This window comes from Gopherus evgoodei, chromosome 1 (genome assembly GCF_007399415.2).
Source record: "Gopherus evgoodei ecotype Sinaloan lineage chromosome 1, rGopEvg1_v1.p, whole genome shotgun sequence".
Lineage (NCBI taxonomy): Eukaryota > Metazoa > Chordata > Testudines > Testudinidae > Gopherus > Gopherus evgoodei.
The window spans coordinates 153,779,639-153,851,727 of NC_044322.1; the positions used below are offsets into that span (position 1 = coordinate 153,779,639).

Here is a 72,089-nt window from a genome sequence, read left to right on the forward strand (position 1 = left end):
TAACAGTCTAAACAAAGATGTGGTTTTGCAGTGTGCTCAGACACTTACTAAATCTGGGCTCTGGTGGACCAAGAAGGGGAGTGAGTTTCAAAATTGAGATCTTCTCACAGAGACCACCTTGCTAGCAGTTCCCTCCTGTTAATACTGAGGGAGATCCAGCTCCAGCACCTCTGCTGATTTCACCTGTGACCGTATGTTATGGGAAGTGAGATGATTCTCTCAAGTAAACAGGTCCCAAACCATGTAGGGCTTCCCAGATTAAAGCTAAAGTCTTGAATTCCACCTCAAAGCTTATTGGAGGAGTGTGCAGGTCCCAGAATACTGATCTAAAACACTCCTAATGTGCAACTCTACTTGATAAGTGGGCTACATCTTTCCACACTAGCTGCAGCTTTCAAACTCTCCCAAGGTGTACAGAGCATCACCAAAATCTAGGCATAGATCATTGTGCTAAGATTTGCACTGGAGAGAAAAGCTTGCACTTGTCTTGTCACTCGGAGATGGAGACAGTGCTTTTGGCAACAGCCCCCTGGGCATGCAGGAGCAGCCCTGGATCTAACACCTGTGAAAAGCAGACCTGTTTGAGAAAAGGCAGCCACCCTCTGTCAGAAGGACACTGATATGAGTTCCTCCAACTCTTCCAGTTCCTTCCCCCAGCCCACTAACATTATCTGTCTTGTCTGGATTGAGTCACTCACAGCTAGCTCTCATGAAAGACTCAGGTTCAGCTAGGGGTTGAGTAGTTTGCTCTGATTGGGCCAAATATGGAGACCATATGGAGCTGAGTGTCATCGGCATACTCAGTGCACTGCAGCCCACACTGCCTCTCCAAACTCTTCTAGCCGCTTCAGACACACATTAAACAAAAAAGAAGCAACAGTATTGACCCCAGCAGCGCCCTACCAAAGAGAGCCGTTGGGGCAGAGGAACAGTTTTTCGCAGCTATTCTTCAAGTTCTCTCAGAAAGATAAGAATGAAGCTAAACAAGAGCAGTTCCAGCCACCTCTGCTAGTATCCTCAAGTGAACCAACAAAATCCCACAGCCAGCTGTATGGAAGACTGCTGGAAAAGCAGTGGGAACAAAGAACTATTGTTTCTAGCTTTTGCAAATGTTTCAGAGAATTTTAGATCTAGCTGAAAGGATGATGTCATTCCTGCTTCCAATTGGCTGGAGCATATGCAAGATCCATCCTTTGCAATACACTTTCACTCTTGACCAATTACAGCTTATAGAGCTCTCGGTGAAAGACTAGAACCTTCTAGCAATACTCCCTGTACAATCCATAAGACTATAACCATCAGTTTGCAAGGATGTTTTGCACTCATATAAGACAGAACACTAAATGACTGACTGACTGTTACATGCATTTCGTCACAGTGAGAGAATCTTACAAGAGGGAAAAAAACATGTTTGAGAGTCTCTTAGCTGGTGTTAGAGATGGCAATAACTGTCCTTTCATGGAAAAGAGAAGAAGTTAGTTGAGGCAGGCTGGAGCTGTTGTTAAAGTCTAATTCATCTCAGGTGGAGTGTGGGATTCTGCTGGAGCTGGGAGGGGTGGTGATGTCATCTGGATCCCTCTCTCTGGTGTGAGCTGGTCAGAACATCCCTCAGGATTAGGACAAGAAGGTCTGGGTCCCAGGAGATGGTGGGGTTGGCAGCCACGATGGTGAAGCTCGCTCCAGTAGCCTTCCTCTGTTCTATTTGTTCTTTCCCCTCCAAAGTCTCTTTGTTTAGGGACCCAAAAAGGGAGTGATGAGTGGAATTTCCCATCCCTTCATTATTTGTTCCCCAATTAGGTCTAATATCTGACTATGACTTACCAGGGCACAATCCAGACTAATGAGTAGCTGTGTCACCCTTGCCCTCTAGCCTGGGCTGCCCTTTACAATGCTTTGCTGCTGTAGCCTCCAACCTGGACTGCTCACAAACAGCTGCCAGCACTTAAATTACTCCCAGCTGTCCGTGTGTGTGTGCTGCCAGCCAGCCGCACCTTGCCTCTTACGAGCCTGGGTTATACTGCAGGGTGACCCCAGCACAGTCCCAATCTTAGATTTCCCCCCAGAAATGTATGTAGTGTGCTGCCCAGCCATCTCCTGGACAATACAAGTTTATACAAAGTCCATTGTTGCTTTAATAGAAATAATATGTACATAATTTGCCACCCCAAATGGAGTCTTCTAGACACTTCACACTGGATTATCTTAAACAAGGTTATTAACTATAAAGAGGGAGATTTTAAGTAAGTACAAGTAATGAGGCACAAAAGTCAGAAATGGTTACAGGAAAAAATAGACACCAGTTGTGTTTTATCTAACTTAACAAACTATGTTAAATTCAAGCAAAGTTTTCTCACCACATGCTTTTTCAGCAGTCTTACTGACCAGACTTGTTTGGTCAGGACCCCTTCTCCAGTTCAACAAATACTTCCTTTGATGCTTCTGGTGCCATGAATGCAATGGACAGGAAGAAAGATGGGGGGTGTCATGGAGTGTTTGTCCTTCGTTTTTTAGTGTCAAACTCCCTCTTGAAAAACATTTCCAGTTATGATTGAGGGTTAACACCATATAGTGAAATCTTATAACTTCACATACAATGTTGCCACATGCATTTTATCAGGACAATACTGACCAACAAATTATGAGTTTTTAAATGACACCTCACAAGGCATACTTTGTACAAAGATTATTACAACAGTGGCCATTACAATAGTGAACACAGGGGCACATATTCTCACACTGACAGACCAATTTTAGTTCATTAATTTCCCATTCTACATCTTCTGTTTTTACCAAGCATGATTTTAACAGTCTTTGAATTATATCAGTGTAGCCAAGTATGTTTGGACTAATTTTGTCTCTCTGGCTGGTTCTCTTGCACCTGTTTATAACATTCTTCATTGAAAATAACTTGACCTACTTTCCATGCTAAATTTCTAGGCAGGCAAAAGTTACAGGCCCCATCCCCTTTCAGGTAATTTGTTCCCTGAGAGTAGAGGGGAGGCATGAGAGTGGAAGGCAAGCAGTTCTTGACCACAGAGTTTGCTGGTGTGCTCAGCTCTTGACCTCACAGGCATGGGTGGCAGGTTTGTAGAAAATTTGGTGGTGCCCAGAACTTCCCTCCCCAACTCTGCCCCCCACCTGCCTGAAGCTCTGGGAGGGGGGGGGTTGGGTGGGAGAAGGAGGTCTGGGGTGCAGGTCCTGGGCTGGGGATTAAGGTGCAGGAGGAGTGCAGGCTCTGGGATGGAGTTTGGGTGCTGGGTGCAGGCTCTGGGATGGAGTTTGGGGTGGGAGGGGGTGTGTGAGATGGGGAGGGGGTGCATGCTATGGGAGGGAGTTTGAGGATAGGAGGGGGTACAGCGGTGAGAGCTGAGGATGAGGGGTTTGGGGTGTGGGAGGGGGATCAGGGCTGGGGCAGAGGATTAGGGTGTGGGAGGATGAGGGCTCTGGCTGGGGCTGAGGGGTTCATGATGCAGGGGGCTCAGAGCTGTGGCAGAAGATTAGGGTGCAGGGGGATGAGGGTTGGGGCTGAGGATGAGGGGTTCATAATGCAGGAAGGGGACTCAGGGCTAGGGAAGAGGATTAGGTGCATGGGGATGAGGGCTCTGACTGGGGTTGAGGATCAGGGTGTGGGGGGATGAAGGCTGGGGAGGAGGGGTTTGGGGTGTTGGAGAGGCTCAGGGCTAGGGTGGAAGGGCAGGGTAAAGGCAGCCTGCCCTCCCATTAACTGATAGGGGGCACTAGGACTCTGGGAAAGCAGACAGCAGTTGCTGCTGGGAACGGGGCTCCTCACCAGAATGTGCTACACAGGCAGCACAAGCAGGCACGGGAGGGGTGCGCACCGCTTTCTTCCAGGCAGGGACGTGGCGGGGTGAGGGGAGACCCACGGGAGCCGGGGCCCGCTCCAGGCAGGGCTGGGGGAGAGACCCAGCTCCAAATATTGGTGGAGCAGAGCCTGCAGCCCTGAATATTGCTGGAACTTGGGCACCACAGAAGAATATAACCCGCCGCCTATGCTCACAGGCAGGAATGCTCCTTGCATACTTCTCCCCTGTGCAAGAACACTTCACAATATAGCCCACACCATATAGGCTAGAACCCACAATGGCATTTGGGCTTCTAATTTCCACTGAAGTCAGTGGATGTTAGGAGCCTAAATACATTTTGAGGATTTGGGCCTATTGAAGTCAATGAGAAAACTCTCTCTGATTTCACTGTACTTAGAATCCTATTCATAGCGCCTTTCAACGAAGGATCTCCAACCTGTTTACTTCATTGGGCCTATCACTATAATGGGAGCTTTGCCCAAGTACGGGCTGCAGGATGTGCCGATTTATTCATTAAGACTTACTACACCATTTTCAAACTGCCACTGATTTCATGGAGTACAGGCTTGGGCCCTAACAGAGATTCATTTAAACTCCATCAAACTGATTGGAGAATGCTGTTTTCTCTCGGTATTAAGAATATTTTCAAACTGGTGGATGGGAAGCTATGTGTCATTGGCATTAATCTGAGTTTATGCATATGGTCCAATCCAAACCCCACTGGCTTCAGTGAGCATTCACTCTCACCTATAAATCCCTGCAAAACGTTGCCTTGGAATTGTCAATAAATAAGACCAGATGCTGGAGAAGTTAGTCGGAAACTACAGTGGCAGGTGATTCTATAGATAGATAAATGCTATGATATATGCAGTGTCTCTGGGGCTAGAATGTCTTCAACACATTGTGGTATAGCCTCTCCTACTGCACATGCATAAATGTAAATGTAAATTACATGTGTTCATTGGCAGAACAATAGGCCCCTTGGAATGAACAATTCATAATAAAAATGGTTCCTTTCAGAGTAGAAAGCGCTTTTTGTCTAGTTTTTAGAAGTACAGCAGGAAAACTCAATTTATTTATGCTTGCTTTCTTTTAACAATGGTCTCTTTGTTTCCCTCTTCCTTTGCCTTCTCTGTGCTAGTTAGCAGCAGTGTCTGATGATGGCAGGCTAGGGAGAGAAAAAAGAGACAGAATAATTGTCAGGAGGAAGAAGTAATTATGCACCCTTCAGAAAATATAATTCAAGCAACATTTTTAAACAAACAAGCCAAGGAAATGTGTTTCAACCACACATTCAGGACTTTCCCTTAAATACACATTTACATTCCCCAATCATTCTGAGTTGCTATTTCCCATTACTGTTCTCAATTCTCCCTTCCAGCAGTGCCCACAAAGCCAGGGGGATCACGAGTATGTTAACTCACCCAGGTCAGGTAGGGGATTGCTGCTTTATAGATGTTCCATGGTAGGGGATAACCGGAATAGTCAAATAACTCATAACAATGCATTTAACTTCTATGTAAAACTGTGATGCTTTAGGGTTCAACCTAGACTAGTAAGGGGTTGTGTTACTGTCTGCCCTGTAACCCTGGGTGCTCTGTGCTGTGCAGCCTTGGTTCAGAGCCTTGACAGCAGTAGCATCCTCAGACTACAACAACCTCCCACTGGCTTTCACCAGCCTTGGTTACTCCTAGCAAGGTGACCCCAACACTCTCCATGGCCTGAATTGCCACAAAACTGTCTGCGTTTAATATCCAGCCCCCTGGCTGAACTCTTACAGATGTTAAATTTGCTGCTTCTTTAGCCCTGGTCTACACTATGAGTTTAGGTTGAATTTAGCAGCATTATATCAATTTAACCCTGCACCCGTCCACATGACAAAGCCTCTTCAAATCTATTTCTGTACTCCTCCCCAACAAGGGGATTAGCACTGAAATCGACATCGCCCGGTCAAATTTGGGGTAGCGTGGACGCAATTTGACGGTATTGGCATCCAGGAGCTATCCCAGAGTTCTCCATTGTGACACTCTGGACAGCACTTTCAACTCAGATGCACTAGCCAGGTACACAGGAAAAGCCCCAGGAACTTTTGAATTTCCTTTTCTGTTTGGCCAGCGTGGCGAGTTCATCAGCACAGGTGAACATGCAGTCCTAGAATCACAAAAGAGCTCCAGCATGGAGCGAACGGGAAACACTGGATCTGATAATTATATATAGAGACAAATCCATGCTATTAGAACTCTGTTCCAAAAGAGGAAATACTAAAATATTTGCAAAAATTTCCAAGAGCATGATGGACAGAGGCTACAACAGGGACCCTCAGCAGTTACATGTGAAAATTAAGGAGCTCAGGCAAGCCTACCAAAAAACCAAAGAGGCAAATGGCTGCTCTGAGTCAAAACCCCAGACATGCTGCTTCTAAGATGAGCTGCGTGCAATTCTGGGGGGGCCCCTACCACTACCCCACCCCTGTCCGTGGACACCTGCAAGGGGAGAGTCTCATGCAACAGGGATGAGGATTTTGAGGACGAGGAGGATGAGGATGAGGATAGCACACAGCAGGTAAGTGGAAAAACCATTCTCCCCGACAGCCAGGAACTGTTTATCATCCTGGAGACAATCTCTCCCAACCCTGCTGAACTATGAAGCCAGAGAAGGCCCTCTGGTGAATGTACCTTTGTAAATATAATACATGGTTTAAAAGCAAGTATGTTTTAATAATTAATTTGCCCTGAAGACTTGGGATGCATTTGCGGCCAGTACAGCCCCTCCTTTTAAATGGCCAACCCAACGGGTGCTTGGTATGGGAAAGGAGGGCGCTGCTGTTTGAAACCATTCCCACATGTTATGAAAGTTGAAGAAGACTGTGGCTTACCAGGACTGCCTGCAAGCTGAATTCTGTTGCCTGGATCTGCGTGTGTGATCTCTCACACCAAACTGGCAGGCCCTCCATATAAGAGGAAAAATGTGACCTTGTACCAAAAGCACATGTGCTATGTGTGACAAAGTTCCTCCTCTACCTTGGTGGATCCTGCGCTGATTGGCAGATTTTTGCTAGCCTCGGCGATCTTCCTGTGTTGGATCAGGAGTTGGGAGGTTTTTGGGAGAACCCGGGCCCGCCCTCTATCCCAGGTTCCAGCCCAGGGCCCTGTGGACTGCAGCTGTCTAGAGTGCCTTCTGGAACAGCAGCACAACTACAATTCCCTGGGCTACTTCCCCATGGCCTCCTCCAAACACCTTCTATATCCTCACCACAGGACCTTCCTCCTGATGTCTGTTAACATTTGTACTCCTCAGTCCTCCAGCAGCGCATTCTCTCACTCTCAGATCCTTGTGCCTCTTCCTCCCAATTCCTCACATGCACACCACAAACTGAAGTGAGCTCCTTTTTAAACCCAGGTGCCCTGATTAGCCTGCCTTAATTGATTCTAACAACTTTTTGATTGACTGCAGGTGTTCTAATCAGCCTGTCTGCCTTAATTGTTTCCAGAAAGTTCCTGATTGTTCTGGAACCTTCCCTGTTACCTTACCCAGGGAAAGGGGACCTATCTTCTATCACTCTCCTGTAGCCATCTGGCCTGACCCTGTCACATATGTAATGTTAAGAGCTTGGTTCACTGTGAAAGAGTCTACCCGTTTTTCTCTAAAATGTGTCTTTTTAAATACTAGCCTCCCTTTTTTACCTCCTGCAGGTGAAAATGTTTCAACTTTCCCCTTATCTCTATCCCAGAGGCTAGCGCAGATAAGAAGGTGAAAAAAAGTTTAAATGTTCTCTGAGCTCATTCAGTCCTCCCGCACTGAAAGAGCCCAGCAGAATGCGTGGAGGCAGACAATGTCAGAATCCAGGAAAGCAGAAGATGAATGTGAGGACAGGAGGGATGAGTGAGATGAGATGTGGTGGGAGCGAGATGAGACGTGGTGGGAGCAAAATGAGAAGTGGCGGCAGTGCGATGAGAGGAGGCAAGATGCAATGCCGAGGCTACTGGGGGATCAAATTGATATGCTCCGGCGTCTGGTGAAGCTGCAGGAAAGGCAGCAGGAGCACAGATGGCTCCTGCAGCCCCTGTATAACTGCCCGCTTTCCTCCCTAAATTCCATAGCCTCCTCACCCAGATACCCAAGAATGTAGGGAGGAGGTGTGGGGGCTCTAGGCACCCAACCACTCCACCCCAGAGGACTGCCCAAGCAACAGAAGTCTGGCATTCAATAAGTTTTGAAGTGCAGTGTGGCCTTGTCCTTCCCTCATCCACCACTCCAGCCGGTGCTTCCCTCCTCCCCCACCCCTTCTGGGTTACCTTGGCAGTTATCCCCCTATTTGTGTGATGAATTAATAAAGAATGCATGAATTTGAAACAACCATGACTTTATTGCCTCTGCAAGCCGTGATCGAAGGGGGAAGGTGGTTGGCTTACAGGGAAGTAGAGTGAACCAAGGGGGTGGGTTTTCATCAAGGAGAAACAAACAGAACTGTCACACTGTAGCCTGGCCAGTCATGATACTGGTTTTCAAAGCTTCTCTGCTGCGCAGCGCACCCAGCTGTGCTCTAACCGCCTTGGTGTCTGGCTGCGCATAATCGGTGGCCAGACAATTTGCCTCAACCTCCCCCGTTCCCTCCTCTCCCAACATCTCCCCCTTACTCTCACACATATTGTGGAGCACACAGCAAGCAGCAATAACAATGGGGACATTGGTTTCACTGAGGTCTGAGCGAGTCAGTAACTACACCAGCGCGCCTTTAAACGTCCAAATGCACATTCTACCATCATTCTGCACTTGCTCAATCTATAGTTGAACAGCTTTTTACTATTGTTCAGGGTACCTGTGTACGGCTTCCTGAGCCATGGCATTAAGGGGTAGGCAGGGTCCCCCAGGATAACTACAGGCATTTCAACATCCCCAACTGTTATTTTCTGGTCTGGGAAGTAAGTCCCTTCCTGCAGCTTTTCAAACAGACCATAGTTCCTGAAGATGCGAGTGTCATGTACCTTTCCCGGCCATCCCACGTTGATGTCAGTGAAACATCCCTTGTGATCCACCAGTGCTTGCAACATCATTGAAAAGTACCCCTTGTGGTTTATGTACTGGCTGCCCAGGTGGTCTGGTCCCAAGATAGGGATATAGGTTCCATCTATCGCCCCACCACAGTTAGAGAATCCCATTGCAGCAAAGCCATCCACTATGACCTGCACTTTTCCCAGAGTCACTACCCTTGATAGCAGCAGCTCAGTGATCGCATTGGCTACTTGGATCACAGTAGATTTGCCCACTCCAAATTGATTCCCGACTGACCGGTAGCTGGCTGGCATTGCAAGCTTCCACAGGGCTATTGCCACTCGCTTCTCAACTGTGAGGGCTGCTTTTATCTTAGTATTCTTGTGCTTCAGGGCAGGGGAAAGCAAGTCACAAAGTTCCATGGAAATGCTCTTACGCATGTGAAAGTTTTGCAGCCACTGGGAATCATCCCAGATCTGCAACACTATCTGGTCCCACCAGTCTGTGCTTGTTTCCCAGGCCCAGAATCGGCATTCTATGGCATGAGCCTGCCCCATTGCTACCAGGATGTCCAAATTGCTGGGGCTCGTGCTTTGAGAGAGGTCTGTGTCCATGTCCTCATCACTCTCGTCACCGTGCTGCTGTTGCTTCCTTACCTGCTTTTGCAGGTTCTGGTTCTGCACATACTGCAGTATAATGCGCGAGATGTTTACAATGCTCATAACTGCTGTAGTGATCTGAGCGGGCTCCATGCTTGCCGTGGTATAGCATCTGCAGGAGAGCAGGAAAGCAGAGTTGCAGTGGAAGCGGTGGCTGACGACAGATGCCATGAGAATAGATATTTATAAAGAATGATGAGAGGACCTGTGAGGTGGATTCATGAGAGCAGGAGAGCAGAGTTGCAGCGGAAGCAGTGGAGGAAGATGGTTAGCACTGTGCACATTTCCCGAGGAAGAATATATGTATCCAGGAGTCCATGACAGACATGGAGAAATTTGCTATTGAGACAATAGCAGCAGAGCAGAGTTGCAGTGGATGCGGTGTATGATGATGGTTAGCAGTCCTACTGCATCGTCTACTGAGAGCAGCACCCAGGACACAACAGCGGCGATGTTGGTGAGCTAAGCTGAGCAGGCTGCATGCTTGCCATGGTATGGCATCTGCATGGAAAAAAGGCGCGAAATGATTGTCTGTCGTTGCTTTCACGGAGGGAGGGTCGACTGACATGTACCCAAAACCACCCACGACAATGTTTTTGCCCCATCAGGCTTTGGGAGCTTAACCCAGAATTCCAATGGGCGGCAGAGACTGTGGGAACTGTGGGATAGCTACCCACAGTGCAAGGCTCCGAAAGTCAGTGGTAGTCATGGTAGTGAGGACGCATTCAACTGACTTAATGCACTTAGTGTGGACATACACAATCAACTGTATAAAACTGATTTCTAAAAATCGACTTCTATAATATCAACCTAATTTTGTAATGTAGACATACCCTTAAAGAGATAGTACCCAGCAGCTTATTACCTTGACGGGGGTGAGCAAACCCTCTGTTTTAATCAAAGCATTGAATTGGTTTATAGTAAAAATAAAACAAGTTTATTAAACGAAAAGCCATAGGTTTAAGAGATGCCATGTATAAGGACTAAAGATGGAAAGGGTTACAAGGAAACAAAAGTAAAAATATGCTTCTAAGATTAAAACCTGATTTAACAAACTACAGCCTTTTGTTGAAAATAAGCATTTCTCACCAAGTCTCTTTTCTAGCATGGCTGACCAGACTCATCCATCATAGAACTCAGAGTGCTCAGTTCCTCTGGCTCTTCACTTGAAAGATGCCAAAATGGCTTTTCCTCTCTCCTTATAACTTCCCAAAGTTCATTAACTCTGCTTCAAGAGGCAGGAAGGCTTCCTGGGGGTGTAGCCTCCCTCCTCTGTTAAGATTGTTAAGTGGCCATCTTTCCCCACTTGCTTGCCGGATGGTTCTGTTTACCTTGCATGTAAATGTGCTTTTCTTTGTCTTTGGTCTCACCTTCCTTAATTTACGTTGGAGACTCAGTCAAGCAGGCGGAACCACATTCTTTGTCTGAAATGGGCATGGCTTAGGCACTGCTTGCCAAATACATTTTCAGAACATATTTCCAGCACACATCTATATAGTCCTTTGTGGGTTTACTGTATATACATCATGCAAGAATATTAATGATCAGTGAGTTATTAGTTTTCCACTGATATCACATGTCACCTTTTGGGTATCTATCATAACAACAGTGTGCCAACTGGCACTGGGATGCTCTTCGGGCCACAATAACATATAGCCATAACCCACTAATCTCAATCAACTTCTGTCTTCATGTTGCTCTTAGCCTGCCTCCTGCTCCTACATGAAAATGTGTTGTGCAACTATCACCTGTAATTAAACTCTATTTTCCACCACTTTATGCCTTGTGATACATGGGAATGTGAGTGTAAAACACGTGAATCCTGTCTGCACTAGTCCTTATGCCACTGCTACAGCTGCCATTTGCAAGTGGCTGCAATAGGAATACTATTTTTTCTAGTGTAAGACGAGGCCTGTCTGAGTTCACTAGAAGCAGGGTCCAATTTATACTGTATACTGGGCATACACTTGTTCCAGCCTACCTTTTGGGTGGTCTTTTATACCTAATACATACTGCAGATTTTCCTTTAGCTAGGAAAAAAGGGGATGTTTTATAAGTTACAGGGAAAGAAGGCTAACAAACTGAGACTAGTTTTGTGAGCTCCAAAAGTAGTCTGCACGGCTTGTTGCAATCCCTTGAACTCCATAGGTGCATCCATCCTTTTTGGGTATATGTATGCATTGCACATGATCCATTTGTTTATTCAGTTGCTAAATTTCAGATTAATTTTTTATTCATTTTCAACACATAGCATGTGTCCCTTTCTGTATGTGGTCTGTGAGAAAAATCTAATAATGTCAGAATCACTTGTATTCAAAAATTATCTGCCTTGCCTCCAGCAAGCTATTTATCCCAGGAGCTTTATTTATAAACATTCAAAGAGAGAAGTTGTCTGTTTCTAAGCATTACTTTCAGACTTCAGATGCATCTAGGATATTGGCTGAGCAAGAGCTGTGTGACAGAGTTGAAATGAGTGGACAGGCAGAATGGGGCAGGTAGTGTTTCTGTGTATTGAATGCTTTGTACAAGAAACCCACAAAAGGGCAGGGAGAATCATTGTAAGTAGATGGATAGGCTAGGATTAAGGCATCTGTAGTAATGGGATAAATAACAGAAGGCGTCAGAGAAAAATGGACAAATGTTGACTCATTTCAGTGAGGAAGTTTCTAAGGTAGCTTTATGCAAATAAAAAGAGCTTTGTATTGCAAAGAAAAGACAGGAAGAATAGGCATGTGGAGGGAATCAGACATGCTATAGTTTTCAAATATGTAATTCATTGAGGATTCAAATGGACAATAGGCATAAATAAAGAATGATGGTGATGCACAAATCATGGGTAAATACTGAAGGGTAGAGACTGTTTAGAAGAGATCAGAGAGGAAAGGAGTAATTGCCATTTTATACAGCAGGCAAAGGAACATTTACAGGTAATTGAGATATGAGACTTTAGAAGAATTGCAGGCATTGTTGAATCCTGCTGCCTCAAATTAAAGGCAGATGCCTGCTCTCAGATCCTTGTGGCGGATAGCTCTTGCAAATTTTGAAACTGAACCCACTGCGGAGCTTCCTTTGACATCAGTAGGAGTTCTGTGCGGCAATTAGGCCTATCTGTCATTTTCTGCTGCAAAACTCCGTTTTTATGTCTGTGTAATTCCACTAAAGTCAATGGAATTACACTGATGTAAAACTGAAGTAGTACAGTGTTGAATCTAGGCTCTTAATAATCCATAAAGCTCTACAGCCTCACTAAGGGTTTGCCTACACTCTTCCACCTTTTGGACTATGTGGGGGGTGAATAGCAGTATGCACAAAGTGCTACACTGTAACTCCCCTGTATGGATGCTGTAGGTGGAACCTTTCAGTTCACTAATGATTACTAATGTAGTCCTCTTCAAACAGGTTTACCTTAATGCGAACTAGGAACCTTTTAGTTCATGCCTGCAGGGTCCACCCAGGCGAGTTATAGCATGGCACTTTGGTGCATACTGATATTCACATTCCTGTAGTCTGACAGGGCAGTGCAGACCCTAAGATCTGAAGTGTAGATCTAGGATTAAGATTTTGGCCCTAAATCAAAAAATTGATCTGAATAACTTCCACAAAATTGTTGTTCAGCTTATTTTATCTATGTAACTCAAATGTCATTACTATGAATTGGTCCTTTTTAGCACACATTTTTATTTCAGTTAACTTTCTGTGGTACTGATCTGACACCACATTATCTCATAATACCCCTAATGTGGCAGGGCAGTGTTATTATCTAAGGAACTGATGCATAGGCTTGCCAAAGGTTACACAAAGAGTGCATGGTACAGGAGAGATTGGAACCCACATCTTTGAAGTCTCAGGCTAACACAATAGCCACTGGACAATCCTTCCTGTCCTTTAACTCTGCTTCATTTTGTTCCTTCCCATTTAACCTTCAGTTAATTTCTACTTTCACCTGACATCTCTAGGGAAGGACTTTACAATTCGTACTTTGTGGAAGGAAAGAAGTTGCATGTTATTCTTGACTTCAGCAGGTGTTGACACAGGTTCAAACTGATGCCCAGAGACATTCTGTATTTGGAGCAAGGGAACACTGTGGCTCATGTCTGAAGACAGAGGTGAGTAATTACAGTTTTGCTGAACCCTGAGTTAAGAGGAACACAATTCCCAAATGTTGAGAAATAAAGATGTTGAATTTCCAGTGCCAGTTTAGGAGAATGCAAGAAGTGTTGGGTGAATTTGAATGACATAAAGCTGGTGGAGAAAGGCCATGAGATGGGCTGGGAGGAGATGGAAAGTGTTGACAGATAAATCACTGTCTATCCAAGGATTATATATGCCACCTAGCAATAAATACCCTAAAGTAAGGCAATGTGTATGAGCATGGAAGAGCAGAAAGTAATCAAGGACAAGAAAGAGACACATGCAAGGTATAAAATGTCAGGAACTGAGAAGGGCTGGGGAGATTGCAGAATGGAGTTAAAGGAATGTGTAAAAAAAAAAAGCAGGAGTAAAGAATGAAAGAAATATTGTGCAAGAGGTTAAGGTAAATAATAAGAAATTCTTCAGATATGTAAGGGACAAGAGATCAGTGGAGGAGACAGTAAGGGTTCTAAAGAGATGCAAGGATAATTTATTGAGAGAAGGGTTGGACGTTGCTAGAAGAAAATGTAATTAATTATTTGCCTTAGTGCTCACAAAGAAGGATAACAGAAGAAAGGCTAGGAGACAGAAGACATAAATTTATGAAGAAAAATATCGAAGGAAACCAGGGGAAAGTGTGATCAGAATAGAGAACATTTAAAGAATGACAAAACTGCAAGACCCCTGGAGGTCAGAGAGGAGAGCACAGAATTCTGAGGAAAGTAACAAGAAAAGGAGGGAGCGAGGAATGGAAGGGGAGGGGGAGACAGTGTGACACTTTTAACTGATCTATTAAAAACCTCCTTGGGCAATGGGAGAGGTACATGCCAGAAAGAAGCTCAAGAGGGATCTGAGAAAGATTAAGGAAGTCACAGAATTGTACATAAACAAGAACATAAAACAAGATACTGTACTAGAAAACCAATAGGGAAAAAATCTTAAGAGAGTGGGAATACTTAGATAATTACAACTGATTAAAAATAGTTTAGATGGACCCACTTTTTTGTGAAGCTAACCCATCAAATTTGATATAACTTTTTGCAGAAGAGGTAAAATGTTGCCCGCTGGAACTTTCAGACAGTGTAACTGGAGTTCAGGTAAGTTTTTGATTCAATACTACATACCAGGGTACAGTGTTATCTATACTAGTGAGGCCTTGTCATGATCAGGGAAAGTGATCATTCTTTAAGGCTTATCTACATTACTGTACAGGGTTCATCTAAGATATGCAACTTCAGCTACGTACTTAGTTCTACTTACCGCAGTGTTTTCACTGTATTAAGTCGACAGTTGACGCTCTCCTATCAACTCCGCTTGCACTCTTTGTTCTGGTGGAGTACCAGAGTCAGCAGGAGAGTGCTCAGTGGTCTAGTATAGATGTGATAAATCGACCCCCACTGGATTGATCGCTGTAGACATGCCCTTAATTAGCATGAACTAATAAACCCAATTTAAACTCAACCTTTTTCCCGAGTGCCAAAGCAGGATGATACCTTTAGGTTCCTGCTTAGACTATAACCTGACTAGCTAAAATGGAACTAAATGTATTACTCTGCATCAACATTAGGGAATTGGTCAAGTTTAGTTTGGGTTTAATAGTATGAGCTAGTTAAATCTGAACTAAACTCAACCACTTCCACTAATCGAGACCTAGATGTGAATGAGACATTTGAGACCATAAAGAATTGGCGTAAAAATGTAGGGAATCTAGTACATGAGTGAAAGGTGTTAGAGCATGAATACCTGGGCTCATTTACTCTTCATCTATTGCAGGAGGCAGCTGTATTTCTTTCTTTCTTTCTTTCTTTTTCTCAAACTTTGTTTTCCCAAGGTGTATTTTAGTGGTTCTGAAAGGTATTGGACTGATAGTGATGGAAATTGAAGCCATCTGCTTGGGCAAGGAATAGGTGCAGCATAGCCTTGGTAGTACAACCTATCTCTCCTCCAATAACATCTTCAACCCCATTCTGAAGGGATCACTTCTGAGGCTAGAGGGTATTTCAGTCTTTGGCTTCTTGACTGGGTGTGCCAATAAGGTGGGTTTTGTGATGCAAATGGAACTGGGCAATTTTTTTCAACTGAAACTTTTTTCCAGCAAAAAACGAAGAGTCAGGTCAACTGACACATTTCATAAATTCATGTTGATTTTGGCAAATTGTGTTTGGTCCAAAATAAAAATTCCAAAAAAGGTGAAACATTTTGTTCTGATATTTTCAAGATGAAATATTTTGACCTTTTGCTTCAGAATGACTTTGTTTCAAAACTACCTTTAATTTTATTTTAATTTTTTGAAAAGGAGGGGCGGAAGCTCAAAATGAATTTTTGTTTGACTTTTCACTTGGCCAAAAATTCAAAATAATTTGGTTTTTGATTGACCTTAGACTTTTTTTTTCTGAATTGCTAGAAAATGGAAAAATTCATTATACACACATCTGCAGATGCAAATAAGTCCTCACTAGGGTATGGATTGGGATCCACCTCATTTCACATAACACTGGACAGGATGGTCACAACTTTCAGTCACTGATATTCAGACCAGTGACCTATCTTAGGAACTCATGTGGTCCTCGATACTATAATATCTGAGCACCTCACAATCTTTAATGTATTTATCCACACAACACCCCTGTGAGAAGGGAAGTACTGTTATTGGGAACTGAGACACAGAGAGACTAAGGGCCAGATTTTTTAAGGTATTTAGGCAATTAAGTGCTTTCGAAAATCCCTCTAGGCATCTATCTGCATATTTAGGTGCCTAAATACCTTTAAAAATCTGGCCCTAACTCACATGAGAGTCTGTAGCAGAGCATTGAACTCAAGTCTCCTAACTCTCAGGCTACTACCCCATCCACCGAACAACTCTTGACATGATCTGTGCAGCTTTTATTAGTGACTTACTGGTTTTGGAGCATCTGGAGAGCTCCCTGTAGGATAGATACTACCTTAAAACCACTGGTTAGTTTAATCAGGATTCCCTAGCTCAGCTGGCCTGTTGAGGATTCCCCTGCACTGGCAATTCCTTAGGTAGCATAGACCAGTGGTTCTCAAAGCCGGTCCACCGCTTGTTCGGGGAAAGCCCCTGGAGGGCCAGGCTGGTTTGTTTACCTGCTGCATCTGCAGGTTCAGCCGATCACGGCTCCCACTGGCCGCGGTTCGCTGCTCCAGGCCAATGGGGGCTGCAGGAAGCAGTGCGGGCTGAGGGATGTGCTGGCCACCCGTCCTGCAGCCCCCATTGGCCTGGAGAGGCAAACAGCGGCTGGTGGGAGCCACGATCGGCTGAACCTGCACATACGGCTGGTAAACAAACCGGCCCGGCCAGCCAGGGGCTTTCCCTGAACAAGCAGCTGACATAACCTTATTCCCAGATTCTGGACCTTAGCGTCCAAAATTTGGGGGTTAGCATGAAAACCTCCAAGCTTAGTTACCAGCTTGAACCTGGTACTGCTGCCACCACCCAAAAAATTAGAGTGTTTTGGGGCACTCTGGTCCCCCTGAAAAACCTTCCCTGGGGACCACAAGACCCAAATCCCTTGAGTCTCACAACAAAGGGAAATAATCCTGATTCCCTTCCCCCCTCCAGGTGCTCCTGGAGAGATACACAGACACAAGCTCTGTGAAACTACGCAGAGTGAGTCCCCCTCTCCGTTCCCAATCCTGGAACAAAAGCACTTTCCTCTTCACCCAGAGGAAATGCAAAATCAGGCTAGCAATCCAACACACAGCTTTCCCCTGATTTCTTCCTCCCACCAATTCCCTGGTGAGTACAGACTTAATTTCCCTGAAGTAAAGAAAAACTCCAACAGGTCTTAAAAGAAAGCTTTATATAAAAAAGAAAGAAAAAATACAAATGTTCTCTCTGTATTAAGATGATACAACACAGGGTCAATTGCTTAAAAGAATATTGAATAAACAGCCTTATTCAAAAAGAATACAAATCAAAGCATTCCAGCACTTATATTCATGCAAATACCAAAGAAAAGAAACCATATAACTTACTATCTGATCTCTTTGTCCTTACTCTTAGAAACAGAAGACTAGAAAGTAGAAAGTACTTCTCCAAAGCTCAGAGAAGCAGGCAGGCAGACAAAAGACTCAGAGACACACTTCCCTCCACCCAAAGTTGAAAAAATCCGGTTTCCTGATTGGTTTTCTGGTCAGGTGTTTCAGGTGAAAGAGACATTAACCCTTAGCTATCTGTTTATGACACGCCCCCCAAATTGCAGACAGTGGGGAAGCTCACTGGCGGCAATTTCCTTCTAGAACTTGAAAATAAACAGATTAATACAACACATGCACCTTTACATATACTACTAAGTATATAACTAACAGACTTTTACATTTTAAGAACACTTTTTAACTACTGGATTCTGGGAAACTCTCACGGGAGAGTGCATCAGCAACTTTGTTAGAAGCTCCTATGATGTGTTGAATTTCAAAATCAAAATCTTGGAGAGCTAAACTCCAACGAAGAAGTTTCTTGTTGTTCCCCTTGGCAGTATGAAGCCACTTTAGTGCAGCATGGTCAGTTTGTAGTTGGAACCGCCGTCCCCAAACATATGGGCGTAGCTTTTCCAGGGCGTACACAATGGCATAGCATTCCTTTTCACTGACTGACCAGTGACTTTCCCTCTCAGACAGTTTTTTGCTGAGAAACACGACAGGATGGAAGTTGTGATCTGTTGCTTCCTGCATGAGCACTGCTCCTATACCACGCTCAGATGCATCTGTGGTTACTAGGAATGGCTTGTCAAAGTCCGGGGCCCTGAGCACAGGGTCCGACATGAGCGTTGCCTTAAGCTGGGTAAAGGCTTTTTGACACTCATCAGTCCACTTAACGGCATTTGGCTGGGTCTTTTTGGTCAGGTCGGTCAATGGGGCAGCGATTTGGCTGTAGTGTGGTACAAATCGCCTGTAGTATCCGGCCAAGCCTAAGAAGGGTTGGACTTGCTTTTTGGACCGTGGGACAGGCCACTTTTGGATAGCATCCACTTTGGCCTGTAGGGGGTTTATGGTTCCTCGACCCACCTGGTGCCCCAGGTAAGCCACTCTGTTTTGGCCTATTTGACACTTTTTGGCCTTAACAGTTAGTCCTGCCTGCCTGATGCGCTTAAAGACCTTTTCCAGGTGTAGTAGGTGTTCGGGCCAGGAGTCTGAAAAAATGGCCACATCATCGAGGTAGGCAACTGCAAATTCTCCCAGTCCAGCTAGTAGACCGTCTACCAGCCTCTGGAAGGTGGCGGGTGCATTTCGAAGGCCGAAAGGAAGGACATTGAATTCATACACCCCCGCATGGGTGACGAATGCTGACCTCTCCTTGGCGGGTTCATCTAGCGGTACTTGCCAGTACCCCTTGGTTAAGTCTATTGTAGAGATGAACTGGGCACGTCCCAACTTTTCCAATAGCTCATCAGTGCGTGGCATTGGATAGTTGTCCGGACGAGTTACCGCATTTAGCTTACGGTAGTCCACGCAAAAGCGTATTTCCCCATCTGGTTTGGGTACCAGAACCACTGGAGATGCCCATGCACTGGTAGATGAGCGGATTATACCCATCTGTAGCATGTTCTGGATCTCCCGTTCTATAGCAGCTTGGGCATGAGGAGACACCCGGTAGGGTGGGGTTCTGATTGGGTGAGCATTACCTGTATCAATGGAGTGGTATGCCCGTTCAGTCCGTCCTGGGGTGGCTGAGAACAATGGGGCGAAGCTAGTGCACAGCTCCTTGATTTGTTGCCGCTGCAGACGTTCCAGGGTGGTTGAGAGGTTTACCTCTTCCACGCCACCGTCTTTTTTCCCGTCGTAGTAGACACCGTCAGGCCACTTAGCATCATCTCCCTGGACTGTAAACTGACAAACCTGTAAGTCTCTGGAATAGAAAGGCTTGAGAGAATTAACATGGTACACTTTAGGCTTTAGTGAGGAATTGGGAAATGCTATGAGGTAGTTTACAGCTCCCAGGCGCTCTTGGACCGTGAATGGCCCTTCCCATGATGCTTCCATTTTATGGGCCTGTTGCGCCTTCAAGACCATAACCTGGTCTCCTACCTTGAAGGACCGATCTCTGGCATGTCTGTTATACCAGGCCTTTTGCTCTTCTTGAGCATCCTTTAGGTTCTCTCTAGCAAGGGCTAAAGAGTGTCGGAGGGTGCTTTGTAGGTTGCTTACAAAGTCCAGAATGTTAGTTCCTGGAGAAGGCGTAAACCCCTCCCATTGCTGCTTCACCAACTGTAATGGCCCCTTAACCTCGTGACCATACACAAGTTCAAATGGTGAAAACCCTAAACTGGGATGTGGTACAGCCCTGTAGGCAAACAGCAACTGCTGCAACACTAGGTCCCAATTATTGGAGAATTCGTTGATGAATTTTCGTATCATGGCCCCCAAAGTTCCATTGAACCTTTCCACCAGGCCATTGGTTTGATGGTGGTACGGGGTGGCAACCAAGTGATTCACCCCATGAGTTTCCCACAGTTTTTCCATGGTCCCTGCCAGGAAATTAGACCCTGAATCTGTAAGGATGTCGGAGGGCCAACCTACCCTGGCAAAGATGTCTGTTAGGGCCAGGCACACAGTGTTAGCCCTGGTGTTGCCTAGAGCTACTGCTTCTGGCCATCGGGTAGCAAAGTCCACAAAAGTCAGTACGTACTGCTTTCCTCTGGGCGTCTTTTTTGGGAAAGGGCCCAGAATATCCACAGCTACTCGCTGAAATGGGACCTCAATTATGGGGAGTGGCTGGAGAGGGGCCTTGACCTGGTCTTGAGGCTTTCCCACTCTTTGGCATACCTCACAAGACCGGACATACTTGGCAACGTCCTTGCCCATCCCCTCCCAGTGGAAGGACTTCCCCAACCGGTCCTTGGTTCTGTTCACCCCAGCATGGCCACTGGGATGATCATGGGCTAAGCTTAAGAGCTTCCGCCGGTACTTAGTTGGAACCACCAACTGTTTTTGCGGCTGCCATTCTTCCCGGTGTCCACCAGAAAGAATTTCCTTGTATAAAAGTCCTTGGTCTATAACAAACCGGGATCGATTAGAAGAGCTGAGAGGCGGTGGGGTGCTCCGTGCCGCCGCCCAAGCTTTCTGAAGGCTGTCATCTGCTTCCTGCTCAGCCTGGAACTGTTCCCTTGAGGCTGGGGTCACCAGTTCTTCCTCAGACTGTGGACTTGGGCTTGGTCCCTCTGGAAGCGATGTAGGTGATGGGGTTGTTTTCGTTGCTGGTGAACCGCTCTCCGCTGGTGCACCTGAGGGTATTTCAGGCTCTGGCTGAGCCTTTTGGGTATGGCTGTCTTTTGCTTCTGCCAGTTCTGGCTTGCTGGTGCCCTCTGGCGTTGAGTTTGAAGATGTGGTTGCACTTGCTGGTGCTGGTTGCTGTTCCAGTTCCGGGCCTGGGACTGGAGATGCTGTGGCTGTTTCAGTGGTAGGCATGGAATCCGGGTCCACTGCCTCTGTCTGGGTCTCTGGTAACACAGACGGGGCTTCTGTGGACGGCTCAGGAACAGGAATGGGTCTGGAAGCTTGCCTGGTTTGGCTACGGGTAACCATTCCCACTCTCTTGGCCCGCCTCACCTGGTTGGCCAAGTCTTCCCCCAGTAGCATGGGGATAGGATAATTGTCATAGACTGCAAAAGTCCACCTTCCTGACCAGCCTTTGTACTGGACAGGCAGTTGAGCTGTAGGCAAGTCTACAGCTTGTGACATGAAGGGGTAAATTGTAACTTTGGCCTTTGGGTTGATGAATTTGGGGTCAACGAAGGATTGGTGGATAGCTGACACTTGTGCCCCCGTGTCTCTCCACGCAGTAACCTTCTTTCCGCCCACTCTCAAATTTTCCCTTCGCTCCAAGGGTATTTGAGAGGCATCTGGGCCTGGGGATCTTTGGGGTGATGGTGGTGTAATGAATTGCACTCGCATGGTGTTCTTGGGACAGTTGGCCTTGATATGTCCCAGTTCATTACACTTAAAGCATCTTCCATCTGATGGGTCACTGGGCCGAGGTGAGTTACTGGAGACTGGTGAGGTTGAAGAGTAGGGTATCTGTGGCTTTACTTGGGTGGTATGGAGGGTCTTTGGCTGTCCTCGGTTGTAGGGTTTATGGTCTGTGTGCCCCCTGGGGTAATCGTTCCCCTTGACAGTAGCTTTTTTGCTTTCTGCCAGTTCCATCCATTTGGCTCCAATCTCCCCCGCCTCAGCGATAGTTTTGGGATTTCTATCTTGTATGTACCGTGTGATGTCTTCAGGAACACCATCCAAGAACTGCTCCATTTGTATGAGGAGGTTCACTTCTTCCAAGGTTTGAATGTTGTTTCCTGTTAACCAGGCCTCATAGTTTTTTGCAATGTAGTAGGCGTGTTTGGGAAATGACACCTCTGGTTTCCATTTTTGGGTTCTGAAGCGCCGACGGGCATGATCTGGGGTTATCCCCATCCTGTATCTGGCCTTGGTTTGAAAAAGTTTATAGTCATTCATTTGCGGCTTGGGCATTTCAGCTGCCACCTCTGCTAAAGGTCCACTGAGGTGTGGCCTTAATTCTACCATGTACTGGTCTTCGGGGATGCTGTACCCAAGACAGGCTCTTTCAAAATTTTCCAAGAAGGCCTCGGTGTCATCACCTGCCTTGTAGGTGGGAAATTTCCTGTGCTGTGGAGCAATAGTTGGCGCCGGGTTGTTAGGGTGGGCTGGCACATGCAGCCCAGCTTTTGCCAAGTCCAGTTCATGTTTTCTCTGTTTTTCCTTCTCTTCATTTTCTTTTTGTTGTTTTTCCATTTCTTTTTGTTGTTTTTCCATTTCTTTTTGGTGTTTTTCCATGTCTCGGCGGTGGGCCGCCTCTTCTTCTTCTTGCTTCCTTCTGTGGGCCAACTCATCTTCTGCTTGTTTCCTTCGGTAGGCTGCTTCTTCTTCTTCTAGTTTTCTTTTGTGTGCTGCCTCTTGGGCTGCCTGTTCTCTTTGGAAGGCTGCCAGTTTGATGCTTTCTTCCTTTTCTTTTATCTCCATCTCTTTTTGTTTTATTTCCAGTTGTCGCCTGTGTTCAGCGTCTTTGATTTGTTCTTCGGCGTCAATCCTTGCCTTAGAAGTCATGGTTCCTGTTTTCTTGTGTTGGGGTGCCCTCCGATGTTTATCTTTTGAACTGCAGGCTCTCTGTTGCCTCCTGAAGTCTGCCTAGCAACAGTGCTTTTTTCCTTTTTTCTCTCTAGCTAATGTTCAATGAAGGGAAACCAGAAAAACCACTTAATTTGCATGCATATAAGTGCTGGTACTTGCCACCTAATGGGAGGGCTATTGCATGACAAAAGACCCTTAACAGTTTGGTAATGGCTTCTCGCTTAACATGCAAACCACAAACTGCTAGAGAGCAGAAAAAAAAATTCTCTCTGGTTCCCTTTTAAAACCAAACTGTTTCTCTCTGCTAAAAAGCCCCTAGCAGAGAAAAGAAAAATATAATATTCCTACTGGCTTCTGGATTGTATCTTTCCCACAACGCTGCACACCATATCATAACCTTATTCCCAGATTCTGGACCTTAGCGTCCAAAATTTGGGGGTTAGCATGAAAACCTCCAAGCTTAGTTACCAGCTTGGACCTGGTACTGCTGCCACCACCCAAAAAATTAGAGTGTTTTGGGGCACTCTGGTCCCCCTGAAAAACCTTCCCTGGGGACCACAAGACCCAAATCCCTTGAGTCTCACAACAAAGGGAAATAATCCTGATTCCCTTCCCCCCTCCAGGTGCTCCTGGAGAGATACACAGACACAAGCTCTGTGAAACTACGCAGAGTGAGTCCCCCTCTCCGTTCCCAATCCTGGAACAAAAGCACTTTCCTCTTCACCCAGAGGAAATGCAAAATCAGGCTAGCAATCCAACACACAGCTTTCCCCTGATTTCTTCCTCCCACCAATTCCCTGGTGAGTACAGACTTAATTTCCCTGAAGTAAAGAAAAACTCCAACAGGTCTTAAAAGAAAGCTTTATATAAAAAAGAAAGAAAAAATACAAATGTTCTCTCTGTATTAAGATGATACAACACAGGGTCAATTGCTTAAAAGAATATTGAATAAACAGCCTTATTCAAAAAGAATACAAATCAAAGCATTCCAGCACTTATATTCATGCAAATACCAAAGAAAAGAAACCATATAACTTACTATCTGATCTCTTTGTCCTTACTCTTAGAAACAGAAGACTAGAAAGTAGAAAGTACTTCTCCAAAGCTCAGAGAAGCAGGCAGGCAGACAAAAGACTCAGAGACACACTTCCCTCCACCCAAAGTTGAAAAAATCCGGTTTCCTGATTGGTTTTCTGGTCAGGTGTTTCAGGTGAAAGAGACATTAACCCTTAGCTATCTGTTTATGACAGCAGCGGACCGGCTTTGAGAACCACTGGCATACAGCATATGTAACAAATCCTCCTTCTACCTATAGCTGGTCCAAACTTGGTGGTTTTGACATTCCAGAACTTGCTGTGTTCTGAATTAGAACAAAACCAAAAAATTCCTACATTTCCCATGAACTGAAATTTTCAAAAAGATTTAATTTTGTGTCAATCATCATATTCCATTTTGATAAAATCGAAACATTTCATTCCAATTTCAATTTTTTTATTTTATTGACTGTTCTATTATGACTTATAATACAAAATTAAATTTCTAAAGGAAAATCATTTTGAAATGAAAAATTGAATGTTGAGTTCTGCTAAGGCTGAAATGCTTTATTTCAATATTTTTTTTAAACAATATTGAATGGAAATATGTTCCCACAGAAAGAAGGAACAGCATTTTCTGATGGAAAAATGTTCTGTTGGAAATTTTTCAGCTCTACTCCAACCTTTACAGACTCCCTGGTATAGGGTATGTGATAAGGGGGCATAGCTGCATCATCCCCGTGCCCACTTGATCCCCAGCGCCTTAATGCCTCTTTAGGGCCATGATCAGCAAGCAGAAGTAAGGCTGCTTGAACTAGCACCAGCAAGAAAACCAGCACCAGGCTGGCCCCAGGACTGGGGAAACATAAAAGTTGGTTGAAAACTCTTTGTTTACTCCCCAGTCTTGTACAAATGCAGCTCAGCCAGACTGGAAAAATGTGGGTGAGATTGTGTGCATGTGTACTTCTGTATGCATGTGCACATGTCATTTATAAATTCAAATAATCGGTAGCATTTCAGTTTACCAACAAAAGGCTTCATGGAATCCCAGAACAGGAGATCTAGTCAGAGTGACAGACATGGTGAGATTACTTAAGTAAATGGAGTCAAGCGGCCAATAGATGGATAGTTGAGACAAGTTTAGATAAATGAAAGTGTCCCATGTTTGGTTGATTTAGAATGACAATAAACACATTACATGTGGGCTTAGGAATTAATGGGATCCAATATATGTAGGCTTTGGGACTGATCTGATGAACCAGTTTGTCAGGCGTACTTAACCTTATGCACAAATCAGTGCTATCAGCCTGTCAGCATTGGCATGCTTCTTCCCCTCCCCCTTTTTGCTTGTTTAAGCTCGAAAGGTTTTGTTGCTTCAGAAGAATTATATGCAGGAAATTGTTAAATGTACAGGCTGTAAAAAGCAGACTATCAGTCAGTTTATGAGGAAGGGTTTGAATTTTCAACTGTATTTGTGGCTTGACGCATGGAATGTTTACTTTTAAAAGAAAACATACATCACTAACAATCGTCACTGAATGATTACCTTGCACAGGACTCCCAGACATAGACTATCATAGACCAGCAGTTCTCAAATTTTAACAACCTGAGGACCTCCATTTTGATTTAAAATTTTTCACGGATCCCCAAGCCTCCTGCTCAACCCCACTCCACCCCTTCACCCAAGTCTCTACCCCTCCCCACCTCTTCCCTCCCCCACTCCACCCGGCTCCATGCAGGAGGTACTGGAGGGAGGGGGAGGAGTTGATCAGCAGGGCTGGTGGCCTCAGACATGATTCCGCCCCCCCCCGAGTGCATCCCATCCCTGCTCTTCCCCCTCCCTCCCAGCGCCTCCTGCGTGCTGGGAAATAGCTGTTTCCTGGCACACAGGAGGCACTGAGAAAGGTAGGGAGGAGTTGAGGGAGGAAGGGGGAGGAGTTGATCAGTAGGGCCATGGCATGATGGTCTCATGATCATCTAGTCTGACCTCCTGCATCTTGCAGCCCACAGAACCTCGCCCACCCACTCCTGTAATAGACCCATCACCTCTGGCTGAATTACTCAAGTCCTCAAATCATGGTTAAAGGACTTCAAGTTACAGAGAATCTGCCAATTACACTAGTTTAAACCTGCAAGTGACCTGTGCCCGTGCTGCAGAGGAAGGTGAACTCCCCTTCACCCCCAGGTCTCTGCCAATCTGACCTGAGGTAAATTTCCTTCCCAACCCCAAATATGGTGATCAGTTAGACCCTGAGCATGTGGGCAAGACCCACCAGCCAGACACCTAGGAAAGAATTCTCTGTAGCAACTCAGAGGCCTCCCCATCTAGTGTCCCATCTTCAGACATTGGAGATATTTGCTCCTAGCAGTCGCAGATTGGCCAAATGCAATTGTAGGCAATCTCGTCATACCATCCTCTCCATAAACTTATCAAGCTCAGTCTTGGACCCAGTTAGGTATTTTGCGCCCAGAGCCAAGGGGGCCTGGTCAGGGGCACCATGTTCTGCCATGTTTCCCATGTCTTCTAGCACACATCAGCACAATACCACTATGGTATTGCACCCTCTCCAGCCTTGTACAAGTTGAGTTTCAAAGCTCTGTGCGCAGTGGCGATAGCAATGGTGTGGCAGCAGATGCTCTGTTGTTTGGGGGGGGCGGGGAGTGGTGAGGCCTCTTTCATCCCACCATGGGGGAAAGAAACAGCCCACACTGCAGAGCCTCTCTCTAGTTGGCCGTTCTCACCTCCTGTATAACCTGCACTGCGTTCATGAGTCTCCTGTCTCATCATGAGTCAGCAGAACCCTTTCCCAGCAGTTCAGCACCTGCTCACGCAAATTAGGCAAACACAGCCAGACTGTTTCAGGACATTTCACTCTTTGGTATATTTGAAAGGTAGCATGATGGAAAATTTCCTTTAGAAATAACTAGAGAATGGGAGCCTATCAGTTTATTTTTAGCCATTGGAACATAATAGAGAATTATATCTTTGCTACAAAATTCCATAGGATAGTTCAGAAATACTGTCGTTCTTTAGTAAATCCTATAGGGTCTCAGAAGTAATTTCTACAGAACCCTGTTAAATCTCTATAAAACCCTGTTGGTTTCATTCCAGTTAAATTGAATTGAACTTTTCTATAGGGATAATTCACTTTTTGCTTATGTATGAAAACTTACAGACTTAAATATGTAGGCTGGGTAAGAGTAGGTTTTGTTTTTTTTTCCATTTTCCTCAGCTATGAATGAGGCTTCACGTTGCTCTGTGTCTTGTATAAACATACATTCTGGTGCACCTTTGTGTTGGAGGACAGGCCCAAGCTCTCTAGGCCAGTGGTTCTCAACCAGTGGATACGCAAAGGTCTTCCGGGGGTACAGCAACTCATCTAGCTATTTGCTTAGTTTTACAACAGGCTATATAAAAGCACTAGCAAAGTAAGTACAGACTAAAATTACATACACACAGTGGCTTGTTTACACTGTTCTACATACTCTACGCTGACACGTAAGTACAATACTTATATTCCAATTGATTTATTTTATAATTATATAGTAAAAATGAGAACATGAGCAATTTGTCAGTAACAGTGTGCTGTGACACTTGTGTTTTTATGTCTGATTTTGTAAGCATGTAGTTTTTAAGTGAAGTGAAACTAGGGGGTATGCAAGACAAATCAGCCCCCTGAAAGGAGTATAGAAGTCTGGAAAGGTTGAGAGCCACAGCTTGCGGCCATAGACTGCCCTTCAACCACACACACCACTCCCAGCCCCTCTCTTTGTGCCAAAGGCCAGGCCCCAGTTCTCTGAGTAGCGCAGCCAGCCCTGGTGCGCCGGGCAGCAGCACTCCCAGCTCCAGTGCTCGGGGTGGTTCAGCACAGTGCCAGCCACCCTGACTCCCTGTGGGAGGCAGGGCAGCCAGCCTGGCCCAGCCAAGGTAGAGCGCTGAGAACTGCAGGAGGGGGCCTGGCTTGTGGGCAGGACCACAGAAGGCTGTTTGGGAAGGCACAGCCTACCCCTGCCTATGATACCCGCCGCCCATGCCAGCGAACTCTTCGTGTTCGCCTCTCTCATGGTACCAGCCTTCCCCTTCCAGGGTCTTAGAGGCCTTCAGGCTTTAGAAGACATAAAACAGGAAACTGCTATCAGTGAAAATATGGTTAGGATCTCACAATCTTCAGACCATTCTGCATGACTGTATGGTTAGAAGCATAAGAAACTCTAAGCTAGAAGAAAGTACTTAGAAGAAGGAATGGGACTTGATTTTTTTCCCCTGTATGAGGGTGGAAATATACGTGCTCTGAATAATATGCTTCCTCTAAATCAAAGGCAGGCTAACATCGAAGGAATCCAGTTCTGTTTTAGTATCTTTATCTCAGAAGGATGCAGGGATGTAAGATTTTTGTGCCACAGTGGTTTGCTGCTCAGAAAATGACATCAAGTACAAATACTAAAATTGGCTGAAAGGGTCACTGAAGTAATAAAGGCAGGGATGACTTTTATGTCCCAGATGAAATTAGTGTAATTGTGTCAATTCCGTCCCCTGAGGACTGAGTTGCCACTAGGAGGTCTGTTTTGTTTTTCTTAGACAGATGATGTGGTTTTGGAATAATTCTCCCAGTCCCAGTCATCCTTTCCCCTTAATCATAGCTTCATTTCTCAGGCAAAAGCAGCTGCAAACAACTGAATTATTGGCAATCACTCGCATTCATGATCCCGGCAACCAATGAAACTGAGAGTGTAATCACTATTTTCTCACTGCACTGTTCTTTTCCTTTGCATTCATTTGTAATGCTTGCATGATAGGATCTTCTTGAGACACAAGGGACTAAGGGACAGGCTTCAGATATTAACTGCAATTGCAAGGGATCCACCATGCTGTTGCATCCTCTCCAACGCTAAAATATTTCTTGATCAGCACTGCACACAGAATTTTAGAGGGCACTTTACAAGTGTCCTGTAAAGTACCAGTTCCCCTTTCTATTATCATTTGGCATCTCAGCCTTCCATTAATACAGTGCATTGCCCTGACTGCCTCAACAGACACAGCTAATAATAGTCATTTAATTTCACAATCACTAAACAAGCACTGTAAATGTATAAACTTGGATGCCGTAGCCTGCAAAGCTATTAGCTATTTGCTTGTGTTGTGCATTCTACTATTTGAGAGGTGTCTTTAATTTTTGCTGTATTACAAAGTGAGAAATATTTAATGTTTATTTAATTAGTTTAGCTACAATGTAGACATTTAATGAATATAAAGCAAAGCAAGTCAAAGATTAATGTGAATGGTTACTTTTCCGTACATTGAAAATTAAAAATGAGTTACACTCTGATTAAACTGACTCTGGATGGTTTCTTTTGAGTAATTCCATTCAAAAGCTATCAAATCTCACTGTATTGCTAGTATTTCAACTGCAGGTACATAGACTGTATAAACCAAATGTCCTATGAAATAATGATTCTTTTGTAAGAATGAAATGTTGATTGTTTATTATCTGATTTTAATTTCTGGTAGTTAAGTCTGAGTGGTTTGATTTAGTGTTGCCTTCTGAATACATTTTACAAATATTTGAAGTTATAAATGTATGTAGTAATTAATGTGCAGAATAAATGTGGCCATATTCAGCTCTCTTAAGCCATTTAAGTCATTGAGTTTAATTCACCCCTCCTGGTGAAATGCATCTCCCTGGTCTGCTGTGCACAATTTACCCAAGGGAAGGCCAGTGATGGTACTGCAGTCCATGAGATGTTGGTGGCCGAATTAATCTTTTCATAATAGCCCTTCCAGTGTGGGCTGGATCAATGCACCCAAGCCACACCCCTGTCAGTGCCACACGCTTTTGGGCTTTGCTGTCTGGTTGTGCGGTGAATTCCTTGCTCCACCACAGCCCGCTAGCAGACTTTGCACTGTCTGGGACCCTCGCCTAGAGTCTGAGCTGGCTGAGGCTGGCACAGACTGTGAGTGTATTTAACCCAATGGAACTACTCCAGATTTACGTTGGTGCAACTGAAAGCAGAATTAGGCCCATCTGAGTGTGCTTAAAGTCTGAGGGCTTCTGTTCCATTTGGTATGCTTTAGGCAGACACTATATTGTACTTGGCACAATAATTCTAATTTGAGGTTTATGAATGTTACTCCTTTCTGGGCTGTGCTGCATATGGAAGGAAGCTCTGGAGCTTAGCAGCAGCTCCAGAGATTCCTGCAGCTAGAGGAAGCTTCCAGAGGTGGAGATGGGTCTGATCTCCCACTGCTGCTAGAAGCAGCCCACCCAGGGCGCCTAGCTGTGAGTCCAGCCATGCTGGGGAGGGACAGGACTTGTCCTTCCCCTGCACGGCCACTTGAGGTGATCCGACTAATCTCCAAGTGCCTTCCCCTGCTGCAGGAAGCTCTGGGGCTGGGCAGCAGCCCTGGAGGTTGCTGCAGCTGGAGGAGGCTTGTGGAAGTGGGTCCAATCTCCTCCATGCTGCTGGGAGCGCCCCAGCCCAGGGCTCCTAGCTGTGAGTCTGGCCGGGGTAGGGGAAGGACAGGACTTGTCCTTTCCCTGCATGGCTGCTCAGGTTGGGGGCAGATCAGAGCCACCTCCAGGTACCTTTTGGGTTGGAACCTCCATGGTTACAACATTATGAAATTTCAGATGTAAACATCTGAAAATGTGAAATTGACCAATATAAAAACCCTCTTGCTGTGAAATTGATCAAAATGGACCGTGAATTTGGTAGGGCCCTACTCATGAGTTAGCACTGCTCAGGTGGTGAACCTCCTTCACACCACCATCTCTGCCTCTAGGAGTCTTAATCTGAGTCTTAGTTTTTAATTTGTGGCCCCCTGCTTGCTCTGTGTTTTCTCCAAGAATATGATCTGCTGCTTAAACATTCTTTGGGGGAATCGACTTGAAGGAAGAGCAGCTGTGTGTCTTTGGTATAGATTCTTAAGACTGAGATAAGATCACTTCATTACATATTATACAATTAAAGGGCCCTGTGTAGATTTTAAAGTAAAGACATTGGTTTACTGGTGTAAAATTTTGGAGTGAGCTTAGCTGAATATTATTTTATTATAGCATTCTAACAATAAAGGTGGTATCTGTATGCCCAAATTGTATTTATCAAGATATTGCTGCATGTTCAATGTTACAAAAGCATCTTTAAATCATCTGTCCTATTGTGTTGCTCTGTACCTTGGGGGAGCACCCTACAACCCATGTTCATCTTTGTAAAATGATTGTGCGATATCCAATGCAAAGTTTGTCATGTTGGGTGTCTTCGGAAGGCTCCTAATGAACTGAACATGGTAGTTACAGTGATGTTATAATACGGTTATAGGTTGTAATTTCATGTATATAGTTATGAGGCTGAAAATGTATCCTCATGGCTTAAAGCAAGCCCATGCAAAAACTCTCCAAGAACAGAGAGACAGGTCACACTTTGTCAGGGCATGGATGGGACAAACCCAACCCAGACTCAAAGGAACAATGGACACTGGCTTAGGCAGCAATGAAAGAATCTGTTAGACCCTCGAGGGACAGTTTGGGACTGCAATGAGGTAATGCTCACCTGACTCCGAAGTGGTGGGGAGCAAAGCCAGGAGGAAAGAAAGGACATGATAAAAGGGAGAGACAGTTTGCCATGTTCTCTTTCTTCCACTTACATCTACAGACACCATCACCACCAAGTGACTGAAAGGCTGATCAAAAGGGAGAGCCTGACTGAAAAGCCAACCTGTGGCGAGAAGCAGCTAAGTTTTTAAGGACATTGAAAGTGTTAAGATCAGCTTAGAATGTGTTTTGCTTTTATTTCGTTTGACTGAATCTGACCTGTTATGCTTTGACTTATAATTACTTAAAAACTATCTTCATAGTTAATAAATATGTTTGTTTATTCTATCTGGAGCAGTGTGTTTGGTTTGAAATGTGTCAGAGACTCCCCTTGGGAGAACAAGTCTGGTACATATCAATTTCTTTGTTAAATTGATGAACTCATATAAACTTGCAGGGTCCAGCGGGCATAACTGGACACTGTTCCCAGCGTTGGTTCCCAGCGTTGTATCTGGGACCGGGGATATTAGCTAATGTCATTCACTTGCAGGTAGCTGGGAGCAGCTTACATGCCAGACGCTGTGCGGAAACAGCCCAGGAATGGGGGTTCTCACAGCAGAGCAGGGTAAGGCTGGCTCCCAGAGTCAAGGATTGGAGTGGCCTAGCAGATCACCGGTCCAGACAACACCAGAGGGGAACATCACATCTACCAAGATAGACAAACCCAGTTCTGCTCTCTGATACATGGAGGCAATTCCCACTGGAGTCAATGAAAGCCATGCTTATTGAGCTGAAGATAGAATTGGACCTGTCATTTGCATTGTTTCAAAGTTCTCCACTTTCGGTTGCAATTAATGGACAGCCATAGGGGCCTTTTGTCTATTGTAAAATGACCCCTTTACAGTGCTGTGGTGGCCATAAAGGGGGTGGACACAGCCCATAAGGAACACCCTCAATATTAAGGACATAACCTGGGTGTCCAAAAGGCTACCACAGTGGCCTGACACTCACTCCCTCCCCACCGCAGCCCCTGTGCTAGAGTAGGAAGGCACTGTGGCCAGAGCATGTTGCAGGGCAACAATTCTGGGCAGGAGGATGGCCTAGAGAGGGCCATTGCAATCAGACTATAAATCAGAGCAGCCCTAAGGCTGCTCTAAGATATATCAGGAACCAAGCAGATGCCCAGATACTGCAAAGGTGTTTTAAGCCACCTTTTATTACACATCTCCTTCTCAGGAAAGAGTGACACAATGGAGAATTGGCCCTCTCTCTCTCAAGTGTTGTTACAATAGCAGCGGTAACATTCAGGGGTCTATGGTCCATGCTGAAGAATATCGTCTAGTGTTCAATTCATTTCATTATGGTTGTGTGTGTAGAGCCAAATGGTTAGGAGTTAGGACCCAGAAAGAAAGCAGACCCAGAAAGTGGAAGAAAAGTCTCTTCAGGATTTCTTCATTGTATGTAGCCATGGGCGGCAGGTATCATAGGCCAGGGGAGGCTGTGCCTCTCCAAACAGGCAGGCATGGCCCCACCACACTCCACCTCCAGACCCTCCCCTGCCAGTTTCTCTTTCTTTGTGCTGTGGCCCTAGCTTGGGCTGGGGCTAGGGCTGCACCGCCCACCCGGTGGTGACACTCCAAGGCTGGGGAGGCTGGGGCCATGCCGCACACCCTCCAGGCACTCTGGGGCCAGGGGCACTAGCATTGGGCTGGGACTGGCTGCCTCGGTTGGGGGGCTGGCTCTGGGCTCTGGCAGGGGTGGAGGGCATGAAAGGAGTGGGGCCTCAGTCAGACGAGGCAGGGCAGGGGCTAGTCTCCCCCAGCTGGCAGTTCACGCACCACCCTTCAGAGTTGAGAGTAAGCCAATATGCCCCAGTATACCCTTTAAATTGCAGTCAGAGCCCCACTGCTGGAGCCCTGGAGTAGCAGCAGGTCTCCAGGGGTTATTTAAACGGTCAGGGCTCCCGCTGCCTCTACTATCCTGGACCCTTTAAATAGCTGCCGGAGTCTCGCTGTCGCTATCCCAGGGCTCCGGGGGCAATTTAAAGTGACTGAGTGGTAGAAGCAGGGGAGTCCTGGGCCCTTTAACTAGCCCCCAGAGCCCTGGAGTAGTGGCGGAGCTTCGGGGGCTATTTAAAGAGTCCAGGGCTCCTGCAACTTTTCCAGCCCCGGCCCTTTAAACCACTGCTGGAGCCCCAGCTGCCGCTGCTACCTCGGTGGGGGAGGGGAGGGCACTTATGGATACAGGGTGGGAGGCGGCTGGCTCTGACCACCCCATCCCTGCCCCTTCTGCCCAAGGCCCTGCCCCTTCTGGGGGCCAGAGCCGGCCCCAACCCAGCCCCGTACCAGTAAGTCCCTATTTCTACTTTCACCCCTGTCACCCATGTATGTAGACAGAGGGTTACTGTATTGTACTGTCAGGCTTCATAAATAACCTTGGTCTTCTCTGACCAGTTGACTACTCTGATATTATTTCATCTAAAAATCGTTCAGTCTCACATGCAGCTGCAAGCTCGGTCAGTGCTGACATGGCGCATGCTTCATAAGGGAGAAGAAATATGGTCCAGTGCTCTTCTATTGTGGTGATTTGTATTATTACATGGTATGTAGTTAAAGCACAAGACTGAGAGAAAGGTGATCTGGGTTGAGTTCTTAGCTCTTTTACAAGCTTGCTGTGTGACCTCTGGCCAGTTACTTACCATCTTTGTGCCTCAGTATACCCACTGGTAAAAAGGGGATGTTGCTTACCTCGCAAGAGGGTTGTGCAGCACAAGTCATTAAAATTCTGGAAGGTGTAGTGCCTCCAAGATACCACTCCAGAAAGTCAGATATGATGGAGAGACTGGGACAGAGAAGGAACAAAGGGGATAGGAAAAGAAAAATACTCATGGTCAAAGTCACTGGTTTGCTCTGGCTCCTTTGTGCTGCTCAAAGCAGCCATACACTCCACTTAACACAGCTGGAGCTCCTCTGTGCCTGACCGTGGCTGAGGGAACAGCTCCCTTGGGGCCCAGTGGCAGCCAGTGTAAATTGGAACCACCTTGCAGCTATTCTAATATACGCTGGGGACCAGACTGGCGCTTGGAATGGAGGAGCACAAAGGTAGCTTAAAGCCATCTATTCACCCTCCATCTTTAGGGCTTGTGGCCAACAAGTGCTCAGAGTAGCTCTCTATGCAGTGGACCCTGCCAGGCACCTAGAGCTATTGAAAACCATGCCTAGAGGAGTCCCTGTTGGGTAGAGAGTGCTCTTGAAGATCTTCCATGAAATGGTCTCTGCAAACTGTCTATAGCCTCTGAAGATGATATGGAAAGAAATTTCTTGTAGAGGAGCCAGTATTGCTCTGTATCATTTACCGTGGGGCAAAACATGTCAGACAACTAGCTAGTTCATCAATTAGTGTGACCAGCATCACAATTTTTAAGCTTTCCTCATGGCATTTATCATTCATTCTATGTTAAAGAGGATGCACAGGAGTTATGACAGCTCTGTCAACATTCTTGTATTCTGTTAGCCTTTGGTACACTGGATGTTTTGCTCTTCTTGTGTATATCAGACTGTAGCTAGTAAGATGTTTTTGACAAAGATCTGTCTCATTTCTGTAGTAAAATCCTCTCACATTTCATATCCAGTTTCATTTCACTTCTATTCAGTTTTTAGTTCCACAGCATTGCTGTTATAATCAGATCCTTTTATTTTATATGGACAGTGCACAAATGGCCTTTTATTTTATTTTAACCTTCTCCTATTGTTTATACTGTAAATCATAAGGAAAATGACCTATAAGAACATTTTAAACATACATGTAATTTGCAGATATGTGTAGTTTGCAAGACCTTGTAGGCCCCAATCTTAAACTCCTTACTCAGTTAAGTAAATGGCAGATTTGCTTGAGTAATGACTGTTCAAAACTCAGTATTTCATGACCTGAGTAAGGACCCTTAATTAATAATAATAAATAATAATAATGTACCCTGATAAGTAGGGCTGTTGATTAATTCATGCAATTAACTCAAAACAATGCAATTAACTCAAAATATTAATCGTGATTAAAAAAATTAATCATGATTAATCACAGTTTTAATCACATTGTTAAACAATAGAATACCAATTGAAACTAACTATTTTTGGATGTTTTTCTACATTTTCAAATATATTGACTTAAATTACAACACAGAATACAAAGTGTACAGTGCTCACTTTATATTATTTTTATTACATATATTTGCACTGCAAAAATGATAAAAGAAAAAGTATTTTTCAATTCACCTTGTACAAGTACCATAAGGCAATCTCTATCGTGAAAGTGTGATTTACAAATGTAGATTTTTTTTTTGGTTACATAACTGCACTCAAAACCAAAACAATATAAAACTTTAGAGCCTACACGTCCACTCAGTCCTACTTCTTGTTCAGCCAATCACTAAGACAAACAAGTTTACAAGAGATAATGCTGCCCTCTTCTTATTTACAATGTCACCTGAAAGTGAGAACAGACATTTGCATGGCACTTTTGTAGCCAGCATTGCAAGGTATTTACATGCCAGATATACTAAACATTCGTATGCTCTTTCATGCTTCAACCCCCATTCCAGAGGACATGCTTCCATGCTGATGATGCTCATTAAAAAAAAAATGCGTTAATTAAATTTCGACTGAACTCCTTGGAGGGAATTGTATGTCTCCTGTTCTGTTTTATCTGCATTCTGCCATATATTTCATGTTATAGCCGTCTTGGATGATGACCCAGCACAGGTTGTTGATTTTAAGAACACTTTTACAGCATATTTGACAAAATGCAAAGAAAGTACCAATGTGAGATTTCTAAAGATAGCTACAGCACTTGACCCAAGGTTTAAGAAACTGTAGTGCCCTCCAAAATCTGATCGGGATGGTGTGTGGTGCATGCTTTCAGAAGTCTTAAAAGAGCAACACTCCAATGCAGAAACTACAGAACCCGAACCACCAAAAAAGAAAATCAACCTTCTGCTGGTGGCATCTGACTCAGATAATGAAAATGAACATGCGTCGGTCCGCACTTCTTTGGATTGTTATTGAGCAGATTCCATCATCAGCATGGACACATGTCCTCTGCAATGGTGGTTGAAACATCAAGGGACATATGAATCTTTAGTGCCTCTGGCATGTAAATCTCTTGTTACACCAGCTACAACAGTGCCATGCGAACATCTGTTCTCACTTTCAGGTGATATTGTAAACAAGAAACGGGCAGCATTATCTCCTGCAAATGTAAACAAACCTGTTTGAGCAATTGGCTGAACAAGAAGTAGGACTGAATGGACTTGCAGGCTCTAAAGTTTTACACGGTTTTATTTTTGAATGCAGGTTTTTTTTGTTTTTTTTTTTTACATAATTCTACATTTGTAAGTTCAACTTTCATGATAAAAAGACTGCACTACAGTACTTGTATTAGGTGAATTCACCATAATGCAATCTCTTATTTTTTACAGCCCGGATATTTGTAATAAAAAATAGATATAAAGTGAGCACTCTACACTTTATGCTCTATGTTGTAACTGAAATCAGTATATTTGAAAATATAGAAAACATCTAAAAATATTTAAATAAATGGTATTCTATTATTGTCTAACTGTGCGATTAATCACGATTAATTTTTTAATCACCTGACAGCCCTACTTATAAGGCATGCAAACTGGAATCTGTTCCTGGCTCTGCCAGACCTTGGGAAAGTTGCTGAGGGCTTGAGTGTGAACCCCTTCCTCACACTACTGAGCAGTTACTCATGCCATTATCTTCCCCACATGAGTAGTGAGAAGCTAAATTCATGAATGTTTGTCACGGAGTCCCCGGGCAATGCTCTGGAACTGCTCCCCACAAAGCCAGTCAGGACTTTGGGGAGTCTCCTCTCCCTTGGAGCAGACTGTCTTCAGGGCAAGAATCTCACACGGCTTCACCTCCTGGGTCTCTCCTTGGAGTATTCAGCATATATCCATCCTTGCGCTTCCCACAGTGAGTCCGCCCAGGCTGGGTCCTGGGGAAGCCAGAGGGTCCTGCATGCACTCCCACTTCGCAGTCAGACGTGAGTCTTAGCCAGCCAGTAAAACAGAGGTTTATTAGATGACAGGAACATGGTCTAAAACAGAGCTTGTAGGTACAGAGAACCGGACTCCTCAGCCGGGTCCATTCTGGGGCCCAGCAAAGCAGACACCCATGTCTGCACTCACTCCTCATCCCCAGCCAGCTCCAAACTGAAAACCCCCTCCAGCCCCTCCTTTCTGGCCTTTGTCTCTTTCCCGGGACAGGAGGTCACCTTATTTCTTTGTTCTCCCACACCTTTAGCATCCCCTTGCAGGGGGGAAGGGCCTGGGCCATTAGTTGCCACAGAGACAGAGTGTCGGCCAGAAACTGAGGCACCCACACAGTATTCAGAGGAAACATTAAGAACAGCCCCACTTTATCACAATGTTATAAAGTGCTTTGAGATCTTCAGATGGAAGATGCTACAAAAGTGTGAAACTCCATCACATGGGTTGCTGCTTGGACATGGGACTGATGTGTATAATGATAAAGAGGCTTGGTCTAGAAGATAGTAGTGCTGAGACCATATTGCTAAGACCATAGAGCTGTTGCATGTTTCCCTGTCAGTGCTCCACTGGAACCAAGCAATTCACATGATTTGGTGAAGCAGATGCTTTCCAGGTACCTCCTTTTATCCTCTTTATCTTTGGGAGCTTCTATATTGTCTAAAGCTCCTGCTGAATTAGCACCTTTAAAACACACCCCTATTTTGCTTACTATAATTGAGAGGCGGGAGATTGGAGGGAGAGGCATAGAAGGTCAAGGATGTTTGTCGATTTGTAATGTATCAGAGGCCTAATGGTAGATTGGTTAGGAAATTTCCTACTCTTTTGACTACATGCCTGCCACAGGCTGAACCCTGCTGCCTTCTGCCTCTGGGAGGTCATGCTTTCTGCAGTGGTATTTTAGTATTACAAGTAACGACTGGACAAATATCATTGAATTGTCCAGAGTACTTATGGTTTTGGCCTGTTGTAAGTACTTACACTTGAAATTTCCATTTCAACTATGGAATTAAATTTTGACCTGATCAACCCAATTGACTCAAGGAGCAAAAGACTGAAAACTATGGCCAACTTTACTAAACTTTTATTTAATGTACTGCTCTACAGTTTTGTTTCAAGTCATTTCACAAACCTTTTTCTTCAGTCAGTTCTAAGTGCCTGGTTAAACAAACTTCCTTTTAATTAAGCACACTTCTATCCAGTTTGAATGTGCTAAGCATGTTCAAAGATTTTCCGCACCACTTGTGGCACCAGTAAGTGCTGTGCTGCTATCTCAGACCAAACACATCTTATTGACACTAATCCTGGGGTCCAACAGTACGAAGAGTTCCATTGTACCTAGCTGCAGAAGAAGTGTTTGACTTTCACATTTCTTTTTACACTCCTAGGTAAGAGCACTAACTTATCAGCATAAGAAATCATCAATCCCAGTTTTCTTCTCTTCCTCTCACATTCTTTCATGCATCCTTCTGGTTCTTTTTCTCATTGCCACTTCACCAAATATTTCTTGATAGGATTTACAAGTGTCATTGCCGGCCCTGCTGCTTTTCTTCTGAGCACCTCACATCCTGTAATAATTTTATCCTCACAACACTCCTGTGAGCAAGAAAATATTACTGTGAGGTCGGGAGGTGATAAATGGAGTGTCTCAGGGTATGTCTACACTTCAAGCTAGGGGTGTGATTCCCAGCTTGAGGGCACCTACCCGTACTAATTCTGATTCAGCTTGTGTGTTAAAAATAGAACATAGCTGTAGCAGCACAAGTGGCAGAAGGGGCCAGCTGCCCTGAGCCCTAACCACCCAAGCATCTACGTACATACTCAGGGTGGCCAGCCCTCCTGTTTCTAGCAAGCTAACTCAATCAGCACTAGTGCAGGCATGTCTCCGTGAGTGGGAATCACACCCCCAGCTCCAAGTGTAGACATACCTTAAATGACTTGATCGAGCTCACACAGGAAGTCAGTAGCACAGCCAGGAGGATAGAGCCAAGATCGCTTGAGTTCCAGTCCAGTGCCTTAACTGCAAGGCCAGCCTTCTCTATAGCTTTCACAGCAGATCTGCCTCACTGCCTTTGGGCTTACGGCATACCATGTGGGTAACAATATGTCACATTGCCTAGTGTTGTTGGGTTATGGAATGGAGGATCAGATTGTGATGCATAAATGCAAAGATGCAGAGTTAAGATTACGCTGAGAACCATAGCTCAGAATCTACTGTTATTTTGTCAAGTATCAGAGGGGTAGCCGTGTTAGTCTGGATCTATAAAAGCAGCAAAGAATCCTATGGCAACTTATAGACTAACAGACATTTTGGAGCATGAGCTTTCGTGGGTGAATACCCACTTCCTCAGATGCATGACATGCATCTGAGGAAGTGGGTATTCACCCACGAAAGCTCATGCTCCAAAACGTCTGTTAGTCTATAAGTTGCCACAGGATTCTTTGCTGCTGTTATTTTGTCTACACTTCAGAGGCTTGCAGTGGGATTCAGGGGAACACACATATTTTTGAACTGGTGGAGACTGCTGCTAAGCAACAGTTTGACTTGACCAGTAATAATAGAGTAAGCTTCGGCTTGAGCGTGGCCTGGTGTTTACAAACCAGGAGTGGTTTGGCTTGAATTGGGTTTGTGTCTGCAGATTGTCCACAGAAGCTTTTTGCAATGTTTTCGTGGATACTTACATATGTTTTCAGGCTACAGTTTGGGTGTATTTCAACTTTGAACCTGATTCCTCAGGATATGTCCCATCAGGAAAATTGCATGGCATTTGACCTACGTTCCTGACTGGTTGAGCCTACCACCATGTGAACAAGAGTGTCAGGTCAGCTCAGCTGAAGCCATCTTCAACTGGTTTCTCAGAGACAGCAGCTGCATTTCATCTCACCTCTCTGATCTACCTGGAAAGGTCGGGAAGAAAATCCCCCTCTAGTCCGAGCTCCTGAGTCTATGACTTTGGCTAGCATTTATTACATTCTGTAATGCCTCTGGGAACTGTCTTCATTTTTATTTTATATTTGAATTGGCACAAGTATCTCCTAGCTTTGCATGAGACAATGTATTAGCTTCACCATTCATATCCAAGTTCTTGTATGTCATCAGCTTGAGGCCGGTAGTAAATATAGGATTTTTGCAACGGGGTTAGATGGGAGTAGTAAGCAAATAAGCAAGCTATGCTCATGAGTGGCATGCAAATTAGCTGATTCTTTATGAGCAGCGGTGAACAATATCTAATGGTTTACCCAAATAATAATCCTCTAGGATCTGGCTCTCACAGACCAATCACATGTTTTGAGTTTGTTGGTGTCTCGGTCCAATTCTCAATGAATAAACAGAAAAGTTAGTTCAGTGAGATGGTCCTCAAACATTGTAATGCAGTGACAGTTTTTCAGGTGTGGCCTCTCCCCTGAGATGTGGCCCAAGCCTCTTGCCTGGTGCTTGCTCCTTGGAGTGGCTTCTCCCCTCTCCTCGTATGGGTTGGCTCCTGGGTTCTTTTTTGTGACACCTGGTGCCTCCAACTGACATGACTCCTCACTGTGCCCTGAGACACAGAGTGCTGTCCTTTGCAGGGCCGGCTACAGGCATCAGCTTAGCAAGCAGGTGCTTGGGACGGCACGTTCATGTATTTGGTGGCAATTCGGCAGAGGGTCCCTCACTCCCGCTCAGAGTGAAGGACCTCCTGCTGAATTGCCGCAGATCGCGATCACAGTTTTTGTTTTTGTTTTTTTTGGCTGCTTGGGGCGGCAAAACCCTTGGAGCCAGCCCTGGTCCTTTGGGAACCTGAACAAGGCTACCACTGCTGGCAAGGAGCATAAAACCTAGTACCCAGGAAACAAAGTGCAACAGCATGCATAAACCCCAGCAAAGAAAATGGCACACCTCAAAATACTAATATAGCAAAAGGGGGGCTTTCCTGGAAGCAGAAAAATAGGGTCTGGGTTAACTAACAAGTACTAAACCATCAATTCTCCACTTCCCAACACTCCTTACTTTTCCCAACCCAGAGCTCACTCTCTGGCACCTTCCCAGGCAGGTGATATGCTGAGGATGAGTCTGGAGATGAGGGCTGCAGCAGCACTGTGAATGTTGGCCGCCTTAAACAAACTAAAGGAAAGGGTTCCTCTTTCTGGGCATTTGTCCCATTTGCTCTTGCCAAATGATCACCCCACTGGCAAAAGCAAATGTTACAAATGCCCAGTTTTGCTAAAAAGGAGCTTGGGGGTGGGGAGGAAGCAGTGGGGCCAGGGCCAGCCTTGTATGTGCGTGGATGTGTGCTTTGGTGTGTGGCTCAGGCCAGGCCCATACAGGGGAGTGGAGAGGGCCAGCTCTGCAAGGGGGGAAGGGACAAAGGTTGTGTCATAACTTTCTTACTCAGATCTGAACCTTAGAGTTCAGAACATGAGAAGCTAGCATGAAACCTCCAAACTTAATTACCAGCTTGGATCTGATATCGCTGCCACCAGCCAGAATTCCAGTGTCTGGCTGACTTTGGTTTCCCCAAAACCTTCCCTGGGGAACCCCAAGATTCAGATGCCCTGAGTCTCACCACAAAGGGAAATAACCCACTTCCCTTCCCCCTCTTTACCTCCTCCCAGATTTCCCCGCCCTGGGTACTCTAGGATATTCCCTGCTTCAAGTCCTTGAAACACCGCACCGAGAAATCAAATATTTCTCTCCCCTCACCCAGAGGGTATGCAAATTCAGGCTTAGTAAATCTAACACAAAGAGATTCTCTCTTCCCCCTGTCTTCTTCCTCCCACCAATTCCCTGGTGAGCTGCAGACTCAATCCTCTTGAGCCCCCACAAAAAAAAAATCCACAGGTCTTAAAAAGAAAGCTTTATATAAAAAGAAAGAAAAAGACATAAAATGGTCTCTGTATCAAGGTGACAATAAACAGGGTCAATTGCTTAAAAGGAAAAACGAATAAACAGCCTTATCCAAAAAGAATACAATTTAACACATTCCAGCAACTACACACATGTTAATACAAAAAAACAATATAAACCTATTGTCTTACTACCCTTGTACTTCCAACTTGGAAACAGAAGATTAGAAAGCCTAGAGATTCCTGTGGTCACTCTCAGAGCCCAGAAAGAGAACAGACCAAGAACAAAGGACTCACACCCAAAACTTCCCTCCACCCAGATTTGAAAAAGTCTTGTTTCCTGATTGGTCCTCTGGTCAGGTGTTGTTTGTTACTCCTTTCCAGGTGAAAGAGACATTAACCCTTAGCTATCTGTTTATGACAGGTTGGGACCAGCTCCACATTGGGGACAGGAGGGAGGGAGAGGAGCTTGTGAGAGAGCTCTGTGCTGTGGGGGGCTTAGTACAGCATGGGGTGGGGGGGGCTCGGTCCAGCTGCACACTGCATGGGGTAGTGGGGCCCCCTTGGTCTGGCGAGGTGCAGGGCAGCTCAGCCAGCTCTGCCTGGGGGTGGGGGGAATATTGCTACTCACCTGGTGCTTCCACTGGCTTCCGGCTGGGCTGGAGGCAGGGCCTCAGGGGGAAGAGGAGGAGAGGGTGGGGGAGAGGAGGAGCAAAGTGACATGGCCAGAGTTTCAACTGCTCCTGCACGGGTCCTCAAATTGTCCGGGATCCTTGGGCACAGCCCCCGTCAGCCTGTGCAGTAATCTGCCCCTGGCCTTGACTGCCTCTCAGTAGTTGGTGCCAGGTCAGATCTCCACTAGTTTCTACCAGATCTCTCCTCAGGGCTGGAACTGCCTGACTCATGCACTAGATCCCACAGCAGTTCAAAGATGCCCTTTGTGGGGAGGAGAGGGGAGCTGTTCTGCTTCCCCCTCAGCTCCCAAACTCAACACTCAAAACTGAAACTAACTTCAGTCTCCCTTTGGCTCTGACTTACGCTGTCCCCACCCACTGACAGGCTGAGCAGCACCTGCTTATCCTTGGCCCCGCAAACTGCTTGTCTATATCACAACAAGCAGAAGCCACCCTACTGGCCTCAGCAGGGTTTTCTAATCCATTCTGTCTCCACCACTGACACCAAGCATGCTGGGAAATGGGGTTAGAAAGTCCTGGTAACCTTTTTTATTGTAGTCCATAGGGAAGGGCCCTTAGAGGCTCGGTCCTGAGTTCCAGGAGCTGGCAAACTCCAAACAGGGGTGTACAAGTAACCAAGAGTGGGGAATTTCCATAGTTACAGAGAAAAGAGCAAATAACTTTAGCAATGTGACATATTGTACAAGAATCTGGGTCACATTGAGCATGAATTTCAGCATAGTATTGATACAACCTCTTTTTCTTGTCAGTATCTCAACAGAGGTGGGTCTTCGGAGGGATCTGACAGAGCACTGAGGGTAGCCTCACAGATAGGTCTGGGGAAATGTAGCAGAGTGGATCTCTGCTCCTGCCCTGAAGGGGTTAAAAACAGCCCGGGGAAGGGGCTGGGGCTGGAGAAAGCAGCCTTTAAGCTGGGCTGATTGGGGAAGTGGCTGCAGCTGGGACCATGCCCCAAACTGAGCCATAGGGCCTAATAAGAAGGCCAGGGAGCCAGAAGCAGGAAAGAGTCTCTCTCTGACTGGAGAGGGAGACAGGCCTGGCTGCTCGGGGACTCACCCAGGGAACCTAAAGGAAGGCAGGGCTGGAGGAAGAGCCTTAGGAGCTGGGAAGCCCTAGGCCAGCAACTCCCCAGGCTGCAGGGCCTAATTCTAGGCCTGCAAGGTATTGGGCTTGCAGAGGGGCAGCCAGAGGGTGGGTAAAGGCAGCCAGGCCAAAACCCCTTTGCCTGTGATGAGTGGCTGATACTGCAGTCTGCCCCAGGGCATGGGGGCTAGACAATGACTGGGCAGTAGCCAATACTGAGGCAAAGTGGGGATAGTGGGGTGGGGTTCCCCTGGGGGGAGACCCAGTTAAAGGGGCACCGAGGTCCAGGGAGGGGCCCGGGGCCAGCAGAGGACAGGTGGATCACCGGCCTGCAGAGGGCGCTCCGTAGCTAGAATTGAGCTAATTCCCCGAAGCAACCAGCAGGAGGTGCTGCAGGGGTGAGTCCACACATATACAGGAAAGTATTCCTTCTGTGTTGCTTGCTTCAGTTACAGTAGTTTACTTTGGAACTTAGGTTCCACGTGGTAGTAAAAAAATGGGAAGGACTAAGAAAAAATGTGGGATTCCCAGTTAATGTAGTCTCTGTCATCCAAACTGGAATAACTCGCAGTCAGTGATTTCCCTACACCCCCCTGAATTTTCCCAGTGCCCACCCCCCCAAGTTTTGTGAACTAGTTACAGGCCAAACCTGGTGGCTGAACTTTGCGACTTTGTCCTCACTCACAACTATTTCACATTTGGGGAGAATATATACCTTCAAGTCAGTGGCGCTGCTATGGGTACCCGCATGGCCCCATAGTATGCCAACATTTTTATGGCTGACTTAGAACAACGCTTCCTTAGCTTTCATCCCTTAATGCCCCTACTCTACACTGATGACATCTTCATCATCTGGACCCATGGAAAAGAAGCCCTTGAGGAATTCCACCAAGAATTCAACAATTTCCATCCCACTATCAATCTCAGCCTAGACCAATCCACACAAGCGATCCATTTCCTTGCCACTACTGTGCTGATAAGCAATGGTTAAATAAACACCATCCTATACTGGAAACCTGCTGACCACTGTATTTACCTAAATGCCTCCAGCTTTCATCCAGGACACGCTACATGATCTATTGTCTACAGCCAAGCTCTAAGATGCAACCACATTTGCTCCAATCCCTCAGACAGAGACAAACACCTATAAGATCTTTATCAAGCATTCTTAAAACTACAATACCCACCTGCTGAAGTGAAAAAACAGATTGACAGAGCCAGAAGAGTACCCAGAAGTCACCTACTACAAGCCAGGCCCAACATAGAAAATAATAGAATGCCACTAGCCGTCATCTTCAGCCCCCAACTAAAACCTCTCCTTCGCATCATCAAAGATCTACAACCTATTCTGAAAGATGATCCCTCACTCTCACAGATCTTGGGAGACAGACCAGTCCTCGCTTACAGACAGCCCCCCAACCTGAAGCAAATACTCACCAGCAACCACACACCACAGAACAAAAACACTAACCCAGGAACCTATCCTTGCAACAAAGCCCAGTGCTAACTCTGTCCACATATCTATTCAAGTGACACCATCATAGGACCTAATCACCTCAGCCATGCCATCAGCGGCACGTTCACCTGCACATCTATCAGTGTGATATATGCCATCATGGACCAGCAATGCCCCTCTGCCATGTACATTGGCCAAACCGGACAGTCTCTATGCAAAAGAATAAATGGGACGCAAATCAGACGTCAAGAATTATAACATACAAACACCAGTAGGAGAACACTTCAACCTCTCTGGCCATTCAGTAACAGATTTAAAGGTGGCAGTTTTGCAACAAAAAAGCTTCAAAAACAAACTCCAATGAGAAACAGCTGAACTTGAATTAATATGCAAACTAGATACAATCAATATAGGCTTAAGTAGAGACTGGGAATGGCTAAGCCATTCCACACATTGAATCTATTTCCCCATGTTAAGTATCCTCAACCTTCTTGTCAAACTGTCTTAAATGGGTCATCTTTATCACTACAAAGGTTTTTTTCTCCTGCTGAGAATAGTTCATCTTAATTAATTAGCCTCTTAGAGTTGGTTGGGCAACTCCCATCTTTTCATGTTCTCTGTATGTCTATATATTTCTCCTCACTATATGTTCCATTCTATGCATCCGATGAAGTGGGCTGTAGCCCACAAAAGCTTATGCTCAAATAAATGTGTTAGGGCTTGTCTACATCACAAAGTTGCAGCGCTGGTGAGGGGGTTACAGCGCTGCAACTTAGGAGGTGTACACATCTGCAGGGCATCACCAGCGCTGCAACTCCCTGTTTGCAGCGCTGGCCGTACTCCCGTTTTGTCTTGGGTGTAGAGGATCCAGCGCTGGTGATCCAGCACTGGTAATCAAGTGTAGACACTTACCAGTGCTTTTCTTGACCTCCGTGGAATAAGCAGGTATCGCAGCATACCTGAGGAAGCCTCTCTGGTAATCAAGCAGGTCTCCTTCCCCGGTTTGCTCTCGCATTCCCCGAACCCCCGAGCAAGCAGGTCTCCTTCCCTGCGGTTTGCAGGGGGGTTCGGGGAACGTGAGAGCAAACCGCGGGGAAGCAGGTCTCCTTCCCCAGTTTGCTCTCACGTTCCCCGAACCCCCATACAAGCAGGTCTCCTTCCCTGCGGTTTGCTCTCGCGTTCCCCGAACCTCCCTTGAAGCCGCCAGCGCTGCAGTGTGGCCACATCTAACACCACTTGCAGCGCTGGTTGCTGTAAGTGTGGCCACTCTGCAGCGCTGGCCCTATACAGCTGTACTAATACAGCTATAACAACCAGCGCTGCAAAATTGTAGATGTAGACATACCCTTAGTCTCTAAGGTGCCACAAGTACTCCTGTTCTTTTTACTGATACAGACTAACACTGCTGCTACTCTGAAACATGCCAATTTAGTGACTGTTTGGAAATTTGAATTGAAATTGAAACATTAATACACACTTTAAAAGCATATACAGTGTATAATAAAATACATAGATCTGAAAAAGTATAATAGATTTCAAAAGTATGAACATAGATTAGCTTCCTTATACAGATGTTGTTTTTATGACAATGTCAGTGCATTCATTTCAGTGATGTTGGCCAACCTAATAATTTCAAATGATGATTTGTAAGCAAAGTCTACATGAGCTCACCCTGACAGCTCTCCCTGATGAGCTGGGGTTTGGGGGAAGGAGCTTCAGGACCAGATTGTATTTACATTCACACCTAATCTACCTAGGTATCCAGCAAACAGAGCTGTGTTGCCCAAGTGATAGATTTTGGCTGGGGTTGGGTTACAAATCACTTGAATGTGGGGGATGGGAAATGAAATGTTGTTCTTACTGTGTGAGTAAAGGTCAGTAGAACTGTACTTAGCCTGTGCTGATTGACCTCTATTGTATCCCCCCCTTAGTCATCTCTTTTCTAAGCTGAAAATTCCCAGTCATTTTAATTTCTCCTTGTGTTTCATACCCCTAATCATTTCAGTTGCCCATCTCTGTACCTTTTCCATTTCCAATATATCTCTTTTGGGATGGGGTGACCAGATCTGCACACAGTATTCAAGGTGTGCACATACCATGGATTTATATGGAGGCGATATGATATTTTCTGTCTTATTATCTATCCCTTTCTTAATGATTCCCAACATTCTGTTTGCTTTTTTGGCTGCCGCTGCACATTGAGTGAATGTTTTCAGAGAACTATCTATGTTTTCAGAGAAGACTCCAAGATCTTTCTTGAGTGGTAACAGCTAATTCAGACTCCTTCATTTTGTATGTATAGTTGAGATTGTTTTCCAATGTTCATTACTTTGTATTTATCAACATTGAATTTCATCTGCCATTTTGTTGCCCAGTTATCCAGTTTTGTGAGATCCCTTTGTAACTTTTCAGTCTGCCTGCGACTTAACTATTTTGAATAGTTTTGCATCATCTGAAAATTTTGTCACCTCACTGTTTACTCATTTTTCCAGATCATTTAAGAGTATGTTGAACAGTAATGGTCCCAGTACCAACCCCTCAGGGATACCACTATTTATCTCTCTCCATTCTGAAAACTGATAATTTATTCCTACCCTTTGTTTCCCATATTTTCACCAGTTACTGATCCATGAGAGGACTTTCCTCTTATCTCATGATGGCAAACTTTTCAAAAGTCAATTTAAATTAAATACATTTATATATATATATATATATATATATATAAGAAATCTAGACCTGTTATGTCTAACTTGCATTATCTTTATGTTAAATTTGCATTATCCTAACAAAACATTTACTTTATTCATATCTTTTTTATATATCTCATTGGCCCTGACACCCCCCCATAAAGTTGAACACCCCCCCCAATTTCAATTTCTGGGGAAACTACTGCTCACAGTGAAGGTGGCCACCAAGAGCGAAAAACCATAGGCCTCTCTTGGGATATCTTGTAGGGGGAAATACATATGCAACCATGTAAATAGTAGTGTAACAGGGTGCTCATATCCATGGAGTGAGCTTTCCAGAGCTTTTTGAAGACTGAGCTGAAATCTACTCATGCAACCTCACCACCATTTGCACATGGCTATCTGTAAATATAGGCATTGACTGCAATACTTACAGACTCCCACACTGCCAATAGTAAGCTATTGCTGCTTACAGCTATGACAGCATAGTATTTCTGGGCCAGATAGGGTGACCAGACAGCAAGTGTGAAAAATCGGGATGAGGGTGGGCGGTAATAGGAGCCTATATAAGAAAATCCCCAAATTGGGACTGTCCCTATAAAATCGCGACATCTGGTCACCCTAGGGCCAGATCCTCTGTTGGTGTAAATCAACGTACCTCTGTTGAAGACAACACAAACACCTAGGAGTCCACTTGAAATCGATTGAGCTATGCTGATGTACATCAGCTGAGAATCTGGCCCAGTATCTTTACTGGAGTTGTTTTTCCAAGGCTTTATGCAACGTAATTTGACTGTTTCCTGACTCTTCCCACATTATCAGTGGTCATCCCCCACATCCACATTTTGGATCAAATTATGCCATCGATATTTAAAACATCTCCCTATCAGCATTTATAAAGAATTCTGTTTAAAGATCAGTGGCATGATATGCTTTATTAGAAAGATCTTGCGGATGAGAACCTTTTTGTATTACAAGCCTGAATGACATTAGATCTAGTCAGAAATTTTTTGGCTTCTACTCAGGATTGGAGGAAGTTTCAGCAGGATGTTGCTATGCCTGTCAGTGCATAAGCCCTGGGAATATATTGCACTTTGTTTCTTCTAATTTTCCTTATGCATTTAAATTCCACTGACCTGCTGCCAACTACTACTATACTTCTGGTCCGCTGGCTGGAAAAGCCAGCAATAGATGCCTCCACTTTTCCTTTCAGAGGCTGAGCTGCCCACTACCCCCTTGAGGTACTGTGCTTCTTTTAGCTCCAGGCCTGGGAATCTGAGTCTGTTGCTAAAGTTGTGCTTTGATCCTAGAAGCATAGGATCATGCCTGTGTAATCAAACAAGTGCAAAAACAGGAGCTAAGTAGAGATTAGAGATCAATAGTTTAGTCCGCAGACATCTTAAAAACTTGACCTGAATGGCGAGGCTTAAAATAAACAAACAGCTTTGAACTGTGTTTTGTTGGTGACACACAAACCACCAGCAATAAGGGGGCTAGTTAGCAAATCTTTCCCAAAGTCATGAATTGCAATGAAATTATATTGTGGTGCAGAAACTGCAATTTAAAACTCTTTCTGGTAACAAAGTGACCCTTTTTCACTTATATGGCACATAAGCAGCCAGTCCAGATGGCTATAAAACTGTTTCCACACGAGGAGGAAAAACAGCCCAATTCAAGGCCCATTGAAATCACTGAAGTCTTTTAATTGACTTTTGTGGACTTTGGATCAGGCCAAAAACACAGCTGGTGATAAAATTGTCCATGGGCATTAATAATATGCTAAAAATCCCTTTGGACAAATGACATTAATTCCAATGTTGGAGTTGTGCCAGGCCATGATGACCCCTCCTGGCTAAGCCTCCGTAGTTCAAGAAAGCATCCTTGTAGATCTCCTATTGCAACAAAAGTGGGTCTCTTTTAATTTTAGCAACTAAATCTCAGTGCTATTTAGTTCATAGCTAATACGCAGTTTTTTTCTTCTGTGTGATCCTACATTCCACTGCTCTCTTACTCTCTGCAGAGAGTCTCTTTACTGTTCAGCTGTGATTTTTGTTGCTTCCTCTTAAACCACACTAAAAACAACGAGGAGTCCTTGTGGCACCTTAGAAACTAACAAATTTATTAGGGCATAAGCTTTTGTGGGCTAAAACCCACTTTATTAGATGCATGGAGTGAAAAATACAGTAAGTAGTGTGTGTGTGTGTGTGTGTGTGTGTGTGTGTGTATATATATATATATATATACACACACACACACACATATATATATATATATATATATATATATATACACACACACACACATATATATATATATATATATATATATATATATATATATATATATATATATATATATATATATATATATATATATATATATATATATATATATATATATATAGCATGTGCTTTATGTATTTTTCATTCCGTGCATCTGATGAAGTCGGTTTTAGCCCACAAAAGCTTATGCCCTAATAAATTCGTTAGTCTCTAAAGTGCCACAAGGACTCCTTCTTGTTTTTGCTGAAACAGACTAACACGGCTACCCCTCTGAAATCTTAAACCACACTGGTTCTTAAGGTGCAGGATTTTAAAGCATTTAAGAACATCTAGACATCTTGATTGTCAACAGAAATCCATTTGCAGTGTGATGAAGTCTTACTTATGACTGTGCATTATCACAATGCATGGCAAATTCAGCCATATCTTTGGAGTTCTGAAAAGAGCACCCTGTGCTGAAAATCTTCCACATCAATGTTATTGAGGAAATTTCCAGAGACATTATGACTTGTTGGATCTCTCTTCAGCTAAAGCTCACCCAATAAAGATTAGAGGGCACTCTATTTTTTGTTCATCTTATGTAGCATCTGAATTTGGGAAAAGTGCTTTCTGAAGGATTTTTTATGTCTATGATGGTTGCTGTAAATCTGAAAAAAACAAATTCTCTCAACTTAAGCCTTTATGTTGTGCCAACATCTTTCCCTTTTGTTCTATCAGTCTCATATTTTATGAGTCAGCGTTCCTGCTTTTCATGTGCTTTTTGATTTGTAGGTGAGAGCTCAGATAGCTTCTGTATATATTCAGTATGTGTGCCCAGACACCAATGGATTTTTTTTAAATGTAACTTGTGGGTAACCTCTTAAAAACCAAGTGAATCCACCCTTTTGTTGATTTCTATATGACCTTTGTTTTATGAAGGTAATGGAAAGCTTTGGCTGATCCTTGTCTAGGTATTTGTATAGCCTCCATCACTCTAATATCCGAACACCTCACAAACATTGCTGTTTTTATCCTCACAACGCTCTTGTGAGATAGTGGAAGTAGCATCATCCTGTATTTAACAATGCTTCTGGCTCCTACTGAAGTCAATAGGATGTTTTCCATTGACTTCAGTGGGAACAGAATCAAACTCTAAGGCCTTGTCTACGCTGGCAAGTTTCTGCGCAGTAAAGCGCTTTCTGTGCTGTAACTCCCGAGGTGTACACGCTGCCAAGCCACTCCATGTGCAGAAATGGTGCCGTTGCAGCACTATAAAAAAAACCACCTGATGAGAGGTGTATGGCTTCCTGCGCCAGGGTGCCCTGCAGACTCCCAGTACCCACTGCACTCAACACCTGTCCCTCTGCAGTTTAGCCCTGATGAAGTACAGTACCCACTGCACTGTACTCTGAAGGAGAGGGTTGCATATGACACCTGGAAATACACAAATCTTTAACCATCCCGGGACCTCCCCTCCTCCTAGGACCCTCTCTTCCCCCATACCCCTGGGTGATGATGTGTTTTTTTGTTCGTCTCTCTCCTCCGGTTGTTGTTTTTTAATAAAATAATTGTGTTGGTTTGAAATCAATCTTTATTCTTTTAACTGAAAGCAAACAGAAACCTGCAGAGCAACAGGCAATTTTCTTAAACCTTCATATTGCATCGTCTGTACCAATCACAATCACCTCCTAGCATTACAAGCACTGCACTCCTGAGCATAGCAACAAATACTAGTGGCTTTCAGCTTCCAAGTACTGCCTCAAGGCACCTCTGATTCTTATGGCCCCACTTTGCACCCCTCTAATAGTCCAGGTCTCTGGCTGTTCAAATTCAGCCTCCAGGCACTGAGCCTCAGTGGTCCAGCCCTGAGTGAAGCTTTCACCCTTCCCTTCACAAATATTATGGGGTGTACAGCATGTGCCTATAAGCATAGGAACATTGTCATTGGCCATGTCCAGCCTTCCATTTAGGCAGTGGCAGTGGCCTTTAAATGGCTAAAAGCACACTCAGAAGTCATGCTCCTTGCTGTTGTCAAGGTGCTCCATGTATGGCTTCATAAGCCATGGCATTAAGGAGTAGGTAGGGTTCCCCAGGATCACAATGGGAATTTCTATTTCCCCTACGGTGATCTTCTGGTCCAGGAAGAAAGTCCCTGCTTGCAGCTTCCTGAACAGGCCAGTGTTCCGAAAGATGCGTGCATCATGCACCTTTCCAGACCAGCCCGTGTTAATGTCTGTGAAATGCCCACAGTGATCCACAAGTTCTTGCAGAACCATAGAGAAATACCCCTTCCGATTAATGTACTCAGTGGCTAGGTGGTCTGGTGCCAGAATTGGAATATGTGTGCCATCCATTGTCCCTCTGCAGTTAGGGAAGCCCATTTGTGCAAAGTCTACCACAATGTCATGTACGTTGCCCAGAGTCACAGTCTTTCAGAACAGGATGCGATTAAGGGCCCTGCACACTTTTGTCAACACAAGTCCACCAGTCGATTTTCCCACTCTGAACTGGCTAGCGACCGATCGATAGTAGTCTAGAGTAGCCATCTTCCACAGTGCAATTGCCACGTGCTTCTCCAACAGCAGGGTAGCTCTCATTCTCATGTCCTTGTGCTGCAGGGCTGAGGGCAAGCTCATCACACAGTCCTATGAACATGGCTTTCCTTATCCAAAAGTTCTGCAGCCACTGCTCATCATCCCAGACATACATAATGATGTGATCCCACCACTCAGTGCTGACTTCCCGAGCCCAAAAGTGACATTCCGCTGTGGTCAGCATCTCCGTTAATGCCACAATCAATATCATGTTGTAACTCCACTGCCATTTGTGGTATGTTGGTCAGCAAGCAGCATAGTGGTCAACAGTGCGGGATCCATTCCTGCAGACCAAAGAAGCAGAGTGTGCAGTACACAAACCATTGAAAGATGGCGCCAAATGTGGATGGAAGCAGAGGGATTGATGGGATGCGAAGCAATGCATCATGGGGCATTGGGACAGGACCCAGAATACCCTGTGATCCCCTGCACCTTCCCACAACTCTGAGCGACAGAAGAGAAAGAGATGCTCTGTGGGGTAGCTGCCCAGAGTGCACCATTCCAAATACAGCTGCAAGTGCCGCAATTGTAAGCACGCTATTGCGAAGGCAGCTGACAGTATGAACACACAACAGCAGTTTCCCTTCTGAGCTCTCTGAGTGGCGGGCTGTACCCCACAAAAGCTTATGCTCAAATAAATTTGTTAGGGCTTGGCTACACTCACACTTTACAGCGCTGCAACTGGGGTTTGAAAAAACACCTCCCTGAGCGCTGCAAGATACAGTGCTGTAAAGCGTCAGTGTAATCAGGGCAGCAGCGCTGGGAGCGCGGCTCCCAGCGCTGCACGCTATACCCGTAAGGGATGTGGTTTACATGCAGCGCTGGCAGAGCTCTCTCCCAGTGCTGCCGCTCTGACTACACTCACACTTCAAAGCGCTGCCGCGGCAGTGCTTTGAAATTCCAAATGTAGCCATACCCTTAGTCTCTAAGGTGCCACAAGTACTCCTGTTCTTTTTGAGTGGCAATGTAACTGCCAGTGCTGTAACTCTGCCAGTGTAGACATACCCTAAGTGACATCACATAGGAAGCAAGAGCCAGGAACTGAATCCAAGGTCCCCAACACACTAGTCCAGTGTCTTCCCAACAGGACAGGCCTTTTATCTCCCAGTTTGTATCAAAACAAAGCTGTTGTCTACACTCAGAGAGGATTTCCTTCTTTCTTCATAGATTTCTTTAAAAGAGAAGGCACATCTGGGTTCTTTGGCTTATTAAATAAGGTATTTAAAACAAAATTCCCCTGATCGAGCAGTGTCACCATGGCCAGTTAGTGCGCAGCAGGCTAGTCCACTCTAGATTCGCACCCTGGCTTGCCCTACACTAACTCGCTGTGTAGACTAGCTCTAAGATCCAGTGGTATGCTTAGATACTGTAGCTGCCTAAGATCACCATGTGCGCTGATTTGAATGGGATAGACCCAGAATCTTGTTTCTTTTTATCTGGGCCTGAGCAAGGATTGCCCTTATTTGAAACTACTACTGCACTGATAAAAGCCAGAATGCAGTATGTCTGTGACACGTAAGTGCCCCGTATTCACAGCTAACACACTATTGTAATAATCTTTGTACAAAATATGCCATATGAAGTATCATTTAAAAACTAATAGCTCACTGATCATTAATATTCTAGCATGATGTATGCACAGGATGTGCCTGAACAGTTATGAATATGCTACAATTATAATTCTTAAAATGTGTTTGCCAGCCAAGCAGGATTTACCTCACCCTAGACAAAAGAATTTTGTTTCCCCCTCTGGGAGTTACTTCCTAAGTACTTTGAAAGACAATGAGAATGTATTTACATATTGCGGGTAAACAGACCCATCAAGCTAACAAGGAGTGGAAGCAAATCGCACACCGACAAGTGAGGGAGGAGACAGCCTGGCGTCTACACGGAGCTGGAGAGAGAAGCTGGGTTTTACTTTTCAAAGAATACATTGCAAAGGTTTGCTGGGCTATAAAGACAAGGGAGTCTGAACCTAGAATGATAAGCAATTGAATCAACTGATTGTATTACAAACGTGTATAGAGTGAAGTCTGAAAGCCTATGACATGCTGTTGATTTGTATCGTGAAATGTATGTATTGACACTATGTTAGACATTATGGATACTCATTGGTATTGGACTGTACAGTCTGTCCAGACAGGAGGGGCTGTCACAGCCACCTGTAGAGCCCTGTGTGGATACAAATTTATACCCACGGATGCGGATATCCACGGATATAAATCAGTATCCGTGGAACCGCTGGGCTCTCCCGGGAACTGTAGCGGTGAAAGGAGCAGAACGTGGAGCTGCCGCTCCTAGGAGCCAATACCCTGCACCGGCAGCTCCCCTGCCTACTGGTAGGAGACGCAGAGAGCTGTGTGGAAGGGACGGGGGCAGGACTGAGGCAGAGCTGGGGCGGGGCGGGCTGCGGGCGGTACAGCCACGTTGGAGGAGCTGCAGGCTAGGGGCACAGGCTCCTGGGAGCGACGACCCCATGTTCTGCTTCTTTTGCCGCTGCGGTCCCTGAAAAAGCCCTGCAATTCCATGGATACCGATTTATATCTGCAGATGTCTGCATCTACAGATATATATTTGTATCCACTCAGGGCTCTAGCCATTACCTGTCTCCTGTGCAAATTAAGCATGGTGGAATCAGAAACAATGGAAGCCCCGTTTACAGATAAATCATACAGGAGGGTGGGAAGCCCACAGAATTAGTTTTCACTAATTCTTCCACAGAAAGATGGCAGTTGACTATTGAGCCAGCTCTCTCAAGAGAATGTTTTGCTGGAGCCATTCTTCATTTTACAAAGATGAACAAAACAGCACAGCACGTAGTCTAGTGGTTAGTGCACTGCAGTGGGATGCAGGATACCTAGATTCTATTCCTGAGTCTGACTGGTTTTCTGGGAAAATCACTTTACCCTCCTGCTGCCTCAATTTCCCCACATATAAAATGAGGTTAATGATAGTGACCTCCTTTGTAAAACCCTTTGAGCTCTACAGATGACAAGTGCTGTATAAGAGCTAGGGATTATTGTTATTATTAGAAATGTTACTTCAGATTCAGATCCATGATAGTTTTGAGCTTATATCTGAGATAATGTGTCTCAAACCACATACAGACAAAAGGGCAGATCTCCACTGTTTAGTAAATGTAGATATCGCAGGAGAAAAATAAATGATTTCAGCATAACAAATTCAGGGAAAAACTCAGACTCTTTATTCCCTCAGAGGATTCTTGACTAGGAAAGTCCATTTTTAAGCACAGCTTGACATATTGTGGTGAATCATGTTAAGCATCAAACTGGCTTATAAGTTTCAAGGCTAAACTTCTCCCTTTCTTTTTTTTAACAGCTCATTGTAGCCAAGGAATGGCAGCCTTATGGGCAGAAGGAGGAAAAGAGCTCCTTTAGGTAGAACTGGGATGGCAACTGGATTTTCCATTTAATGGGGAATTCCACTATTCCAAAATGTCTTCCTTTTTTAAATGGAAAGAAAAACAAAATAAATCAATAGTGCCTGCAAAACAAAACCCCTTCCTTCCTAAATTTGTTTCGGTGAATTGAATTTAGATAAAATCAAAACATTTCATTCCAATTTTGACCTTTTCTAACTTTTTAAAGTGTTTTAAATATTTTTAAAGAGAGTATTTTGTTTGAAAGGTCATTTGAAAACAAAAAATCAAATGTTCCTGTCCAAAAATGTCAAAACAGGATGATTCCATGTCAAAATGCTTCATTTCATTTTTTCCAAAAGAAAATTTCACTGAAATCAAGACATTTCAATTTTGGTCAAAATGGCATATTTTCATCAAAATTTGTTTTGATAAAGCATTTCCAATCAGCTCTCCTTCAGGTCATTTATAATCCTGCATTTGGGAATTGCTGTAGCACCGTGAGGGTTGTCTACATGGTAAGATTAATCCAAATTAACTAAAAGTGTGAATTTGAAATGGGTTAGTTAAACTGTAACAAAACCTTGAGCCCCCTCATTCTGATTTAAAGAGGCCTTAATTTGATTTAGTTTAATTCACTTCCAAAGTGACACCTGTGCAAACTGAGTGTAAAATACTAATCACCTGATATGCACTCCTTTTGAACAGATGACAATGACTGGGCACCTAGGATGGAATCCTGGCTCCATTTTATACCATAACATAGCTAAAGTGCAACAGTGGTCATAACTGTTGGCTCATATTAAAAAAAACTTTTAATAATTTAGACAAGTTTCCCTATTTTATTCAAAGATGCACGGCCATGAAGAATCAAGCCCCACTTATTTTAAAGGAAAATTAATTTTTTTTGCTGAGGCCTTGACTCAATATACCTATTCAGGATTCAAGTCTATGGGACTTAAACACATGCTTAAAATTAAACATGTATTTAAGTACTTTGCTGAATTGGAGCCTTATGTTAAAAATAACACCTTAGCTAATTTAACAGAATTTTAAACAACTCATTTCCTTTTCTGTGTATTAATTCTGCTCCCCTCTCTTAGTCTTGATAAGGAAAGAAGACTAGTTGGTTTCATTTTTGTAGTCCGGAATCTTGTCAAGTTCACCTTAAAGTCTTGATATATTGGGATGAGGCCACGTGTAGCAGGGGGAATAGTCATTTGTTAATATATTTTTTTAAACGCTATTTTGACTGGATGTTTAAAAAAGCAAAAAGCTTTTCTTGGAAAAATTTCTTGTTGTTTTAGATTCTGTAAAATCTTATTTTTACACAAACTGAATGTGGTAAGAAATTTGATAAGAATTAGGAATAGTCATCTGTCCAAACCTGTGGAAGAGAGTTCCTATTCAGAGTGGCCATCGCTGATCTAGTCCATCTCCTTCTCCCCCACTCTCCCTGCGTGGAGAGTGCAGCATTTCCTTTTAAAAATCACTCTCCAAAGAACCAAGGGAGGAGAGGATGTGTGGTTGAGGTGGGGGCAAAGTTGTCAAGGGAGAATGCATAAGTTTGGATAGCATGTAAGGATCCAGACACTTGACAATACAACGTTCCTCTTCCTGTTTGCTTCTCTGGGAGAGCTACAAGACACTTTCTTTGCCAACCAAAGTGTGGGAAAGACCATCTCTTGTCTCATTCTTTCCCCTGAAGGGGGAGTTTCCAATAGCTCTCTCACCTGTAAGGAGAGGGCAAATGAACCACCCCCAAGGAAGCAAGTATCCCCTCCTGCACTGCTAGGCCATTTTTTCAGCATTCCATGCTCCCCTTCATCATGTGGAGTGTGCTGATGTGATTCCTGCTTTGCAGAGCAGGGAGGAGAATGAAGTACAGTACAAACATTTGACAATTTTAGGGCTGCTGATTTCCATGGGCACTTAGGCAGCAAAATGGAATTTTTGCAGTGAAATGTCAGGAGCCACATGCAATGTGTACGTCATGCTACCTTTAGAGCAGGGGTCGCCATGGCGCCCGCGGGGGCATCTAAATGCGCCCGTGTCTTGGCCAGCGGTGGAGCATCCACTGAAATGCCGCTGAATTTCTGCGGTGTTTTGACAGCGACACCTCTCAATGACGTCACTTGCCGCCTACAAATGACGTCGCTGCCGAAACGTCGCAGAAATTCGGTGGTGACGCCTCTCAATGACTCCACTTGCCACCAACAAGCGACGTCATCGAGAGGTGTCAGTGCCGAAATGCCTCAGAAATTCGGTGGCATTTCCGCAGATGTTCCACCGCCATTACGGTCCTTCATCTGGCGCCCACCAGACTAAATAATTGGGGACCACTGCTTTAGAGTGTGTATGGCAAGAGTACATACACTTGGGTCTACCATAATTAGGGTCAGAGATAGAGCGGCTACTGATTTTTCTCCAGTAATTAAGAAATACCACTCGCATTGTGCTGAAGGGAGAAAAAAAAAATGCCTTCTCTGGCCTCGTCCAGACTAGGGGAGGAAAATTGATCTTATGTGAATAACATAGCTGAAGTCGAATATCTAAAATCGAATTACTCACCTGTCCAGACGACGCGGGATCAATGTCCGCAGCTCTCCGTGTCGATTCCGGAACTCCGTTTGGGTTGATGGAGTTCCGGAATCGATGTAAGCGCGCTCGGGGATCAATATATAGCGTCTAGACTAGACGTGATATATCGATCCCCGAGCAATTGATTTTAACCCGCCGATACGGCGGGGTAGTCTGGACGTGGGCTCTGTGGTAAGAAGCTTGACCATTTCAGGCAGCATAAATTGAACAACCTGCACTGGCAGGGAGAGCATCTGAATGACCAAATGGTTCATTTCCATATCTTCTCTGATTCAGTGATAGTATTGAGCATTCTTAGGTGTTGTTACCAGGCTTCATTCACCTCTCCAAGCAGTGCATTATTAATTGTTATAGAAAACAAGACCTGCCATGCTTCTGTTTTCTGGCTCCCTCACTCCTGATCACCGACTCTGCCTGAATGCTGCATTTGTTCTCTTTTTCGAAGGAGCCTGAATGGTTGTGTGTTTGGCATTTTAGACTGTAAGCTCCTCAGGGCGGGGACATTATCTGTTCTGTGTTCTGTATAGCAGTGGTTCTGAAAGCCGATCTGCCGTTTGTTCAGGGAAAACCCTTGGCGGGCCAGGCCAGTTTGTTTACCTGCTGCGTCCATAGGTTCAGCCGATTATGGCTCCCACTGGATGCGGTTTGCTGCTCCAGGCCAATGGGGGCTGTGGGAAGGGCAGCCAGCACATCTCTCGGTCCGCACTTCTTCCCGCAGCCCCAGTGGTCAGCTGAACCTGCGGACGTGGCAGGTAAACAAACCAGCCCGGCCCTCCAGGGGCTTTCCCTGAACAAGCGGTGGACCAGCTTTGAGAACCACTGCTGTACAGCACCAGGCACATTATCCGTGCTCATAAATCATCATCGTAATCGCTAGCAATTAATAATTTAATGGAGAGTCTCTGGGGACTAAAAGCCATCAAGGAAATTCCAGCAGCATCTATGATCTGTTGTTTTTGAACTCTTCTCATGTGTCTTTTATTTGTGTTCCTCTCCCTGGCTCCTCACCACTGACGTCAGAGTGCCACTGCTCCAGGGAGAGCTGTGAAAGGAGTGACTTTCCTCTGAGTCTATGGCTACACTACAGTTTAAGTCAACATATGTTATGTCGCTCGGGATGTGTAAATTAGCCACTCCTGAGCGACATAAAGTATACCCATTTAAGTACTGGTGTGGACAGCACCATGTTGGCGAGAGAGCTTCTCCCACCAACATAACTACTGTTGCTCACGGGCTGGAGTCATTAAGCCGATGGGAGAGCTCTCTCGCATTGGCTTAGAGCACCTCCACTAGAGAGCTTACAGCGCAAAGCTGCATCATAATCCCACCATTCAGTAGGTAGAGAGAGAAGGAAGGGAGGGAAACCAGAGAAGAGGAAGCAAAGGGGCGGATGGAGGAGAAATGAAGAGAGGAATTTGGGAGAGGAGAGTCACATGGGGAGCATTAGTACATTTTGTAATAGCCGAAGTAGAACTCCTTCGTGCCATCCCTATTGCCACTACTTTAGCCGGCAGACTCACGGTTTTATCCTCTGCAGTGTAGGGGCTCAGTGCATAAGGCAAAAAGTAATGAGCAGGGCAGGGATCACTGGAATTCAGTTCTGCATTGCTGAGCACTCTCTTGTATAGCTACCTGGTTACTTCTGCTTTGAAGATGGAGGAAGGTCTAAGAGGAACATGTAGCTAAGTGTCGCATTTACATGCTGAGGATCTCCTCAAACATACCCCTTCTCCATCCATGCTTACCAGTAAGCACATAATTTTAAGCATGTGCTTAAGTGCTTTGCTGGGTCAGGGCAGTAGTGCTTATGTCTATGGGAAGCCTCTGCTCATTCTTGCCTGGTAACCCAATAGCCTTGCTCTCCTCTGCACTGCACGAGGATTTGCAAGATCAAGGCCTCAATAGGCAAAGACCTCTTCCAAAGGAGGTGCCTTATTTAATGTTTCATCCTGGAGACAAGAAAGAATTCATAGAGAGACTCGTGACTCTTCGTGGATGTCACAGTAGGGCACTGGATGAAATATTTTTGCAAGTCTGTTAGGCCTGGGTCAATAAGGGGACTTAAGCACCTTGAAAATCACTGGAATCCACAAAGCCTGGATTAGACACCTATGCTCCCTGTACAAAGCATGGGGGGAGAGAGGCACCAAAGAATGGGGAGCTGCCTAAGCCAGCCAGTGGGAAATGCTGAGGAGAGGGGTTTGTGTCCTCACATGAACTTAGGCATGTATTTCTACTAGCGATCCACAGCTAGGACCCCTTTCCTGAAGGCAGGGGGTTAGGGGTCTATTTTTGAAAAAAACACCAGAAGAGGAGGTGGTGGGTGACATTGTTCCAGTGTGAATCAATAAAAGCTATTTCTACACTGTGAGCTCAGGGTGTGATTCCCCTGCCCACGCTATCGCTCACTGACCTAGAGTGAGTTTAAGTAGCAGAGTAGTCACAGTAGCATGGGTAGCAGCAATGCAGGCACAGCAGGTACTATGCCGAGCACTGATTTGCCAGAAACCAGAGGGTATTGTTGCTGTAACAAGCAGCCTCATAACATGTTAGCTGCAATTTAAAATCCACAAACTGATCAAAGCACCTTTAAGATCTATTACTGAGATAGAAAAGAGCTCTTTCTCTTTCTTGGATGGTTCATCTTCTGTAGGTTCCCTGTAGTTGTATTGACCTGTGGGTTGACTGTACCGTCTTTACTCGATAGTCCAGATCACTATATGATGGGGATAACTTGCATCAGGGCAGCCAGAAAGTGAAACCTTCCTCCATGAATGATAATAATACCTCGTTCTTGTAAACCAGTGGCAGAGGCAGGAATAGAATCCAAGTCTCTTGAGACCCAGGCCTGTGCTCTGTGCAGTGGGCAACACTACCTCTCTCATGAACAGTGTAAGCCAGGGGTCGCAACCTTTCAGAAGTGGTGTGCCGAGTCTTCATTTATTCACTCTAATGTAAGGTTTCGCATGCCAGTAATAAATTAATGTTTTTAGAAGGTCTCTTTCTATAAATCTATAATATATAACTAAACTATTGTTGTATGTAAAGTAAATAAGGTTTTAAAAATGTTAAAGAGGCTTCATTTAAAATTAAATTAAAATGCAGAGTCTCTGAACTGGTGGCCAGGACCCCGGCAGTGTGAGTGCCACTGAAAATTAGCTCATGTGCCGCTTTTGGCATGTGTGCCATACGTTGCCTACTCCGGTGTAAGTTATTAGGTTGTCAGAAAATAAGAAGCTATTTTACCTGCAGAGTAAGATAAAACTTGAAGAGGAAAAATAAAAATGACAGTGCATGTATTTAGGATTTTTCAATCAAGGCAACAGCATTTAACTAAGAATTAGATTTGCAGTAGTCACATGTCCCTTAATATGAACTTGAGGTAGAATAGACAAAAAAGTTTTGATCTTTTCTTTAAAATTCTTTTGGGGCTTTTGATCAGCCTTCAGCTAACACAAGCACAACTTGCCTGTGAAACCCAGCATTTTTGTTTGAGGCAACATTACCATGCTTTTCTGCTAGTTGTCGACAGGTATGTGTAGCGAATCACCCCAGTACTGTCTCATGTACAGATTCAGTTTGTCACCTCCACAGTGCATGAAGTTGTCATTAGAGTAGGGTCACACTAAGGATCTGAGTTCATAATCTGGCCCTAGTCTTCAATCTTTACCACAATACCGTAAATGTTATCAAATCCCTCCTTCGCTTTGCACTCCACCCCCCCCCCCCGCTCGGGATGTGTCCAGTTTACAGCTCTTCAAAGGGAGGCATATTGGGTACAGTGATCTACAATTCTGGATTCTGTGGATTAGTTTTCAAAATGTAATAACCCCTCTGGTGTTTTAAAGTATTGAGCATACTACCGACCCCTGGGATCAGCCACATTTTAACTAGGCAACAGTAATTGTAGCCGACCATTCATGAGCACAGTTTTGAAGAGGAAAACCAATGAAAACCAACTGTTAACAATATTATATTGTATGATAACGAAGAGGAAGGGTTTCAGTTGCTCAAAATGTAGGACTGCTGTATGGCTAGAAATGCATCATTTGTACATTTCCCCCTATTTATTCCCTGAATGCTGATTGCTTGTGGCTGTCCCATTCGCATGAGCACTGTGAGTCTGATTCGCATCTACTCTAAGGGCTTGTCTACATCAGAAAGTTGCAGCGCTGGTGAGGGAGTTACAGCGCTGCAACTTAGGAGGTGTACACATCTGCAGGGCACCACCAGCGCTGCAATTCCCTGTTTGCAGCGCTGGCCGTACTCCCGTTTTGTCTCGGGTGTAGAGGATCCAGCGCTGGTGATCCAGCGCTGGTAATCAAGTATAGACACTTACCAGCTCTTTTCTTGACCTCCGTGGAATAAGCAGGTATCCCAGCATAACCTGAGGAAGCCTCTGGTAATCAAGCTGGTCTCCTTCCCTGGCTTGCTCTCGCGTTCCCCGAACCCCGAGCAAGCAGGTCTCCTTCCCTGAGGTTTGCAGGGTGGTTCGGGGAACGCGAGAGCAAACCGCGGCGAAGCTGGTCTCCTTCCCCGGCTTGCTCTCTCGTTCCCCGAACCCCCGAGCAAGCAGGTCTCCTTCCCTGCGGTTTGCAGGGTGGTTCGGGGAACGCGAGAGCAAACCGCGGCGAAGCTGGTCTCCTTTCCCGGTTTGCTCTCGCGTTCCCTGAACCCCCGAGCAAGCAGGTCTCCTTCCCTGCGGTTTGCTGGGTGGTTCCGGGAACGCGAGAGCAAACCGCGGCAAAGCTGGTCTCCTTCCCCGGCTTGCTCTCTCGTTCCCCGAACCCCCGAGCAAGCAGGTCTCCTTCCCTGCGGTTTGCAGGGTGGTTCGGGGAACGTGAGAGCAAACCGCGGCGAAGCTGGTCTCCTTTCCCGGTTTGCTCTCTCGTTCCCCGAACCCCCGAGCAAGCAGGTCTCCTTCCCTGCGGTTTGCAGGGGGGTGCGGGGAACGTGAGAGCAAACCGCGCGAAGCTGGTCTCCTTTCCCGGTTTGCTCTCTCATTCCCCGAACCCCCGAGCAAGCAGTTCTCCTTCCCTGCGGTTTGCAGGGTGGTTCGGGGAACGCGAGAGCAAACCGCGGCGAAGCTGGTCTCCTTTCCCGGTTTGCTCTCGCGTTCCCTGAACCCCCGAGCAAGCAGGTCTCCTTCCCTGCGGTTTGCTGGGTGGTTCCGGGAACGCGAGAGCAAACCGCAGCGAAGCTGGTCTCCTTCCCCGGCTTGCTCTCTCGTTCCCCGAACCCCCGAGCAAGCAGGTCTCCTTCCCTGCGGTTTGCAGGGTGGTTCGGGGAACGCGAGAGCAAACCGCGGCGAAGCTGGTCTCCTTTCCCGGTTTGCTCTCTCGTTCCCCGAACCCCCGAGCAAGCAGGTCTCCTTCCCTGCGGTTTGCAGGGGGGTGCGGGGAACGTGAGAGCAAACCGCGCGAAGCTGGTCTCCTTTCCCGGTTTGCTCTCGTGTTCCCCGAACCCCCCTTGAAGCCGCCCAACAGCGCTGCAGTGTGGCCACATCTAACACTACTTGCAGCGCTGGTTGCTGTAAGTGTGGCCACTCTGCAGCGCTGGCCCTATACAGCTGTACTAATACAGCTGTAACAACCAGCGCTGCAAAATTTTAGATGTAGACATGGCCTAAGATCCATTTACACCACTCTGGCAGTACAAAGGCGCCTTAGGGTATGTGCATGGGCTAGCCTACCCAAACCAGCTTGAATCCAGCTAGCCCAGTGAAGCAGTGAAGAGAGTGTAACACAGCACAGGCTACAGAATGGCCTAGGAAGCCAAATGTATACCCAGACCCATGCTGGGCTTGTCTTCACTGCTAGTGCTACCCATGCTAACTGGACTCAAGCTATCTTAAGCAGGCTAGCTCAAGCATAGCTTTTGCTCTGTAGACATACCCTAGTGGATGGCTTTAGAACCCCTTAGAGTTCCAGAGAGGTGCAAAGGAGTCTTTGAGTTAATGAGTTTCAGGCTCTGTATGGCTGTTTTCCAGTAATTATAAATTAGGGACTTGGCAGGCCTCTCTGCATCACTTATTTCCTACTTAGGCACTATGGGGAATGGGGAGAGGCAGATGATCAGGAATTACAAATGATGGCTACTCAAAGCAATAATCACAGTGAAGTGTGTGCAAGGAATACATGTGTTCAGATGAACAATTCAAAACAACCAAATAAATGAAAGTCTGACTGAGGATAATCCAGGAACAAAAAACGGGCTGAATTTGGCAGATAAATTGTTTGCTGTGAATATTTTGCTCATCCCTTGTCAGGATTTTGACCTTGCAGAGACTTGAAGGACATCTCTTTGAAAGCTAGCACCTCCAGGAGCACAGGGCCTCTTGGCCCCAGACAGGGACATTGCCTGAGTTCTGACGCAGAGAGAAGAGTGCTATCTGCTGAATCATAAGCACCGCTTCCTGCTATAGCTAGGTGTTTCTTGGAGGTATCCCATCCAAGTATTAATGAGGCCTGATCCTTCTTAACTTCACCCGATCACAGTCTGAAGCTGTATGTCTGGAGGTGCCAATTTCAGAAAATTTAGTCCATAAAATGTAAGAGATACAAGATGGGTGAGGTAATATCTTTTTCTGGACCAGGTTCTGTTGCATGTGAGAGACAAGCTTTCCAGCATATGTGAAATTTAAGTACTGTAATTCTAGAGCAGGTAGTAGATATTCTTGCCTATGAAGGAATGACTTGATAAGTCATTGCTAATATCTGCATCTTTTCATCCCCTCTATTTGTCTGCATGGTACATATTTTGCTTATAGAATATAAAACAGGGTGGGAATAGAGATGTCATCAAGCTGCATTTACTTGATTTTTTTTTTTTTTTTTTTTGCAACATCGTTATGCTACTAGTGATCTGGCTGTTTGGGAATCAAAATGCTATAGTTGAGGTATGAATAGGATTTTTGATTTCCCTCCTCCAATCATTTAAAATACAGAAATCAGATCAGTATTGTTAGTGTTGGGAAGGGGAATGAAGTGTACTATGTAAACTATACTACTCTAAACTAGTAATTTAACACCATTATTACATAGAAAATTGCATATTTTTGTCCTAATTTTGTGTGTGACTTAGCACTGTACCATGTGTTATAACATTATATAATATCTCTCAGGTAGCCACAGAAGCAAATAAGTTGCAATAACTATAATTAGTAAGTTACATAGTCAAGAAAGTAGTGAGCATTCAAATGTTACCAGATATTATAGTATATACTATCAATGAAAACTTCTTTCTGCTTGTTACCTTTTGGCACATAGGATTTACCATTCCAGATAAGACAGCTGGTTCATTCATTCTAGTGTTCCCACCTGGCACTGGAAAATACATGATGCTTTAAAGTAGGGGTAGGCGATCTATGGCACAGGTGCCGAAGGCGGCACGCGAGCTGATTTTCAGTGGCACTCACACTGCCCGGGTTCTGACCACTGGTCGGGGGGTCTCTGCATTTTAATATAGTTTTAAATGAAACTTCTTAAACATTTAAAAAACCTTATTTACTTTACATACAATAGTTTAGTTATATATTATAAACTTACTGAAAGAGACCTTCTAAAAATCTTAAAAAGTATTACTGGCATGCGAAACCTTAAATCAGAGTGAATAAATTAAGACTCTGCACACCACTTCTGAAAGGTTGCCAACCCCTGCTTTAGAGGAAGGCAATCAATGTTACCTATAATTGATTATGGGATTCTGTGCACATAGATGGGGATGGGATCAGATGAAGGCAATCCAGGGTCCTAGGCACACCCTGCTATGGAGGCCTCCATGTTGTGACCCTCCCCCCCAACACTTGCCATCCCTCTTCTGCCTCAGATGAAGGGGCAGTGATATGGGGTGCCCTTCTTCTCCACAAGAGGGGTAGCAGCTCCCCACCCCCCAGTACCTATGCTAGCAGCTAGAGTATATTTACTTGAATGGCTGTGCTGGATTCACTACATTCTTCTCTTCCTGCCACTGCCCTCTGCTGTAATGGCGTGGGTGAGGACTCTCCAGAGAAACGGGTCTTTGAGTTAGCACCCCATTGAGATGAATAGGGAAATTCCTCCTGTCAGAGATATTGCTTCAGACTGTTCACACACTCAGGATTTGTCCACACAAGAACTTGCACTGGTTTAGTTAAACCAATCCACACACCTATGTGGACACTCTTAGGGTATGTACACACTACCTGCCGGATCAGCAGGTAGAGATCGATCTATCGGGGATCGATTTATCGCGTCTAGACAAGACACGATAAATCGATCCCAAACGCACTCCCCGTCGACTCCAGAACTCCACCAGGGCGAGAGGTGGAAGTAGAGTTGATGGGGGTGCCACGGCCATCGATCCTGCACCGTGAGGATGGGAGATAGGTCGATCTAAGATATGTTGATTTCAGCTATGCTGTTCTCATAGGTGAAGATATTTCTAAAAGGTCAAAACAAAATGCTGGCATTCCTGTTCTGCGGAAAATTTCAAAATTCCATTCTTCATTTTGTTTTGAAACTAACTGTTTTTTTGGAAAATTTGCAAAATTCTACTGAACAAGAATTCCATTTCCAGCTAGCTCTGTCGAAATCCTTCCCCCACAAGGGAGTTTGATGTCAACTTTGTAGGTGTATACTAAGTTGGTGCCAGTGGGAAATGACTCCTTTGGGGATACCAGATGGGCGGGCAGGGGGCACACAGTAGGTAGGTAGGTAGGTATTTTGATTCTGACAGCTCCCTAATTACAAAGACCCATATTTATGCCAAGAGAAGCTAAAAAAAGAAATGCTGCAGTATCAGTCATGGTGCTAAATATAGCCACTTAATTGGTTCCATATCTTTTTTAAAAAGTGACTTGCAACACTTGCAAAAGTGAGGAACAGTTATGAGAATTGCAGTGGTTGTCAAACTGTGGGTCATGACCCCAAAGTGGGTCACAACCAGTAGCATAGCTAGGGGGGAGCGGAGCAGCTGCCGCTCACCCACCGAGCACAAGCTGTGCCTTTTCAATTTCTTGGCGCCTTTTTAATTTTTACTCACCCAGCGGCGCTTTTACTGACAGGGCAGCGCTCCGGGTCTTCGGCGGCACTTTGGCGGCAAGACCTTCACTCGCTCTGGATGTGTTCGGTGGCACCAAAAGACCCGCCACCTAAATGCCGCCGAAGACTCGCAGAGCAAGTGAAGGACCTGCTGCCAAACTGCCACCGAAGACCCAGAGAGCTGCCCCGTCAGTAAAAGCATCACCAGGTGAGTAAAAGTGCGGCAGTGGGTGACTCCTTTTTTTGTGATCGCTCCCCTGTTCGCAACACCTGGCTACGCCACTGGTCACAACTTCATTTTGATGGGATCACCAGGGCAGAAAGCTGCAGGTGGGAGCTCCAGAGGTGGCAAGGCACTGAAGCCTGAGCTAGGAGGCCCATGGAGAGCAGGGGCTGAAGCCTGGAGCCCCGAGTGATGCTGGAGCCCAGTGCCCAGTGAGGCTGAAGGTAGAGTTTGCAATTTTTTCTAGTGAGGGGGTCATGATTTTTTTTTTAAAGTCCAAATGGAGTCACCACCACAAAGAGTTTGAGAAACACTGGAGTAGAGAATAACTTGCAACTAGGCCAGAGCGGGAGAGCCCTCAGTAAGGGCCGGTTCCAGCTTTTTTGCGGCCTCAAGCGGAGGGGGAAGAAAAAAAAAAAGCTACAGTCGGCGGCTGCTCTACCGCTCTGCTTTATTCTTTGGCGGCTCCTTCCCTTCTACAGGGACTGAGGGACCCGCAGCCAAATTGCCGCTGAAGACCCGGATGTGCCGCCCCCTTGCATGGGCCGCTCCAAGCTTGCTGTGCTGGTGCCTGGAGCTGGCCCTGTCCTCAGTAATTCCATGGATAATAAACCACTGACTGATTTAGTCCTGAAGGACCATTGACTTTCTTCTGTCTCCTTGTGACATAATAAACAGATTACATTTTCTCCTCTACAAAAGCCACCTTTAAAGTAATAATGATTGATATCATCTGTAGGAGAGATGGCGACTGTGCTACGGATGTTGGATGAAAGAGATTTTGGTCCTCATAGGGTTAAGACCACCAGCTGGCAGTATCAGCAATATCAGTCACTAACAGTAACCTTGTGTAGCAGCATGCCTTAAGGTGGTACTGGATGATAAGGCTGGAGAGCAAAGCAATCTATTAGGCAGGCTGCAGCAGAAAATAGTATGTCAGTGCTACACACTATTTGCTTTGAAAATGGAAATGGGGGGGAAGGGAGGTGAAATCTGATTTCCTGCTGCTGGGGGAATGGGTGCCACTTGTGACTGGGCTGGAGGTGGGGAGAGGGAGGAGGATTTCAAGGTCATAGTGGTGATGGTGATGGAAAGATGAATAGACAGCAGGTGAATGCATTATTTAGTCAGCTACCGATTGCGGAGCAAGGGATTGTTCTCATATCTGGCAGGCTGTCTCCTAGGAGGACACCCCCAGTTCTTGTTTCCCACAAGTGTACATAGAAACCTGGTTGTCTAGGTGACAGCTGGAAAGAGGTTGCAGGCTAAGGAATAGAATAGCCTTGGCTAATATGCTATTATGTAACTAGAGGGTTCATGGCCATATTACTCTTAAGGACACATCCATTCAATTTTTAGGTCCTTCCCCTTTTGCTCCTGAATGTATCTGGTATTTGAGATACAATATATTCTAGGAAATATTTTGAATTATTTTCTTTAATTGCCCTGCAATACACGTTACATTCAAGATAATGAAAAAACTGGGACTCTGGTAGCCTTGATAAAACTCTTATGACAGTAGCTGGTGTCCAAAGGCAATGCAGGCTTATGGTTAGATACTTTCAGGCAAAGCCATGAATCAAAAGTCCAGGCTTTGCGTGGTATTTCCACTTTTCCCAGTGACTCACAGTATAACCATGGGCAAAGCCACTTAACTCCTATGTGCCTCAGTTCACTCATCTGTAAAATGGACATCATAATACCCATCCCAGCTCAGATGAGTGTTTAAAGTTGTTAATCAATCAATATTTGTAGTGGTCTTTAAGATTACAGGGTGGAAGGTACTACAAAAAGGGCATTATTAAGGGGCAAAGACACATGGAGTTAATTCATGGGTAGCAGTAATCGCTCTTGTAAAGGGGACTGCTTGAGTGAGTGACAGCTCACCAAGGTGAGCATGGACTGCACAACCCAGCCCATAATGAATACTCAGGTGTTTACTCAGTCCTTATGCCGGTGAAGCTCCCATTATTGCCTATTGTTTTTTGCCAGGCAAAATTTCCCTTAAACCTCAGGATTTGGTGAGACAAATCCAGAAACATGTATCCTAACACTTCCAAACAACAGGGGGTTGGAAATATTGGGACTTGGATTCAATCTATTGCTTGTTTTCCCAACATCTCCTCCTCCTCAGGCAGATTCCCTGTTGCTCTTCAGATGCTTGATTATGCCAACACCCAGTTATTTAAAGTTCCCCCAATACCTTCAGCTAATCAAGGGTCTTTGTAGTTAGGGCAAGAAGGAGGTGGGTAAAACCTGAGGCTGGGATGCAGGAGATCTGGGTTTAATTTCTGGCTCTCACACAGATTTCTTGCATGAAGAAACTGCAAATTATTTAATCTCTCTGAGCTTCCGTTCCCCATCTCTGTTAAAGGGAATAATGACACTGCTCTTCTTCTGCCCTTTGCCTTTTTCCTCTAAATCAGTGTTTCTCAAACAGGGGTTGCCACTTGTGTAGGGAAAGCCCCTGGCGGGCCAGGCCAGTTTGTTTACCTGCCCCGTCCGCAGGTCCAGCTGATTGCGGCTCCCACAGGCCATGGTTTGCCGCTGCAGGCCACCGGAAGCTGCTGGAAGCGGCATGGGCCGAGGGACTTACTGGCCACCACTTCCAGCAGCTCCCACTGGCCTGTAGCAGCGAACCGCGGCCAGTGGGAGCTGCAATTGGCCGGACCTGTGGACGGGGCAGGTAAACAAACCAGCCCAGCCCGCCAGGGGCTTTCCCTACACAAGCGGTGACCCCAGTTTGAGAAACACTGCTCTAAATTATTTTTGATTGTAAGCTCTTTGGGGTGGGCTTGCCTCACAGGGTACGTCCACGCTGGAACTGGAGGTGTAATTGCCAGCTCAGGTTGACACACCCACGCTAGCGTAGTCAAAATAGAAGTGTAGCTGCAGTGCCACAAGCCACAGGAGGGGTTAGTTACAGGGTTGCCATGATTTTGTCATGAGTCTCATGATAATTCTTGTTTTCCTTAAAGTCCTGGAGTCAAGTGGAGATGTGATGAATTCAGCCTTCATTCTTAAAGAAAAAGTATGTTTCTTGCCCTCATGGCTGTGGAGAAAGCTTCAGAATGTGACCCCAGTGCACCTTAAAGGCTCCAAAAGCAGAATGCAAATCAAAAGAACACCACATCTATTTTTTATCTCCTGAGTTTAAAGCCAATCTAATGATTTTTGGTGAGCCTGACTCATGGTTTTGGAACATTTGGGGCTGGCAGTACTGTAGTTAGCTCCTAGGCAGCTGGCCCATCCTGCACCATGTGCAGCTGTGGTTACACTGCTTTTTTTAGCCCCCAGCTTGGGTATGTAGACTCAAGCTGGAAATTACACTTTCCAGCTCCAGTGTAGACATACGTACCCTTACTTTGTGTGTGTACAGCTCCTGGCACAATGGAGGCCTAGTCTTTGACTGGGGCTTCTACACCCTACAACAGATATAAATATACACCTCTGCCTCGATATAACGCTGTCCTTGGGAGCCAAAAAATCTTACCGTGTAATATCGAACTTGATTTGATCCCGGGAGCGCACAGCCCCACCCCCCCGGAGCGCTGCTTTACCACGTTATATCCAAATTCGTGTTATATTGGGTTGCATTATAAAGGGGTAGAGATGTACGTCCATAGTTATAAGTCTACTAAATGTTTCAAAAGCCCCGTAATGCATGAGTCTCTTTGGAGGGAGTGGGGGTGTCTACTGTGTCTCTGTCCTCAGTTTTGTATTACCCCCTTGCTGTGAAATTGACAAGGAATCCTGAGGACTGCCAAAGCCAGACCTCAAGAAGTTGGGTCATCTGTTAATCTGTAGCTTTAAAGAAAAGAGAAAGAAAAGCATGCTTTGGAGGTCAGCTAGTCCCTGGCTATTTTTCAGCAGACGGGTGGATTGTATATGAAAGTAAATTGTTTATTCTTCATCAGTAATGTGTGGTGCAGGG

General features: G+C 45.2%; 1 long non-coding RNA gene across 1 annotated transcript; it reads right to left on the minus strand.

Annotated features, from left to right (window-relative positions):
• Positions 1–3,612: 3,612 nt before the first annotated feature.
• LOC115657786 lies at positions 3,613–43,196 on the minus strand. The gene is made up of 3 exons (XR_004002058.1): positions 42,788–43,196; positions 34,016–34,109; positions 3,613–4,992 (listed from the first exon to the last, which is right to left on the minus strand). It is a non-coding gene; the product is annotated as an uncharacterized LOC115657786 (long non-coding RNA).
• Between the last annotated feature and the right edge of the window lie 28,893 nt (positions 43,197–72,089).